This window comes from Pyrus communis, chromosome 4 (assembly GCF_041283825.1).
Source record: "Pyrus communis isolate YQ-2024b chromosome 4, ASM4128382v1, whole genome shotgun sequence".
NCBI classification, from domain to species: domain Eukaryota; kingdom Viridiplantae; phylum Streptophyta; class Magnoliopsida; order Rosales; family Rosaceae; genus Pyrus; species Pyrus communis.
In genome coordinates, this window is record NC_142568.1 from 6,911,613 (window position 1) to 6,983,357 (window position 71,745).

The window sequence follows — 71,745 nt, forward strand, 5'->3', positions numbered from 1 at the left end:
ATGGGTGTTACACGACACGACTTGTTAAGATATCAGATATGACACAAAAATAAAACGAACACAAAAGTACGATACGAATGTCAGGTCTAATAAAAATCGTTCCACTAAAAAAATGGTTGTTATAAAGATAAGATTGTTGCAGTCCTATCGGATTAGGAATGTGATTGTGTAAATACTAATATATCTATGAGTATCTTGTAGTTACCTATTAGGAGTTGATTACCTATTAAGAGATGTAATCCTATAAGGGTAAGGATTCTACCCTTCCTACTACCATAAATAAAGGCATAAGGGGGTGATACAACACACACCTCATAATTAAATCTCTATCTTTCTCTTTTGTTGCCGCGGCCCCCTCTCCCTCTTTATCTTTATACAGTTCAGTCAAATAGGCCTACAACACGTTATCAGCACACTCTTGCCAGAAGCTAAGGAACTGAAGGATCGTAGAAGGAGGCTATCTTCTACAAATTCAAAGGCTTTCAATTCTTTTCTACCAATCAGGTTCTTCTAAAATAAATTAAGATATTTGAAAAAAAAACCTTGAAGCATGAAAACATTCCCCATAATGCATGAACCCCCTATATTTATATTTTCCTTTCAATTATATATATCATATATATGTTCATATATTTTGTCAATAAATATAATTGTTCATGCATTATGCATATATGCTATGTGGAATTGTGAGTCAACGAATCGAAATTAATTTAGAAGTAATTAGGGTTTTTAACCCTAGAATTCAAAAAAAAAAAAAAAAACAAACAAAAAAAACAAAAACCAAAATTTGGGATTTTTGCAGCACCACCATGCTGACCAGAAGCCTAACCATGTGGCGACAAACTCCAGGACGGTGTCTCCGACGCCTTAGACCTTACACACAGCCTTCTGGGCTTGCTACTTCCTCTCGGACCCAACCAAGCCTCGGCTTAGGTTGCCTTATACACGAGCTTGTCCCTGACACGGGCCTAGAGCCCCGACCCTTCTACAGTAACCTTCTTGGCTTGCTGGACTGGTTCCCTATCTTGGCCCAAGCCAGCAACTTTGTTGCTGGGCTTTGTTTTATCCCCGGCCTGCGAAACCAGAAGCCAACCCATACGGCTAGGCTTGTCCCTACGGCCCACAATTGAAACCCAGCTACGACGGGGGTTTCTTTGCAAAATCGCATGCCAAGTATCATTCCCGTCGTGAGTCTAACTTTGCACATGTAGAAATCCCCGAAGCGGTTACTACATCCATGGAGGTTTGAGATTTTCAGAAGGCATCTGCTCCTATGGAAGAATAAATTTTAGACATGTTTTAGAGTGTTTAACCCCTAGTGGCCAAATCCACTAGGAGTGGCCGAACACCCCATCCCTATTTCTAGGTTTAAGGTTTAATTTTCAGAAAAAATTTCTAAGTCTTTGGAATTATATGTTTGATTTTGATTTGTTTTGAACTTATGGACAATTATTTTTTGGATATTATTTCTCGAATTGATTTATTGAATGAATGGAATTATACTTATGCATGTGACCGATTCAATTAATTTATTTTTAGGTATGACTAGTGGGGAAATTAGTTGTCTGGTTGATAGTGCAACTAAGCACACCATATTGGGTGAGAAACACTATTTCATTAACTTCGTACCTAAGAATGCACCTCTGACAACCTTCTCAAGCTCATCCAACTTGATAGAAGGATATGGAAAGGCCTGTATTATGTTGTTCAATGGTACTAAATTAACCATTAAAGAGGCAATATATTCTCCACGTTCCAGAAGAACGTTGCTGAGTTTTAGAGATATTCGAGATAATCAATATCATGTTGAAACCACTGAAGAGAATGGTTTTGAATTTCTTTGTGTCACTTCTTATGAATATGGTTGGAAGCGTATTCACGAGAAGCTGGAACGTTTCCCGAGTGGGTTGTACATAATAACCATTCGAGCCGTAGAGACACCATATGGCCGGCCCTAGTGCTGGGTTCGAAGACACTATCTTGCTTCGGCATGATCAAATGAGACACGCCGAATGAGATATGATGCGCTGTATCCTCAAAGTATCTCATGGGCATCACTTTAAATCTTATCCTGGCCATCCGTTTTGCAAAGCATGTTCCTTGGGGAAGTTGACCATTCAACCCTCAATTACAAAGATTATTCACGACCCCCATAAATTTCTCCAAATGATTCAAGGGGATATTTGTGGACATATCCAACGAACATGCAGACCATTTAGATACTTTATGGTGTTGGTTGATGCATCTACACAATGGTCACATGTCTGCTTATTGTCTACACACAATGCTACATTTACGAAACTCCTAGCATAAATTATTAACCTTAAGGCTCACCACCCTGATTATCCGATCAAGTCGATTCAACTGGATAATGCTGGAGAGTTTACGTCACAGACCTTTGACGATTACTACATGTCTGTTGGGATTGAAGTTAAACATCCTGTACCCTATGTTCACACCCAAAATGGCCTAGCAAAAGCTTTCATAAAGCGCCTTCAAATGATAGCTCGAATTTTGGTTATGAGAACCAATTTGCCGGTATCTGCCTGGGGCCATGCAATATTGCACGCAACTTTGTTGGTCCGCCAGAGGCCTTCTGCTACCTAACCTCATTCACCATTATAGTTGGTTACTAGATATGAGCCTGACGTCTCGCATTTACATGTATTTGGGTACGCAGTCTATGTGCCAATAGCGCCGCCACTAAGTACCAAAATGAGTCATAAGAGAAAAAATGGGAATTTATGTTGGTTATGATTCACCATAAATTATTCATTACTTAAAGCTCTTGATAAGAGATCTCTTTACCGCACGTTTTGTGGATTGTCACTTCAATGAGACAGTATTCTCGTCGTTAGGGGGAGATAAGAATACTAACGTTCCTGTAGAACGCCGCGAATTATCGTGGATTTCCCACTATGTCTCATTTAGATCCCCGCACGCCTCAATCTGAAACTGAAGTGAGACGCATTCTAGATCTTCAAAGCATTGCTCAAAGCATGTCAGATGCTTTTACTAATTTAGCAAAGGTGACGAGATCACATATACCTGCTACAAACGCTCCTGCAAGGATGGACGTACGCAAAACAATCGTCGTGGAAGGTCGATCCCGAAGGTGGGGTGGCCGCACCTCCCACACAACAAGGTACACTAGCGACTAGCCAATCACCTGCTTCTATCCTGAAGCGTGGCAGGTCTCCTAGTTCAAAGGATTCACAACCCCGGAAAAGGAAAACAACACAAACTAGTGACCCTAGTCTGAATCCGACCATTGCTTACTCATCCGTTCCAACGTATGAGGTTATTTTAGATTAAGATGATGCTTCAGATGAAACATGACAGCCTCCCGAGAATCGTGAGATTTCGATCCATTACGCCGTATTGGATGAGGTTTGGAATCGGAATGAGATGATAGTCGATGATGCATTCGCCTATACCATTGCTTCCGAAATCATGCTTAGCAATAACATTGAACCACGCTCCATTGATGAATGTCGACGTAGAATGGATTGGTCAAACTAAAAACAAGCAATCTATGTCGAATTCGATTTGTTCGCGAAACAAAAGGTGTTTAGGCATGTAGCTTCTACTCCACCACATGTGAAGCAATGTGATACAAAGCACGCCTCGTAGCACAAGGCTTCTCTCAACGCCCTGGGATTGATTACGAAGAGACGTATCCCCCTGTAATAGATGTCATAACATTCCGCTACCTTATCAGTTTGGTAGTTTCCGAAAAACTGAATATGCTGCTTATGGACGTGGTAACCGCGTATCTTTATGGGGATCTAGATACGGAAATGTACATGAAAGTTCCAGAATGACTTCCATTGATTGGTTCAAATAGTTCTAGACCACGAAACACTCTCTCTATTAGATTTAGGAAGTCACTCTACAGATTCAAAGAATCCGGACGGATGTGGTATAACCGTCTGAGTGAATATTTGAGAAGTCGAGATTATGTGAACAACGAACTATGCCCATACGTGTTCATTAAGAAGTCACATTTCGGATTTGTGATTGTTGCAGTTTATGTCGATGACATGAACCTCATCGGAACTCCTGCAAAGCTTGAGGAAATTGCCACGCACTTGAAACCATAATTTGAGATGAAAGATCTTGGGAAAACTCGATATTTCTCGGCCTGGAGATTGAGCATTGTTCGAATGGAATCCTAGTACATCAATCGAACTACACCTAGAAGGTGTTGCGATGTTTTAATGAAGATAAAGTGAAGCCTTCGAGTACTCTTTTGGTTGCTCGGACTTTAGATGCTAAACGAGATTTTAGAGCCTAAAGTTCCATACCGAAGTGCAATTGGTGCTTTATTATACTTGGCTCAATGCACTAGACGCAACATCTCCTTCGTTGTTAATCTTTTGGCTGGATACAACAATGCGCCTACACGCAGACAATGGAATGGTGTTAAAGACATTTTCCGCTACCTTGAGAGTATGATGGATTTGGGCTTGTTCTACACCCTCGAGTTGATTTTAGCCTTGTTGGTTACGCATATGTTGGTTGTCTGTCTGACCCACATAGGGCACGTTCTCAAACGGGTTATGTCTTTACCGTTGGAGACACCGTATATCTTGGAGGTCTACCAAGCAAATGCTAGTTGCGACTTCTTTGAACCATGCTGAGATTCTTGCCCTGCATGAAGCCTCACGAAAGTGTTTTTGGTTGAGAATAGTTATGGAACATATTCGAAGCACTAGTGGTCTTACTTCCGTCGTTAACCTTCCTATGACGATCTTTGAAAACAATGCAGCATGTATCGAGCAGTTAAAGAAGGGATACATCAAGGGAGACAACACCAAGCACATAGGGCCAAAGTTCTTTTACTCTCACCAGTAACAAAAGCATCAAAACATTGAAGTCAAGCAAATCCGTTCCCAGGATAACCTGACCGACCTCTTCACGAAGTCACTACTTAAGTCTACTTTTCAGAAACTCATCCAAGGAATCGGTATGCGTAAATTATTTGAATTGAATCGCTTGTAGTCTTATTCATAATTTATGTCTAACTCAGAGGGAGTATCCTGAAGCATACTCACTTGATCTTAATGTACTTTTTTTTCTATGATTAAGAGCATTTTTCCCACTATGTTTTTGCTACCTAACGAGGTTTTGATGAGGCACCTATCCTAAGATGATCATACTCCGTTGAGTTCACTACTTTCGTCTTGTTTGATGTTTGTTTTAGACATTATGCATACTTCTCACCTTTCTCCTTAGTCTATGAGTTTTCCCCATGCCTTGGGTTTTACCATAGCGAGGTTTTATGAATTTTACTACCAATGCATACTTACTTACTTGTGTTTGAGACTCGTGTTCACCCTTTATACCGACAACTTCATAAATTGTTCTACCTCATCTGCTGAAGATTTGATGTGACGTTTTGTTTGAGTATTTACACACTCAAGGGATAGTTTTGCAGTCTTATCGGATTAGGAATGTGATTGTGTAAATCCTAGTATATCTAGGAGTATCTTGTAGTTACCTATTAGGAGTTGATTACCTATTAAGAGATGTAATCATATAAGGGTAAGGATTCTACCCTTCTTACTGCAATAAATAAAGGCATAAAGGGGGTGACACAACACACTCCTCAGAGTTAAATCTCCTTCTTTCACTCTTGTTGCCGCTGGCCCCTCTCCCTCTCTGTCCTTATACAGTTCAGTCAAATAAGCCTACAACAAGAATAGGATTTTGAAGAAGGAAACACAATTTGTGCATATTAATTTATTAAGAAGATTCAAAAAATATTTTCGATGACAATAAAAATATGATCACTCTCTTTTAGATATCAATTTAGAAGAATAAACAGATACACTCATAATGTTTTAACCTTGATCATTGATATCAAATTTAAGAGTGGGTGATCTTTTATCACCAAGTGACTAAGCAAACGGGACTAAAATAATATTGTACAAATAATCAATAACATTTATTTTTATTTTTGTGTAAAAGATTATGAATGCAAAACAAGCAAGACAAGTTGAACAATTTTGTAGTCATAGTTTGTACATATATTTTATGGAAGCCTTTAAGGGAAGAGATCTTTTATTATTATTATTTTTTTATAAAAATGGGAATTAGTTATTTGGCCCACACTACATCAAGGTTTAGCGATCAGAATTGTCTATTTTTCAAGCTGCACCTTATAGATCATCCTTACAAAATATTAGCCAATTCGGAAATATTTGAGACATTTAATTAAGCTCAAATAAATTAATGAACATTTTTTATTCTTTAAGAAACAATGAAATTTTAACGTGATAATTAAATAAGCAAATGGTTTAAGATTAAACTGAATTTTTGCAATGATGATCTATGAATCGAGACTTATAAAACAGACAATTCGGTTCGTTGAAACTCAACGTGGAGTGATAACAAGTCCCCATTTTTACCCAAAAATAGAGATTCTTTTGGACAAGGGGCTGTATAGTTTATATACATAAAAACGAAAATCCTCCAGGAAAGAAATAATGAATAATTGAGCATTTGGTGAGGTTTTTGTGATTGAATGAGAGAAAGAGTAGTTGGTAGCTTAAAGTTTCAGACGTGACAGAAAACGTAAATGATCGATTATTCATTTATTCCATTTTTTTTTTTTCCGGTGATTCATTTATTCTACTTAGGTATGAGGAGTACATGGATTCATTAATGTGGTATTAATTTGTTCTAACATCGGAATATCGGATACCTTTCCTTCACCTACCGCTACCTACTATATACTACTACGCATGCATGCATAATATTACAGCACATGAAGCAATGGTCCTGAATGTGATCGCGAAATGGGAAGACGATCGGTGTCGTGTCGTAAGGAAGTATACAGCTGTGTTTCCTTTTTGTTCATATGAAAGTTCTACTATGCAGCGGGCTAAAGTCATGCACCGGAATAGGAAGAATTCGTTTTAGGTGGTCTTCCGGTGACGAATATTGGATCAGATTTTGAACTGTTTATTATGAAGGTTAGGGAGAGGAATGTTTGAGGTTGGTTGTGGTGACTTAGGGATGTGCTTTTCTCTACATGGTTTGAAGTCCCATCGGATTTGCGATTCTAGTTTTGGTGAACTAGGAGTGGTTAACGTATGATATTCTTACCATCTATTTGTATCATCATCAGTACGATCTCTTTAGTAAAGATGAGACTCACATGTATTGATGAGGTTTATCTCTATTAAAAAAATATTACAAATAAATCGTAAGTGTAACATTACTTTTCGTTCATCAACAGGAGCGTGTTTTGTTTGTCTTTTTTTGATTTTCGATTTCTAGTGGCGTGTTCTACTTTAGAATTTTATTTATTTTTATTTTTTTTACTTTGTGCCCGGGCGACCTTTTAAGTCTAGGCTAGTGTTGTAATTCTCATGAAAGTTTCATTTAAAAAAAAAAACAAAAAAAAAATATTCAACAGCGAGTAGTCAAGAATTCAACGGTCACAGAAGTCAATGCATAATAGATGTGACATTGTTGAATGAATAATATTTATCTACTTCAAAAATGAGGATGAGTTCCTATTTAAAACGGTTTGTTTTCAATTCATAGAATTTTGTGTTTATGATCAAAACTGTTCATATTATAAATTACTCTATTGAAATATTAGTATTTGATTGATCTAAATTCATGTAATTTAGAAAAGATCGCCTCTGCCAAAAAATGAATTAAAATTAAGGTCGTTTAATCATTGAACTGTATAAAAACAGATGAACGAAATGGTAAAAATATTACGAACTGTCTATGTATTTGCCACAGTAAATTAACTAAACGGCCTTAGTTTTAATTTATATTTTTGCAAAGATGATCTTTATATAGTGATTCATAATATGAATGGTTCTAATAATAAGCATAAAACTCTGTGATTCGAATACGAAAAGTTTTGAGTAGAAATTTATGTTCATCGTTGAGTAGCCAAGCATTCAAAATCTTTTGAATATAATACATATGAGATGATGACCTTTCTTAGGTTACATGAATACAACCTCGAAAATAGAAATTGTTAGTGAGTTGTGTAGTAATTAACTGCACTGAACTAGAAGGATTATCACTTCGTAGTTTATGTGCAAAGAGTTACCTAAGGAAGAAAGAAAATATGGAAGTGGTCATGTAAATTGCAATTATCATATTGGCAATTTTTAGGTTGTCAATTGTTATTGGCACTCTAAATAACGTTTCGTCGTCCTAGTGTAGAAATAAGAAGGAAAAAAAACAAGTATAGGATGGCGATTTTACTATGAGAAGTTCAATGTTGGTGAAAGAAAACAAGAATTCTACATTAAAAAATAAATAAAAAAGTCAGTCGTATCTTACAAGTAGTAAAACACACTGTGAGGATCCTCGTCGGATCCTCTTTGTAAGGATCCCAGGGATCTTCCATTCACATCCGTTCATCGTACATCGTGTAGCCAGTTTTTGTCAGGCACTGTTTATATTCAATTTTAAATAAAAAAATTTAAATAATTTATGATCGCACGATGTACGATGAATGGATGTGATTGGAGGATCCGATGGAAATCCTCCTGGTAAAATGCAAACTGCGAACAATATCAATGATGATTAGTAGTGAATTATTGATCTGTCTTTTTAAAATCTTATCAAGAATATACTTCAACTTCCTCCTTGATCTTTGACCTTGTAACACTTGTGCTACTTTGTTTTTTTTTTTTTTTCTTTTTTTCCTAATAGATTTTTGGCGTTGTAATAGTGAATTATCTCAGTGGTTAGAAAGTCTTTCTCTTAAACCTCCTCCTCTTAGTAAATAGTTCATGTTATAAGATAAATAAACAAATTAGTTATTTGGCACTCAGATTCTTGTCCCTTTTGGGGTTTTTCTTGGTTTTCACTTGAGTGAAATCTTCATGTAGAAATTTGGACAACTGTGGGCTTGGAGTCTTATCGTAGAGATTATGTGGGCTAGTCCATTATCTGGCTAAGTGGCTTTTGGGCTTAGCAAATAAATTTTTTGAAAACTCTCTAAATCCATCATGTTATATTACAAGTCTTAATAAATAAGGTAAAAAAAGTAAGAAAACCTTCTTCATAAAATGGAATTATCATATTGTTAGTCTTCATCTCTTAATCCTATTTGCTTGCCAAAAAAAATCTCTTAATCCTATTGCTTCCGTTATAAGATCCACTCTTCAGTTATAGATGGATCTATGTCCAGTTCTTTTTATATTATACAATAAGTTAGCAACTTGTTAGAACTTTAAGGTTTAATTTTTTTGGTTTTAAAAACGACACTCCACTTTAATTTAATTTATATTGTGGAGTTAGGGGATTCAAACTTGGGTGCATAAGAATGAGCACATAACTATACTCACGTCCACGTTTTAGATTTTTAAATTAATTATGTCTATACAGGCATAGGGTTTAGGGTTATATTGATGTCCATTTTGTTTCCTTTTGGCTTATTTTTAGTTACGCTCTCTAGAACTTGATTTCGATTCTACTTTGCCATCTGAAACTCAAAAAGCTGCCACTTTACTTCTTGGAACTCATTTTTTATCCCATTTTGTCCCTTGAAACTTGAAAGTCACTACTTTACTCTCTGGAACTCGATTTTGATCCCGTTTTGCTCCCTGAAACTCAAAACTCGTCACATTACTCCTTGAAACTCAAAATACGCTTTACATTGCCTTGTTTCTATTTTGTTAAAAATAAGTTCATTCATTCAAAATTTTTAAGTGGTAGTATGCCTAATTTCCTGCTGAAATAATATAAAAAATAATGAAATCAATGAAATTAATGATAAGGTGACTGTAGGTGGAGGAGAAGGGATGAATGTAAAGGCAATGGTAGAGAGAGAGAGAGAGAGAGAGAGAGAGAGAGAGAGAGAGAGAGAGGGGGGGGGTCGGAAAGATGATACCCATGAATTTTTGTTTTTTTGTTTTTTTGTTTTTTTTTTTGTTTTGTGCCGCATCATTCATAAGTGGGACCTAACTATGCCACATAAGTAAACATAATGGTTATTAATGGAATATATAGAAACAAGCCAAAGTGGAGTGAACATTGAGCGTTAAAGAGTAAAGTGGTGACTTTTGAGTTCTAGGGGCAAATGTGGTATTGAAATTTAGTTCCAAGGAGTAAAGTGGCAAATTGGCGATTTTTGAGTTTTGGTGGGCAAAGTGAGATTGAAATTAAGTTCCAAGGAACGTAACTAAATATAAGCCTTTCTTTTTTTAATAGAGCTATAGCGTTGGTAGGTGGATTAGATGGTTAGCTGTTAAAAGGAAGAGAATATGTAAAAATTAAACTCACACCATAATATATATGATTGCTTTATGCCATTATGATAAATTGTCATCTACGACTTCTATTTTGTTTCTAGAACGATGCATTATATATAGTCTTCAGTTTTTACTGTTGGCCAAAATCATCATGTATTAGGCTGCATCATGCATGAAGCTGCAAAACTAGTGGTGCTCACCAAATATACAAATATAAAGCATTTTCTTAGACAAGTTGCAAGTCCCATATTAATGCCAATATAAAGCCAACAGTTACGGCTGGAACTTGATTTTAACAAAAGCCAACCCAGTAGGCCATATTACCACGTACCTTCAGACCCTCCAACCCGACTTAATCCCTCCCAAACAAGATGTCTTTGTTTTCTGTTAGAAGATGCGTAACCAGCTAGGTTTTGCATGCAACACAAGCCTCAAACATCTACGTCAAACTATCTGGAATTTTCTGCACATAATTCAACTAAATAATGCAGTGTTGAGTGAGTAAAATAATTTTTTCGTCAAGTTGTTTCTATCATGTGACAATGAGTTTCACGATAAATTTTTATTTCTTATTTTTACATAAGTCATTATATAGCCAGATCATTTTTTTTTTCTTACTTTACACTTCCGCAATATATAACAGCTTCAAAGAAAAAGAAAAAAAAAACACACACACACACGCACACATCAAATTGATGAGGCATAATATATATATATTTTTTAGAGATACCGAACAAATTTATCCAAAAGCTATATCAACATGTTTGATGTCAAATCTGGAAGCATTTTGTAATCAAAATCCAATAAAAATATGTCCTTTAATTTAAAAACGAAAAATGGTATAGAATCACGAACCATAAGTCACATTCAGAAGAATGAACACAAACTTATTAAAGCTTGCGTGATCCAAAGTATACGACGGGATTAATGTAATCCAATCTTTTGAAGTTTAACCACATTGGGTACGTTGCTTGCAATACTTGCATGTTGAATGCTGACCCCAATACCTCATTTTACACTCAAAGCCTGATCAAAGCTCATATATATTTAATATTCATGTATTTTAATACTTTTCAATCTATTTATAATTAATTTGGTATAAAAAATAAAAATAAAAGTAGAAAATGAAGGGAAAAATAAATGGTCCTAACGCAAAGGCTTGTCAAACTCTCAAATAAAAACAACCAAAACCTAAAGTTTACGAAAGTGACAAGTCAGTGTTTGCAGGACTATCAAAACATGCATGTAGACGTACTAGCAGAATGGAAAACAACGAGAGGGAGAGGTAAGCCTCGTTTCATTAATTGTGCCCTGATGCAGAATCTTACTTGTAATCAGTTGTTTAACCCTTCGAGGACCAAAAAAAAATAACATGAGAGGATAAACAACGGTTAAACAGAAGAATCTCCAGTGTGCATTTTTGTTGTAGTAAATGTTTCATTTTCTCAAAAAGCTAATCTCGTATAATCTTTCTTCTAGGTTGCATAACTTGTAACTTTGTGGTTTGCGGTGGACATGAGAAGTGACAACACCCAAAGCTTGTTTTTCTAGAGTTAAGACAAAGACTTGTTAGGATTGATCAATTATTAGTTGTATAGATTCTACACTTTGCTTGTGTGGAGATTCCTTGCCACCTTGGGATTTCAAATGAATGGAGAACCGTACAAGTTAGTCAGATGTAAATTATGTTGTCTCCTAATATATTGCATAGTATATGAATATGATTAAATTATAGTGCGGAGGAAATTACTATAAAACCCAAAGTAGTTTGTATGGAAATTCATGGGATGACCTCATTTTTAGCAAAAAGAAAAGGATGCAGAATATGCGAAATGGGGCGTTGACCTAAAATGTTGGGTGCTTTTTTCGCAAACTGCTAAATCTTCGTTCAAAGGCACAATAACGAAGATCTAACAGTTAGAAAGTTCAGAATAGAAAACATCAAAACTTATTTTTATTACAAATATTTTACTACTCTAAGTTACACTTAAAAATGGGAATAGAGTTTAAACAAAATACGTAATGAGTTAAAGAAACAATTCTTAATCACTAAAGTGATCCACCATTGCTCGATTTTTTATTATTAGAAGTTTAAATTTGAGGACTAGTTTAAAAAGTTAATTTCCATGTGAGGAGATGCGGAGATGGGCAATGAGCCCGCGATAGTATCTTGAGATCTTATTTTAAGTAGAGACAATTTTTGAAGGAGTACCTTGAACATGGAAGGTTTAATCCGATTTGACATATATATATATTTTAACAAACAATATCATTTATCTTTAGAAGGGTGGGGTTAGTATCTTGAGATCTTATTTTAAGTAGAGACAATTTTTGAAGGAGTACCTTGAACATGGAAGGTTTAATCCGATTTGCCATATATATATATATATATATATATATATTAACAAACAATATCATTTATGACACACCCCGACCGAGATCAGGGCGTGCTGGCCGTCACACGAAGGTGACGTAACCATGTGCATGTGCGGAAGCTAATAAAATAGTAATATAAAAGTACGAATAATTAAAAACTAGCATACAAAGTACTAAAACAAGTGCTAGCGTAAGTGAGACGCTAAATTCAGAGCAAGTCTACAGCAGTCCAAAAGAAAAGATGCGACAATAGTACACTCGAAGGTGACCCTACGCTAGTGAGTATCTGTCAGAAAAGCCGGGAGAACCCTCTGGGAAACCACCGAAACTGCTAAGCAACTAGAACCTGGAGGGGCGCAAAACAAAAGCATGAGTGGGCAAAAACAAAGCTCTTAGAAAACCATTTAGTAAATCACAATCTAACCCCTCGCCGTAAAACCTGTATACTTCCCAGAAAATAACATATGTACGTATGTATAAATATGCCAAACATGCTCAAAGATATGCCAATCATGCTCAAAAATATGCCATGTCGGAATCTCATAATAAAATGCAAGTGCTCAGGTATAAATCATAATAATAACATGTAATCTGGCAGCCGGAGTCACCTAATGTGACCTGTACGGCTGCATATAGAGCTCAAATCTCAAACTCAATAACTGAACCTGCCCACGAGTCGGAACCACCTAAAGTGGTCTGTACGACAGGCCTGGGTGTAACATATATATACGATCTAGTGCTACGATCACGTGAAGGCTGTGCGAATAATCGCGGGTCACCTACGAGTCGGAACCACCTAAAGTGGTCTGTACGACAGGACTGTGCACCTAACTTGGATCCAAGCTGAGCGTGTGGTGCGGGAGGTGAACATCACGTGAAGGACTGTGCCCTACTCTGGGCGGGAGAACTAACACCGGGGGTGCAGGTTATGAGCTCTCTAAGCATCTTAAACTACTACTGAATGTAAATATGAATAACATTTACCTGGCATTTACCTGTACGTCCACAACACCCAATATGCATATGTATATATATATATGCAACTACTAATGCATGTGATGATGCATTAAGAATGATAATATGGTGCATGGCATAACACAAATAACCCATTTTTAAACCATTTCTGGGAATATAAATGTATATAGGTATATACGGAAAACCAAAAGCCCACTCACTGGTAAGTGGATGGGTCGTAGCCCCCCTGCCTCGAGTGACCACGCTCGTCCTCGGGGTACGTATCACCTATACGCGAAATGACTACAAAAACGTTAATTTAAAAGCACATAACCAACTTCTCGTAATAACTTCTCATACATTGCTCAAAATGGACAAATGAATATACCAACGTGCTCTACACAACCTCAGGATCACAACCATATTTTTAGAAAAATTTTCCTCCGCCGCACGCGCCCCCACGCGCCGGCCACGCGCAGGCACGTGCGGTGCACACAGACGGCGTCAACTGACGCCGTGAGGAATATTCCGTTATTTCTAACGGATTCCGTCAACGGCGTCAGGAATATTCCGTCAACTCTGACGGAATATTCCGTCTTTTTCCCCGTTCAATCTCTGGTGCCGTTGCCGGCGCCGGAAAACTGGAAAACCTGTAAACCGTGTTTTCTCACTCGTTTTTCAACCATTTTCCACGATTCTTGCACCAAAATAACACCTAGAACTAGGAGAACACGACCCAACAACTTTTAAGGCCTAAAAACTACAAGATCATACATGTCCACAAACTCCAAAACCGGCCAACTTCGAACCAGGCGATTCCGACGTCCAAATTCGTCCAACGAAGTACTCCGAGGCTCCTTTGGACACCACCAAGCTACCTACGAGCTTAAAAATCCCAAAAACGTGCTAAAATAAGTTTGCATGAATAGTACTCAAAACGGACCACCTCGAATCGACGTGAAAACGTTAGAGTTCTTACCTGAAAATGGTATGGTTGCACTCGCACGGGCCTCACGAGTTCGAAAATGTACTTGGTTCCTTCGATCTGTGAACGTTTGAGTGAGTTGTGTGTTTGTCCGTACGTTTATGGTGAATGGGAAGGGAGAGAGAGACGTGAGACAGAGACAGAGAAAGGGATAGAGACAGAGAGACAGTAAAGGTGAGAGTATGTGTGTGTGTGGCCCAACACCTGCCAACACCACACCAAGTAACCAAAAACATGACGAAAACAAACTAGGGGCAAATTTGTAATTTCACACGTACGTTAACATGAATTTTGGGACGGGCTGTCACAATTTATCTTAAGAAGGGGGGTTAATCCGATTTGACATATATATATAATTTTTTTTTTATTGTTTTTAACAAACGATGTCATCTATCTTAAGAGAGAGGGGGTAGGCTAATCCTCACAATAGGCTAACAATAATATGGTTCAAATTTGCCTTTGGCGAGAATCGAACTTAAGACCTCTCACTTACAAGTGAAGAGAAGTATCACTAGAGTAGCGACATATTTTTAAATATGAAAATTCTTGACACTTAGTCAAATCTTGTAATCTAAACATACTATAGAAAGAGGATTCTAACCAGATTCTCTTTGTGATTAGCTCGGGATTCTCAAATCACATATGTGTATCGTACATCATGCGATAAAAAATTATTGTAATTTTTTTATTTAAAATTAAATATAAACAGTACATGACGAAAACTGACCGCACGATATACGATGAACGGATGTAATTGAATGATTCATGAGATTCTCACAAAGATTATCTAGCAAGAATGCTCTCTCCATACTGTAAAGTTCAATCCATGATCTAGAATCTTGCTTAAAATCAACATCACCACTCACTCATTTTTTAATTACTTGAAGCAAGTGAAGTAAATAAATGCAGCTTACGAGTTTTATGAGCTGAACTAAAAGCTCAAGTTCGACTTATTTATCGGACAAGCATTATATTTAATCTTAGTTCGTGCAAGTTACAAACTAAGTTTGAATGAGCTAAATACAAGTTATAATCAAACTTTTGGAACCAATTAAAACCTAAGCCTAAGTTTGAACCGTCACAAGCACAAAAAGGCTAAAAAAGTATATATAATTTTCTTTAGGAACTGCTATTAGCATTTTAAAAATTTTATTCTGCACTTTTCACAGGTATATTTTTTTTTTTAATTATCAAAAAAATATTTCCACGGAGGAAAGGCTAAAAGAGTAAAAGTGAGGTACAATATCCCACCAAAAATCCCAACGACTAGATCCAATCTTCGCCTCAAACAAAAGGAACGGCGCACATACATAACAAAATCATCATTCCTCAAATCAAATAAGACCCAAAAATTGGAATCACTCTTCCCACAGTGTCACCCACACACCACCCTTTTGCCCTTTGCTGCCCCTCTACTCTTCTTCCTCCTCCGCCTCCATCTTCTCCAAGCTTTGTACTCTCCGACGACCCCAACACCTAATTCAATCCCGCCCCACATGTCTCCAATATGACCCGGACCCGGCCCGCCGACCCATACACCAACCGCTCCAAATCCACTGGCGGAGGCGGCGGAACCACCGGCATGAGAGTTATAGTCCCTCTCCAGGGCGTCGTCCAAGGCAGGGGAGGTCTGGTTTTGGGCTCGCTCATACCGTGCGCCTTGTTCTATTTCCTCCAGCTCTACCTGAAAAGACACCGCTCCAACCCCAACCCGCCTACGCCTCCGCCTTCGCCGGAATCCGAGTCCGAGCAGGCCGGACAGCTGGTGGAACTTCCAGTCCTGCCCAGGTCCCTGTCTCGGACGCTCCTATCGCCGAGGGGCGCGGGTGGACCCGTTTACGTATCGGGTCGGGCCAATTCGGTTCTGAAAGGTGGCGAGTCGCCCTACGACGTTGGGTTGAGGAAGGTGGCGGAGGATCCGTATGACGAGTTGGGTAATCAGAATGGGGTTATTCAATTGGGTTTGGATGAAAACAAGGTGGGTCGAGCTTGCTTTGGCTTGTATTGCTTCAAGTCTTCAGCTTTTTTCAAATTTCAAAATTTTTTGGGATTAAATTTAGACTTTAAATTTGGGAATTTAATGGTGTAGTTATCGTTGGATTTGGTTGGGGATTGGCTTGTGGATAATGCAAAGGATGCGATTCTGGGTGGCGACGAGCTTGGAATTAGTGGTATTGTTTGCTACCAGCCTCTTGATGGATTGATGGAGTTAAAAGTGGTAAGTTTCATATTACTCTTATTTCAAGTTTGTGATTACAAGTTATGTAAATTCCAATTGATATTAGAAGTTATGTCCTTTCGTGTAACGGTCTGAGTCGAATTTCGAATATATTGTTTTTGTTGGTTAACACGGGAACCTGATTTGAGTTTCAATATTGTACTCTCTGTATCGATTCGTATGGTTTGTTTGGTTAATATGGGAAATTGACTTTTGGCTTTGGCTTTCTATTTGAATAACAATTGAGATGTCTAAAATGGTTGAACTTTTGGTGGAATATGCACCCAACTTTTCAGAAAGTGTGTCCAACTTATGACTCAAAATGGTTGAGATTTTGGTGCAAAATGTACCTAATGTTCAAAAGTTTTATCCTAGTCTAGGTCCGATTCAATAATTTGGGGAATATCAGAATAGCAAAGTCACTTGAGACAATCGGTGTTAAGTGGCTAACTGAATGTGGTTTCAATGTTTCTCCGAATGATTTATTGCCTGTAGAATACAATTAATTGCTTGTGAACTTTATAGTTGATAATCTGCACAGGTCGGCTAGAAAATGGTATATCTTTCTAGAAGACTAGAACTAGCAGTTGTTGGTTGAATGCGAGTCTGTTTTCTTATAACTAACAGTTATAAGCACTCCATATAAACAGTGGCAGTCAGTTTTCTTTGCCCTGCATTGAGTTTCTGTGCCCTCTCTAATTTTTCCAGACCTGTAGGCAGTGGCAGGATTCATGTCTCAAGTCATGGGGAAGTCAGTTTTCTTCGACCCCTCGCAAATAGTATTGACAGCCGGTGCAACACCTGCAATTGAGATACTAAGTTTCTGCCTAGCGGACAGTGGAAATGCATTTCTTGTTCCGGCGCCATATTACCCTGGGTAATAACTATTAATTAATGTCGACATTTCTAGAAAGTTTCTGTCTCTAAGTATCTCTACTCTCTAGCTCTAAGAATCATGACTTTTTGAATGTGATATGCAGTTTGGACAGAGATGTAAAGTGGCGAACTGGAGTAGAGATTATACCTGTTCCATGCCGTAGTGCTGACAAATTCAACTTGAGCATAACTGCTCTTGACCGCGCATTCAACCAGGCAAAGAAACGCGGTTTAAAGGTTCGTGGGATTATAATTTCAAATCCGTCAAATCCTGTTGGCAGTTTATATAGTCGTGAATCACTTTACAACCTTCTAGACTTTGCCCGAGAGAAGAACATACATATAATCTCGAATGAAATATTTTCTGGATCGATGCATGGTTGTGAAGAGTTTGTAAGCATGGCAGAAATTGTTGAATCGGAAGATCTGGACCGGAACAGAGTTCATATAGTATATGGTCTATCGAAAGACCTCTCTCTTCCAGGTTTTAGGGCCGGCGCTATCTACTCCTATAACAAGAATGTTCTGGCTGCTGCTAAAAAGTTGACAAGGTTCTCCTCCATGTCCTCCCCATCTCAACGGTTGCTCATCTCTATGCTTTCAGACACCAAATTTATCCGGAAGTTCATTGATACTAGTAGAGAAAGGCTCCGTGCAATGTACCTAAAATTTGTGACAGGTTTGAAGCAATTGGGCATTGAGTGCACAAAGAGCAATGGGGGTTTCAGCTGTTGGGCTGACATGAGCGGGTTAATCCGCTCTTACAGCGAGAAAGGGGAGTTTGAGCTCTGGGATAGGTTGTTGAATGTAGCTAAGCTAAATGTAACTCCAGGTTCATCATGTCATTGTATTGAACCCGGATGGTTTCGGTTTTGTTTTACAACGTTGACTGAAAAAGATATTCCGGTTGTTATGGAACGAATTCGGAAAATTTCCGAAACCTGTAAATCGCACAGTTGAAATATTGTTCATTCATTCTCCAGGTTCAGGTTGCATAGAATTTTTCTTAAGAAATAGCTCTTGCTGTAGCTTCAGAGACACTCTTGTTTAGGTCATTACAGAGCTTTACACTGGATCCAAGAACTAAGCACAATCAAAATTCCAATTGACCAAGTCCAATATAATAGCTCCTTAATTTGAGGAGTAACTGGATGGCACGAGTATACCGTTACGGTGGTGTTCCATGCCAATAACATATGGATGTGTATTAGTTTTTCTTCATATGTTCTTGTATAATCGGCACAAGGACATGTATTAATTTTTCTTCATATGTTCATGCATCATCGGCATAGGACACTATCGTGGCAATTTACGCACGCCATACAAATTGCTCTCAAATTTTAGTGCTTTTCATGTGCTAATTTAAAGAGGACTCATAGCTCATTGCATTTCTAAGCAATTAGGCCTTTAAATTTGAGATAAATTTATATAGAGGGGCATGAGCTGAGAAGTCATGAAGGGTAGGAGTAAAACTGTAAAAGCCCTTAACCCAAATAGAATACACTTGGTTATTGGTTTATCTTGTAACTAAAAAGGAGAAATTCTCTACTGAACCGCTCACTATTACGAGGTTTTACTAATTCACACGTTATAATGTGGATGAACAACATAGTTGAAATGTTATGTACTTAAGGTGTAGTAGTGAAATGCTTTTCGGACACCATTTTTCTCCTACACACCTTAGTTTGTTTCTGTCATTGAGTCTCCTATGATTTATTCAATTTAAGGGTTAAAATCAAACAGAGGTATGCATGGAGAGAAAAATGGTACACAAACCAATTTTCACACGGTAGACGTGCTATAACATACGTGGAAGCTGCATTGGTGTGACTCACCGCAAAAAATTACTCGCAGTTAATTCTCATCGAAGATTTTCAGGAAAATTTCGTTCTTTCTTCTCTCTCTCTCTCCCTCTCTCTCTCCATCCATTTGTGCACATGAAACCAGAACAAAATGCTACTACATTTCTTAATAAGTATTAGTCTATCAATGACATACAGTAAATGAATGTTTTTATTTGCAGGCTTGAAGAATGTAAGAAAACAATTGGTTTTGGTAAACCCCAAATGAATACAATGAATTGTATCTGTTTTTCCCTATATGCAAAACCCTCCTACTCTCCCCAACTAATCCAACCTTCATTTCAAGTTAACTACTATCATCCTGACCTCTTCTCCAGTGAAGATGCATCGTTGATCCGATGCTGAGGTAAACTAAGCCTCCAATCCGTTTCTGATGGATTCAAGAACCTGAATAACCTCAGCCATGCTTGGTCTTTTCGAAGGGAGCTCAGATGTACAAATCAACCCTAATTTCATAACCTGAATCAATTCATTCTCTACAAAATCCCTTAAGCTTCTGTCGAAGCAATCTGAAGCAAAGCCATTCTCCAATAACCCCCTAACATATTCACACAGAACCACCACCTCGTTTGCAGTTGGACTCTCTACCGGTTTCCTCCCTGTGACCAGCTCCAAAAGAATCACTCCGTAGCTATACACATCACACTTCTCGCTTAGTCTCAGACTCTGAGCCAACTCTGGTGCAACATATCCAACTGCATTGTGGAATTTGGTTAAACCGTAATTATCCAAGATGGGAAGCAATTTCCCTAACCCATAATCTGATAACTTTGGCTCGTATTTCTCATCTAACAGTATGTTGGTGGATTTAATGTTGAGATGCAGAATAGGAGGCCTGCAGTCATGGTGAAGGTAGGCAAGTGCTTTTGCTGTTCCCACAGCAATCTTAAATCGCCTAGACCAGTACAACTTACTATTGCCTCTGCTAGTGCTCGGACCTGGATAATGAAGGCCGTGTAGATTGTCAAACAAATTCCCATTTGGAACAAATTCTGATAGCATCAACTGCATTGTCGAGGACCAGTAGTAGCCTTGAAATGCTACTAAATTGGGATGCTGAAGGTTGCCCAGTCGTCCAATTTCTTGCTCAAATTCATCTTGGTTTCTGATCCTTCCCAGAGTCTCAAGCTTCTTCACTGCAATTGAGACACCACCTTCAAAATTCGTCCTGTAGACTGTACCAATTGATCCACCACCTATTATACATTCTTTGTCAAGCAACGCTTTTGTGCCGGACTCCCAGTCTTCATACCTTGAAGGCAAACTTTGGCTGAAGAGAACCAGCTTACCGATTATAACATTTGAATCAGTCGAGCCAAGTGGCGTGCTCTCAACAACCAATGTCACATCAGCTTGCTTCTTTCTACGGGCTTTGATGTTCATAATGCATACGAGACATACTCCAATAAGAATCACTGCAGCTGCAACAATTGCGATGATGGCAGGGACACGAAGAGCCTTGGGTTTTCTCGAAGTGGGAGTCATAGTACCATTACCAGTTGCTGAGCAAGGTGTGTCCAAAGGAGCACCACAGAGGAAGGGGTTGTTTATAAATGCATAGGAGCCATAACCTTGAATAGCTGTAGGAATGGTGCCTGAAAGCTTATTGGAGGAGAGATTAAAATAGGTTAACTTTGTTAGGTTTCCAAGGGAAGAAGGAATTGGCCCCGAAAGTGAATTTTGTGAAAGATCCAGATATTGTAATCTGGGCAGGTTTCCTACGTCTGGCGGGATGCTTCCATTGAGCTGATTTTTATGGAGATCAAGGATTTCAAGGTAAGTCATGTTGTAAAGACCTTGAGGAATTTCTCCCTCCAAGGCATTACCAGAAACATCCCTGCAGAAACAACAAACATAAGATATTTTCGCTTAGATTCAAATGCATTTTCATGTAAATGTAAACAAGTTAGTAATGTATTTGGACTCACAACTCACGAAGAAACATGCAATTTCTTATATCATGGGGTATTTCACCAACGAGGTTGAGATTGTGCAAATCCACGACCTGAAGCAGCTGAATGCTTGCAAGGCTTTCTGGAATAGTTCCGCTTATTGAATTATTACTCAATTCAATCACGACGAGCGTATCCAGATTTCCAAGAACTTCTGGGATGCTCCCACTCAACCTATTGTACCCCAAATCCAAAACCTTGAGAATTCTACAGTTTGTAATGCTCGGAGGAACCTCTCCATCCAACTCATTCCATGAAGCATCCAAATACTCCATTCTCTCACTACAAGTTGTAAAATCAGGAAGCTTACCAGTAAACTCATTATGCGATACATTGAAATAAGTAAGATTGCTCGATCCAAGAACCCCAAATGGTGCTGAACCAGTAAACAAATTGCTACCGAGGTCCAATAGCTTCAAGCTCTGGCACGCTGAAAGCTGCTGTACAACACTCCCTGATAAGCCGTTCCTTCTCAGTGACAAATAATCTAACCTGGGAATATCGCAAATTCGCAAAGGAATGCCACCACTGAGGTTGTTGAAAGAGAAATCAAACCCTTCAAGATTCGAGCAATTCGCCAATGAATCCGGAATTGAACCCAAAAGAAAGTTATGAGACAGAGAAACAAACTTGGTTTTGTAACAGTACTTAAACAAAGCCGATGGAATCTGCCCGGTAAAACCATTCCTCGACAGGTCTAGAAGCCTAATGCTAGGCAAGTCACCTATAAACTCAGGAACCGACCCAGATAGCGCATTTGAGCTAAAATTGATCTTATACAATGATTGAATCTTGGCATACTCGTTTGGTATACTTCCTGAAAATCTGTTCCCAAACAATGTCAAAACCCTCAGATATTTCAACCCGGACAAAGCCGTAGACAGCACTCCACCAATGCTAGTATTCCACAAGACTATCTTATCTACAAACCCAGCAGAGTTACAGAACACACCACCATAATCCTTGCAAGGATTCCCAGTAAAAACCCATGAGCCTAAACTATTGTACGGATCATTTGTTACATTCCCTTTGAACTGAAGTAAAATCTCCTTCTCAGTTACTGAAGTAACACCAATGATTGCCAAAAATAAAGCAACAACAAAGCACAACAGGGCAGGAGAAAGGCGAAATGTATGAAGCTTTCTCATGCTAATTACTTACACAGTAAATATGTGCAGTAAAAAAAAGGGGTACCCGTTTGGCATTATGGTAATTGGATCTGAAGCAGATAAGATCCGATTCCTACTTTGCTGCCATTGTTGCACTTGTTTTCGAGTATCCGAAACGCCCCGTCACGATCATGGTAAAAAATCAGCATTTTTTACTTCTGGGTTTTGCTGGAATTGCAGAAATCTCTGAGAGTTCCACCACATTTGCACAGAAAGAGACGATTTTGGCTTCTGGGTTTGTCTCAGTGAAGGCTCAGGATTCAGGAACAACGAAAGATCCAAAATTTAAGAAGCGTTTTCGCTTCTGGGTCGAATCAAAGCACCAAAATTTGAGCTTTTTGGCTTGAAAGAATGGAGGAGGGACAAAGAGAAGTAACGGGAGGAAGGGAGTTATAGGGTTAATTGTGAAGGGGAAAAGAAAAATGGAGGATAGTGTGTGTGTGTCAGTGTGTGAGCTGTGGGGGTTTGGGTTGGCTGGAAAGAAGCAGGTGAGAGAGTGGGAGCCAAAAATTAATGTCACGGCTTATAATAGTCGGGAAGCGCAGCAGGTTTTCTGCCTCCACTTAAACTGATGCTCAACCACGTGCATGCTCTCTCTCTCTCTCTCTCTCTCTCTCTCTTTTTCTAAGCTCTGTGTACTATGGTCTGTCTAAACACAATGATAATGTTCAATTGACAATGAGGAGAGAGAGAGAGAGAGAGAGCAAAGTGTGTGTTTCTCTCTCTAGGACCAAGTTGGGTCTGCATCTCTCTCACAGCATTCATTCTTCCCCACCAACCAAGCTACCGATTCCCCGATTCCAGTCACACTAAACTATCCAAAGAAAATTAAAAGGAAAAAAAAAAAGAAAAAAGAAAAAAGAAAAAGGAAGAAAGAAGAAGAAGAAGGTGTTTCTAATTTGTCTCTACTATTAGTTGACAAGAACTCCTCTCTCGATCTCTCTCTGTCTTCTGCTTTTGCATTGAACCGTTCTAAGTAGACGACTTTGAGACTTTGAAAAGACATTGGCTTCGTTGCTTTTTTTTTTTTAATTGTTTAACAAATATTATTAGTTAATTAATTACTTAATTAAGCATATTGTTCTCTTAATAAAACAACAATTGATTTAGAAATCCATAAAAGAAGAGGAGGAAGAAAAAGTCTAATTTAACGTTGCATTTGCATACCTACTATTTTCCAGCTGGATGTGACAATCGTCTGCATTAACTTTGATGTCAAGTTCCCTCAACTGCCCATCTTTGAGCATGTCAAAGGAGAGATAGAATAAGTCTTGTAAAACCATCTCCGACTTCAAAGAAGATGTAAAAAATGTCACATAAATATATAGCAGTTATAAATAATGTATCATTTAATCCAACAAAGATATCAAAGCTGACATAAAAAAGAAGGATGAGTGTCAGGACGTCAAAATTGACACCATGAAGCAATGGCGTCAAATAAGTTTTTTGTTGTTTCTAAAGGCACTCAACTTGCCTTAGACCATCTCCAACCCTTAAAGTAAAACCTACAATTTTTAGCCTAGAAAATTTAGGCTTGAACCTAAACAGTTTTTTTACTCCAATCCTTATGGCCTAAAATTTTAGCCCCAGATTATTAAAGAATAAATTTAGGCTATTTTTTTTAAATTAACTTTTTTAAAAGAAAATTATGTAGACGATCCTAAATTAATTTTATGAATATTTTAACCTAAAAATATTTAAATTCCAATTAATATTGAAAAATCACTAAATCGACACATGAAACTCATGAAACACTACAAAAGAATAAAATCATGATAGAGATGGGTGGATTTTGGGTATTTATAGAGTGTTTGGGTGAATTTTAAGTTAAATAATCTTTTATAATTATTTTAGCTGTTTGATTTAAATTTGGGCCGTTAGATCTTTTTTTTTTACCATTAGATTTGATTATATTTGATTTCAGCCATTGGATTCAATAAATATATAAATATAAAACTAAAAAAAAAAATTTGATTGTAGGCCGTTGGAGTCTAACGCAAGTGATCGACATGCCCACGTGGGTGGGGCCATGCCGTTCCCTGCCCTTGGCGCGAGTGGTCGCGTCTGAAGTGTTCGTCTGGCATTCAAGCGCCGAGTTCCACTCTTACTAGTGGGGCCTACACCATTTTCTGGGCTATTTCTTGGACAGAATCTGGCATTTTTTCCGGTTTTAGCTTCTAACTTCAAATTAGAACTAGGGTTGGAATGGATTTTTTTTTTTTTTTGGGGGGGGGGGGGTGGGGGAGGAGAGAATAGAAGGGAAATTATAGGTTTTACTCCAAGGGTTGGAGTTGGTCTTACATCAAATGCCTAACATATTTAAGTGTTTTATTTTTATTTTTAAACCAATAATCACACAACTTTTATTATTTTGGTTAAACATATATGAATGAATAAACTTTGGGATCTTAGGTGGAAGAAAAATATGGACAATTTGTCAAATTGCCAAGTCACCATCAAATTAAAATTTGATGTTTTGAAATTGACGTCTCATTTAGAGATGTTGTAATGAGCATTTTACAATTTTTGTTGGTCAAAAAGGTTTTTAATAGACGGGGATATAAAATTCTCATCTTGGACAGAAAATATAAGTAAAATATTAAATAACATTTTTTTAAATACGTATTTCAGAGGTGGAACTCGTTAGTTAAAAAACAAGTAAATGAGGAGAAATTTTTCAGTGTGACAGGTAGACGAGATGATACATCACGTGTCACCATACAAATTGTAGGATATGTGTGTTAAAAAATTAATAACTTAAAAAATAAAATCTTCCACCACTTCTATTAAAACACTTGGTGTACCACTTGTATTCTCGTCACAATGAAAATTTTCTCGTAAATGAGATCCCAAGTTCACATCTCCCAAATCAAAATAGAACTCACATTTATATCTTTCAAAAATGTAAAATGAGAACTAAGGGTAATGTTAAGGACACCAGACTTCTAAACTAAATTTTGTAAACCAAATAATTTGGATGTTGATAATTGGATTATTACTTACATGTTGGTTAACGTACTTATTTTTTATTGATGACACATAATTTGATTTGCAAATTTAGTTTAAAATTTTGATCTCTCTAGCATTATTAAAAAATTAAATATGTTTTTTACATCTCATATTTGCACATTTGTATTGGAGATGTTTTTAGATCCTTACACATGGCTGACTCTGTCAATTTGTCTTTTCCTTCTCTGTTTTACTTCCCCCCCCCCCCCCCCCCCCCCCCCCCCCCCCCCAATTGAGTACATGTTTACATCTATGCTGTTTGCATTTGAGCCAGTTAGGAAGAATCTTCTCAGCAAACTTTGCAGACCCACCTCAAATTTGCTTTTAAAAGAAAATTGAAGAAGAAAAGATTGTTTTATTTGTAATTTTTATATACAAAATATGTTCCATTGTAAATTAATAAGTGCACAGAGGGAGATTCGAAGTTGAATGAAGAGAGTAAGACCTGATTTGGTACTGAGGTGATTCTGAAAAAAACTGCTATAAAAAAAAGCTGGGAGCTGTTTTTGTGTTTGGTAAACACTCAGCTTCAGCTTTTTTTCATAGTTTTGGATGAAAAAAAGCCAAAAACAAGAAGCTGCAAAACCCAGCTTTGAAAAACCGGCTTTTTTTCACATCTGTTTTACATAAAAGTTTACCAAACACTCTAATACTGCTTTTTTTTTTTTTTTTCAAAAGCACTTTTACAAAAAAGTTTACCAAACACTCTGCTGCTTTATTTCACAGCTGCTTATTCTCACAACACAGCAAAATTAATTTTTTTTTAAAGCACAGCAATACCAAACCAAGCATATTTGCATAAGTTAATTTGACCATGCCAAAGTCTATGAATAAATTGTCTTTAATACTGACGTTGCACGAGCAAAGAGGGATACAAACGTATGCTTTTGATTAACTAGGTTTTCTAGGATCCATCAAAATTTGAGAGAACTAAAAAAGTTATGTTATTAATTATTAATTGATGAATACAATAGAAGCCAAAAGGCTTATATAGACATAACCAGACCTTGGAAAGTTCAGATTAGACCTTGGGAAGTTCATAGGAGGTCTTAGGAAATAAAAAGACATTAATCGGATAGAAAAATAAAAAATCTCGTTTTTATTACAAACTTTCAAATGCTGCTATAGGAGTCAAACATCAAATTTGTAAATTTCCGTTTGTCTTCCTTCAGCCCATTTCATCTTCAATCTACTATCTCAACTTTAATTCTTACCATTTCGTCTTTAATCCAGCATTTCTCAATTTTAATTCTTCTTTCCAAAATTTAAAATATTTTATTTATTTTATTTTTTATATCAAAATTGACCGAACTCTTGTACTACATCAAATACAATAATATTACACCAAAGTCCCGAGTTCTACGCCCCTGCTCTCCACTATCACTTGTATAAAAAAAAATACACGTATTGTAACGGCAACGTTTGGCTATTTCATTGGTGGTCCTAAATGGACCTATCATACCTTTTTTTAATCTTTTATTTTCTGTTCTTTTTGCCCACTTAATGCCCTCCTCTATCTGCATCATCGGACCCTTCACCAAGACGAAAACCCGAAAATGAAAAAAAGAACCGTGGTTGCACCACAAAATATTGAATTGTTTGGTTGGTTAGTCCGGCAAGCATGGCTGAGGACGGTTTGGTACTTGTAAATTTCTCTTATTTCTCGGGACTCTTTTAAGTGTTCTAAAGTATCCGGTACTTCAAGTGTTATAGACGTTAAATTTTTGTGTAAAAAATAAAAAAATCTTAATCTAACAGTTAAAACACCAAAAATGTACCGGGTACTCCGTGCACCCAAAAATATTTGTTCTCTCTCTACACAAAATTTGCTATACACATTTGTTATTGCGTTGATATTTTTTTTTATACAATTATTTATTATATTTGGCTGTTGGAACTATTATATAATTATACAATTATTTTTTTATACAATTATTTATTATATTGTTTTGTAGGATGGCAATGGGACAATAACTTGGAACAAATTGCGTGTTATGAACAAAACACAATATGTGATGAAACAAGAGGCTTTGGTTCAATGAATTTTATTAAGATTTGGACAAATTCTGACTGCTAGTCAAGATAAAATAAGTAGTTCTCATACATGTATCGATTCATACAAGAAATTAAAATTTTTAATGAGAAAATCAAATACCAAAATGCGCACCAATTTATGAATCAACAAGCTTAGCTAGGTGCTAATGATATGCTAATTTTTCAACTTCCTCCTGATCATTATTGTGTGATTCAGTTCACCATTCTAGGGGCCGGAAGACTCGCATAGACATTTCAGCTTCATCCTGACCACCATTGTGTGATTCATCAATGTTAAAAATCGAACCCAAAACTTACCTTGTGAAATATAGGTCTGGAATTCATCATTAACCACTGTTCCACCCCTTGTTGGCTATAATTTATAGATTTTTGGTCAACAGAACATGAATAACCACAAAAGATAACCTCTGGCTGAATACGCTTTGCAAGTTATGACAATTTTATATATATTTAATAGTTTAATTTAAGTTGAAAATTTCGATATTCCGATATTGTTTTCTGTTCTTTTAGGTAAACACGAATCGGTAATTAGAACCATTAGCAAGTAACAAGGCATCTTACAGTTTCTCGTTTTCATTATTTGAAGGAGAAAAACTAAAGCCAAACCAGCCGACTCGTCCTATGTAATCAAAGTATCGATAATAGCCAACGGATCAATATGCTAGAGAGCGAGGGGGGAATCTAAATCAATAAACTAATGAGTCGTTCGTTATATACAGTCAAGAATCTTGCAAGAGCTCAATTCCAATCGTTGAAGCATCATTTCAATCATATACAGCAGATAATTGAGAGAGAGAGAGAGAGAGAACAAATCAACACTTGTTTTAAAGAAAAAAATGCCTGCCTGGTATAATAGTGTCAAGCATCTTGAATGCACGTCATGGCTGCTTCTCCTCCGCGTCTTCCATACTATTTATATTTGCATCAATTCAATACAATGACAGCTCAACGGAAGAAGCCGTATAGTAAAATAATTTCATCCCGCACAGTGTTTCCGTCTTCCTGCAACCGAAACAAGAACCATAAGCTTTAGTGCAGCAGTGGCTCTTCGTCCTTTTGTAATTCCTTAAGCTGCCTTTTTGCATACACCGTGAAGAAAATTGTGGTAGCCAGGGTCAAAGAGAAGCCAACTACAGTGAAGATTATCTGTGGGGCTGAAAGACCATGGCGCTCATGTGAAGCGTCCGCCAACGTCCGTATCAGGATCCCACTGCAATGAAAACAGGAGAGGAAGTTTGAGGATAAGTTAGAGCACAATTGATTGGTCCAAAATCTAAACGGAGCAATTTTCATGAGAAAAAGACGGGAAATGGCTAAGAACTTAAACTATTATTCAGCTTCACACTCGAGAAAGCAAACCAGTATAACATGAAAGCGTGAAAAAGTCTCTTGCCTCCAGATTGGGAAGATTGGTATGAATAATTAACAAACCGGTTACAATGAATTGAGACACCATAGAAGATGCCTTTACAATTGATCGGAACGAGGCCACTACAACTCGGTATAAATGTTTAGGCATATTCTACTGCAGTAAGCAAGCTACACGGCAACTCCCTTAGCTACCATTACCAATAATCAGAAATTAATAGTGACGTGGTGTGAGGTCACCCAAGTGCATACTTGTGCAGGGAACTACTAAAGAAGGCCAGGACAGTAAATGCAGCTTTCAACCATCCAACCCAGTGAAACTATATTGTTTAATGGGTTTACAACCCCACATTTACATTGAACACGATCAATGGAGGTTCACCAACAAAAGATATTTGATTCAGTTGGCATTCTTTCTCAAACAAGGAAATTCCTAATTGTGAATCTAGCTCTGGAAACAGATTTAATGGACTTCCAAAATCACCTTAATACATGAGGCACTTATATGCTTATATTCTTAAAACTACTAAAACAGTTCAACATGTATAGATTAAGCACAACCCCATCCACCAGAAGATCTCATTTTACGAAAACATTAATTTCCTGGACTCCTCATAAGATTTTCAAACATAGAAGAATTATACAAATAAATACAATCCAGGTACCTATGCACATATGAACAAGTCTTGTTGCCAACACACTCATGCGTATATTTATCCCATAAGATGTGTTAAAAAATGCAAGAGTCCTCAAACGATGGACATAAAGACATGACTGAACCTATGAGTGAGAGAGGGAGAGGTGGACATACGTGTAGATGGCGGCAAATGTTTCTGGCACCATTCCCACCAAGGACCCTAACAGGTAAGGAACATACTTGACATTTGTTGTCACAGCAGCATAATTATAGATAATGTAAGGGAATGGAGAAATCCGGATTAATGTTACAGCTCGAAACTGATGAAACCAGTCTCCTTCCCCAGCTGATCTTAAAACGGATGCTCTCTTCGGATATTTTTCTAACCACCCCTGCATAAGCATCAAGAAATGTTAAACCACATTAAGTACGTGCACGCAAACACATAGCATAAACATGAAAGGAAAAAAATACAATATGTTAAACGGAAGGTTACGCACTTGAATTTTGTGGTAGAAGAGAGAGCCAACGAAAAATGGAAGTGATACACCCACAGCTGCTGCTGATATGATTAGAAGAAATCCATAGCCATAACCAAAAGTCATGCCAGCCACCCACATAGAAGGTGACGATGGTAAAAGTACGGTGGGAAATAATGCCACAGAAGCAAAGACTAGAACTGCAAGCACTGGAGGACTGAATGTTCTTGTCTCCCAGTTAAGAATTGGAATAATCTCCTATAAATGATTTCATCAATAGTCAGCATAGTAAAAGACATTATGACAAAGCTAGCTGAAATAGGAAGAATATACAGAAATCATAAACAAGACCGCTGGATTATAACATCTAATAACCATGATGTAGTCTTAATCTCCTATGTTTATTCACCAAAGCAGCAATGGTTTTAGGCAGACACCATGCAATGAATTAACGGCAAGATGCAATTATTTACTATCTAGTCTAAAATATTCGAAATCCGCTTAAAAGTGAAACAGAACATTGATTATAGTGAGTGTGCTTCAGTACTTAATGTCACTGCCACATAAATGACTACAGCCATCAACATTGCTAAAGTCACCGAAAATACAAGCTCGCAACTATAATCCCAAATGTAGCACATGACTACCCATTTCACCAAAGCTTAATTCTTCACAAATTAGCAGTGTCTTACATTCCAGGAACATAGGACTTGCCACAAAAAGGAAAAAGGGCATTCTCAAATGTACAAATTCTTCTGAGAAAAGAAACGAAACCCATTTAATCAAAGACAATGGCAGTAACAAAATCAGCAAGTTCGGTTGATTGTATATTCAGAACAACAAATTGATGAATTCCAATAAAAAAACTCACACATCCCATTAACATGGACCAAAATTACAGAAATAAGGATGCCGAATACCGAAACACAATCAACCAGAGTTTTACATACAAGCCCTAGATAACAACTAAGCAAAACCCAAAACAAAAACACAGAAGAAAAATAAAAGAAGGGAAACAATTTACGTTATCCATGAAATATGGTCCGACCCATTTTGCAAAAACCCCAGCCAACAACCCCAAGCACATAACCAACAGTACCAACCTAACCCAATACCACAAAGAAGCTAACTTTCTCGGAGAAGGTGGCTCCACCTCCGCCTCAAACCCCTCCGCCGTCCCACAACCGCCACGATCACCATCCCCCAACTTCATATAGTCCCCTTTGCCGTCTTCGCCCCCAATTCTCAAAATCAGCTCCGGCACCACCTCTCCCCGATCCTCACAATCGTCATAGGTCATCGGAAAACCCTAGGAATTTTATCAGGCCGCAGAAACCCCCCAATTGGTCTCAGTTTCGGTTCCAAATTGCGAGAAATTTGGGGGAAATTGGAGCCCTAGGAGAGAGAGAGTGTGCTCAATGCGAATGTTTGGTGATGGATCAGAAGGCCCGCGAGTCCATGAAGACTGGTAGCTGCGCAGAGGCGATCGAATGTATGAATTGGAACCGAAAAGCACACGCAAACGAACACCCAAACTCTCACAGCCTATAGGAATACATAACGAACATTTATATACAGCGATAAGATATTATATAACGTAGATGCTGTATTTACGAGACTGCCACCCGAAGACACGGTAACGTTTTAGTGGCGCGATGAGAACGAAGGAAGCAACAGGTGGAGTAACGGTTATATGTAAGCGGGGCCACATGGGATCGGGTGTTGGATTGCCGTTTCTTCACCGCCACGGTAGGTTTGGGGCTCAATGAGTTAGGTGAATCACCGAGTTGTATTTTTTTTTTTAAGCACTCGCCCTGGGAAAAGGATCCTCGTCGGATGATTTTCTTAGGGATCTCATGATCATGATCCTTTATCGTATATTGTCTGGTTAATTTTTATAATTAAATATAAATAATACCTAACGAAAATTGACCATACGATATACGATGAACGACTACGATCACGTGATCCTCGGGATCCCCAGGAAAAGGATCTGGCGAGGATCCTTTTCCCTTACTCTGTACTGGTCTTTGATTAGACGGAGTTTTATATTTATCTAAACTATATATTAATGGAACCTCATTGTCAACTAAAATTCTATGAAATTATCATTCTAACCTTCTAATTAAAACTAACCATAAATAAGAAATATGAGTAGTAATGTAATTTCACACAACCAAACTTTTTTTTTTTTCCAAAATCTCACCTACATGTGATTTTAACATATATCTAATTAAAAAATAAAAAATAAAGCTCTCCCACTTCTCTCCCCACTCCCATGTTCGCTCTCACTCTCTTCCTCTCTCCTTCCATTTTAAAAACAAAAATGAACAAAATTTCACACACATTTTGTGTGTGTCCATATGCTAATTTTATTTTAGGTGTCATTATTGGCATTCTGAAAAGTTATTATGCATTGCAAGTGGCTCTTTACTATAGTGGTGGAAAGATGTTGAGCCCTTGCATAACGGCGTGGGTTCGAATCCAATCGGTGGTTAATCTAACATCTATTCTAACAAAATCTATTATTTGACAAAAAAAAAGGGGTTATTATGCACTTTTTGTTTGTGAAAATAGGAAAAGAGATCCTCTTCAGATCTTTCCCTCCAAAGCCTAGGGATCAAGTGATCCAGGCCTTTAAAATTTGATTTAACGGCTAAAAACAAATAAGTTAGTAAAAACTTTTAAAAGTTATAATAATTTTTAAAATTTGGTTCAAATTTGCATTTGGCGATAATCTAACCTACGACCTCTCACTTACAAGTAAAGAGGAATATCACTAAACCGTAGTACTAAGTGACCTAAAGTGAAGAGTTACGTAAATCTCAAAAACCATTTTGACTAAAAAGCCAATTCAATACTATATGTCCTTATCAACTTAATTTTTTTTAACTTTATAATTATAAACTTAACACGTATTAATCAATGATAGAGGGCTAAAAAGAGGCTACACAAAAAATGAGTAGAAGATATGCTCTCGGTGTAACAGCCTGGCTAAAGAGAAAATTTGGGTTTTGAGAAGGGAACAACGCCGACCAAGGTTCAGAACACGGAATATATTGTGCCTTGCTTGTAAAGCAATGCACACAAAGAAGGTATCTAGTACTCAAGCCATGCCCTATGCCCCAATTTACATTGTCTTCCACACACAAGTATTTTTTAATCAAAATCGGCATAATATTACTGAAGAAAAACAGAAAGTACGGAAACTTGAAGCGAATGAAAAGAAATGAAAAGTTACGAAGGATTAGCCAAGTCGAACTATAAATATGTATAAATATATCATCACCTTTCATGCATAAGTTATTGCTACAAGAAGAAAATGTGCCATCAAACTCCTAAATTTGCCCTTAATTTTCTTATTATTATTATATAATTAATTTGTTATCAAACAAAGAGCAAATGGATCAAAGACAATACACGCATCGAGCCTTTATGCAAGCTTTCGAAATATTTAAGGATGTAATGGTATAGTTTCGAACACTAATCCGACTTCATATAGAAAATAATACAGAGAAATCTTGCTTACGATAATTAAATTTAGAACCCACATCAATCAGTCGGACACTCGAACCTACACACAGGGCACGTATGACCGGATTTGAACCACTGAACAACACATTTTGCATGAAACATATGAGAGCATGACAAGGGCGTAACTTCTTCCCCACTCAACATCTTCTCCAAGCAAACCACACATAATTCAGCATTCGTACCATGATTTACTCTATCGGTTATTATAAACGCGTCCAAGGCCTCAACGAACACCTTGGTCGCCGGCTTTGGCCTAGACTGTGACAATTGATATTCACCCGATGCAGCCTCCATCACGATACTTATCTCTAGCAGTAATGCATTAACATCCTCTACTCCATAATTTCCTCTGTGATTAGTACTGCCACTGTTAAAATCATTGATCAAACCTGCAGCGGCTGCACGTGACTTAATTTCATTCTAATAAGCCATAGCAGATCTCATCGAAGCTTGGCTGTGTGCCTCGTCATGTGGCTGTTGTAGCAAACCTGAACGCGAAAGCACAGAAAGGAAATCCTTTAATTTGTGTTCGAGGTCTCTTCTTATGTTAATCGTATCATATTGTTGATTTGAGATACTAATCTGCTTCTCAATCTTGATCCTCACGACCAGCTTCTTGCGTCCTGCAACAAGCATATCCTTAACGGAGTGACATATGTTGCTGATCAAATCATCAACGCCGTTAAGTGGTTCATCAGTGTGTTTAATATCACGTCCCTTCTTCCATCGTGGCTTATCCAATGGCAAAGGCATGTCATCAACGTCTTTCAATGGCTTATCATCAGTGTGTTTAACACCATGCCGCGTCTTCCATTGTAGCCTATCCAACGGGAACGGGATATGTATGTTATGTAACATATTTGATACGATGTCCTGAGATGGTAACGAGTGTATATCAAATGTTAGTGTAGCGACCAGGTCTCGAATCGAACTGGTGGTGCCAGTGACATGGTAGCTTTGGAAAACTTCCAAAGAAAATGAGACTTGAGGAAACTTTGAAAGCAAGTGATCATCTGGGTGGCCTGAGTTGTCTACCGTCACAACTATATTGTAGTCGTTGCCGTGGTCGTGGTTGGGATTGAATGACTGAATGGTACGTTTTCTTTGAAGGTGAAGCTGCGGCTTGTGGCCTTTATTATTGTATTTATAGTGATATATAGCTGAGTGAAGTCTCACTCCTACTAGGGTTAGAAATTAGTTTTCTTTTAGGAAATTGAGTGTCTGCGATTTCTTATTTGCCTTGATTAATAAAAACCTAAGACAAGTAGCTAGGTTTTAGAATTAGTTTAATTGTAGGGTTTCTTTATATTTCTGGTTTCCAAATCCCTTTCGGAAATCGGGCGTGCCAATTTGAAGCAGTAAACAGTGAAATCGGTGGGAAATATTAATTAGAAAGTGACAATCCCAAATTATCGTATGAATCTGGTCTCAACTATGTAGAAGTTAATGGAGAAATATTGAAGGAAGTAAAAGTCGAGAGAGAAGGAAGATGAATAACTGGTTCATGTTGAAAAGGTTGCAGCCGGTCTTGAAAATATCAACGTCAGTAGAAATATCGATATGCAAATTTGTGAAAATATCAACCGATATATCAAATATCGATATCGGTTGATTTAGATGTAAATGATGAAAATTTAAAATGAAATCTTAGGGAGTATCAAACATTATTTTGGACAAAATATAAGAATTTTTCCGATATTTAAAATATGTATTAGAAATATTGACAATATATGTCAATTTTAGACTAAACTTAAGAACTTTTACGATATGAAGTGAAGTTTAGACTTCACCCCCCTTCCATATATTTTTTTTTTCCGACTTTTTGGATATTTCCATGAAAATATTGGCCACTGTTGACCCTAAAAACTAACAAGCCTACGTGGCGTGCATGTTGAGTAACTAATGAGCTAACTACGTCCTTCGGTTATGTGTAGGGCGTGCCAACTCGTAGGCCGAGCTTGGCCGGAGAGTAAAATATGCTAATGTTGTGTTGAGCGCGCTGCTGACTTCTTGATCTTGCTACTGCGGCTGAGGAAGGAACATGTCTCGGCTTTTGGGTTCTAGAGCCTAAAGACAAGGCTGCTAGTTTTGCGAAGTTCACGGATCATCAACTCCGGGTTTGGTCATGGTGATTATATTCGTGAGAGTATAAGCACGCTGAACTGACACCAGACTATATGAACACAAATACTCGAAAGAGATGTATGTCTTGATGGTAAATGTGCTTCGGCTGTTGAAATGCCGAACTCTAAAATTGACTTGTGAATATCTAATCATAAAACAACTTGGCGTCCAATGTGCCGAGCCTGGTAACCTGTAACACCTCACGTCGCGGAGAAGGCTGATGAGATGACCTCTACCAACAAAGACTCAAAAATCCTTGTCGACCGAGACTTGGATAAATAACTAGTTGGTCTCAAAGCAGTGCTGTTTATCCAAACCAAAGGTGCTCCTTGATCGATTGATTATAATGCTCCAGTGTTGTTTATCCAAACTGAAGTTGTCGTCGGTTGCTTTCACAGTGCTGTTTATCCAAATTTGACGGGGGGAGGGGCGAAGTCAAGTAGTGTCTACGAATTGCTTCACGATAATTAGGTGGATAATCAAGCATTCGACGTCTATGTCCAGGGTTTGCAGGAAGATTCGCCAATATTTCATCTAACTCAGTGGCCTCACTTTGTTGTGAACTACTCGGAATACTTAAAGGAGGACTTCTTGGAATATTTGAAGGAGGAGGAGGACCACTTGGAATATTTGAAGGAGAAGGACTACTCGAAATGTTTGAAGGAGGATTTAAGCATTATTTCTTATAGTATCGTTCCATTACGTAACTGTAAAATGGAGAGGAAAAAAAAATTCTTACACTCTTAATCCTAGAGTAGACTATACTAATATGCATAATAATTAATCCAACTGACAATTCAATTAAGCAATACCAATAAGCGTACAAATTATTCAATGAATAAATATTCAATTCAACTAATCATAAGAATAATTGTATACATTATGTAATAATTCAATTAATTAATCAATAATCAAGAATTCAAATTTTAATTTTCACCCTAAAAAATAATTTTATCAATAATCATAGAATCAGATTAATAATCAATAACCATATTAGTGCAAAAATAACATTACAAATTACAAAGACTAAATATGTCCCCAATGAGATTTCATACTAAAAAATGTGTCATGATAGATTTATTGTCAACTGGAGCAAAAACATCCGTATATGATTGAAACCATCCAATATTGAAATTGAACTATTTGATCTGTGGACACTGGAGAGGAGACTAGTGTTGTGCTGGTGGGTGGCCTTCAATGGGGTGGGGATAAGGAATGGTTCTCTATTTCAAATTTGAACCGTTTTGTTTTTGTTTTTTCAAAAAAAAAAAAAAATTGTGAAAACTATATATTAAAGAAGTGCACCAAACGCACCGTTTTACTAAAGGGTGTTTTCAAACCCGAGCCCTATGTGAAACACACCGTTTTACTTAAATGATAAATAATCTTTTTCTTCCTTCTTCTAATTTGCAGAACACCAGAACTCTGCAGCCCCGCTCCTCTTATCCTCCACCTTGTGCCCAAACTTGGGTGGTCCTCGGAGGTCCTTATAGCATATTATTTGGACTTTCGGGTGGTCCCGGAACCACCTAGGTCCCTTAATAGATCCGCACCTGACTGAACCAGTGAGTTTTTCGGCGAGGGGAGGGGCGAACCCAGAAATCCAGTCCTGTTTTCCGGCGAAGGGAGTGGCGTCCACCACTCCTCGCCCTCACGTGGCGTCGCCACTGCTGAGATGTGTTGGCGCGAAGAAAGAGCAGAAGGATAAAATCTCAAGGTTGTTAAGAAGCTTTGCGCATGGCAATTTATGTGTTGAATTGAAGGACCTGAATGATGCAGAATGCCTTGTATTTATAGAAAGCTTGCTTGATGTGTCGTACTATCGTAGGATCTGACTCGTGGAATACTATCCTGATGCCAGACATATCAAGGCACTGACCTTCTTCCGTACATTGCTAATTTGCATGTATTTGAAATTATCCTTGAGATAATTCTCATGTACAGGTGCATTTAATCTTCCATGTGGAAGCCAGAGAATGCCCCCCTTACTGTTTGTCTCATCAGTGCAGACCCATTGCAGCCAAAAATGTAATCATGATCTTCCATCACCTTGCCAGTTATCAAAAATGTAATCATCATCCTCCATCACATTTATATCCGTGCATGCATTCTTCATTATCTTATTAGTCCGTGAACTTGATAATCATCGTGCCATACTCTGACTCCATTCATGATAGTCATGCGATCTTTCCACGAAATTGCAGCAATATTAAACCACACGGCATTGTATCAAATCATCAAGACTTTATTACCCAATTGTGCTCTAGATAATTCAATATATTATTAAGAGATAATTATTATGATAAAAATCACAATATTATTTCTCAATAGTAATTGAAAATGATTTCAACCATTTTAACGTTCAACGATCTAAAATCCTGCTTATTCAACGACCTTCATTACTCGAACCGATGGTGTAAAATCAAGTTCAAACAGCCACATGAAGAAATTTTAAACGCTAGTTGCAGCCATGCGATTTTTCATGGACTATGTACAGGCTTCATTTCAAAGTTGCAGCCGTGCGTTTTTGTTTTGTAATGTGTGAGAAATTTTCCCTCCCATAATCCTAATTCATAGTAAGCTTAAATTTTAACTGCTACAACAACAATAAAGCGGATACCGCTTCTTAATCCTTTGTGTTTGCATCGACAACCACCTTTCGGAGTTTCTTACTTGAGCTCTTCAAGAGAGAGATGAATCTTGAAAGGAGGTTTGCACGGTGGAGTCTCGTAGATACAGTAAATGCAACAGAGTCCACCCAGTCTGTGTGATAAAGAAGCTGTGTACCGTGTACCGTCTATGTGTCATATCAAATGGGCACATACTGATTGCATAAACAAGGCCAAATTGGTCCAAGGACGTGCCTTGTAGATGTACAAGAGCATCTGGGAAAGTCATATTCGCTTCGTATCGGCTAAACTCATCGATTTAGCCTTAGTAAACTCATATATAAGCTCGTCAGTGTCTCACTATTACTTGTACGATTAGGATAAACGAATTAGTTTCCCTTTAGGGACCAGGATTTCTAATTTGCCGTAGGAAGTGGATGACTAATTTTCGGTTTCAACAAGCTAAATGTCCTAATGTTCGGGCTCTGCTAAGGATGCTAACTGGAACTGAAGTTAATTTCTCTGAATTACAAAGATGAAACTGAAGTTTACAAACGATGAAAAAGATATGTACGCCGGAGTATATTTGTTGAAAAATGATGCCCAATGGAACCAAATTTGAACTGCCACAATATAGCTTCCCGCTAGACATTTTCCGAAATGTTCTTAAGCAAACTGTTATAAAGTAAAATTTGAAGTTTAATGGCACTCTTAAAATCCGATATACCTGTGCCGGTCATCAGTTTGTCGGAAATTTGAATCTACAAACAGGGCAGGTGTGACCCGAGTTGAGCCACTGTATGATGCAGTCTCCGTGAAAAATATGAGAGCACGGCAAGCAAGTGACTTGATCCCCACTCAACATATTTTCCAAGCAAACCACGCACAGCTGATCACAACTCGAACCATCAAACACAAACTTGTTCAAGGCCTCGACCGATGCTTTGGTTGCAGGCATTGGCTTGAACACTGCCTGATCTAATGACTCTCTCACAACCGTTTCTGTCAATGCCCTATCATCGCCATCCCTTGTATTTCGCCGCAACAGAGCCAAGACTAAGCGCATTTTCGCACAGGTTCTTATCACACTATCCCGAAGTCCCAATAGGGTTTCTATAGCACCCTCCAATCCATGAATATCATCAGCAGAAAGCATAACACTAATGTGATTAAGCCGTGCTACCGCGGATCCCCACTCTTCACGCAGTTGCCTGGCCCAACCCTCTTGTGGAAGTTGAAGTCCATCGTCGTAAATCGCAAGCAACGCACGATTGTCCTGATGGTTACCCAGTATTTCTGATTCCAACTCATCCCGCAGTTCCCTGGCCTGAACTTCCAACATCTGCATTTCATCAAACACTGGGTGTGCAACCATTTTAATCTCCTTCTCGATTGTAACAACTATGCCCAGCTTCCCATCATTCACAATGGCATCGACCCCATTAACTATTTTGCTTATCATGGCTTCCACGCTCTCTAATGGCTCTGTGCTCCCGCCAAAACGCTGCGTTTTCCACTGGAGACGATCTAACGGGAAGGGGATTTGCATGGCGGCGATCATGTTGGATACAACATCTCGTGGACAGGATGTGAAGGAGTGAAAAGGGTGATCAAGTCGGAGCCTTGCACTGTAGGCTCTGATCGGCTCGGTGATATCCGAATCGACATTGTAGCTTATGACAACGTTGAAAAGAATCGTGATCTGAGGAAGCGGAATCGGAGTTGGAGGCGACTCGTCAAGTGCGATAACTGTATTCTCTACCGTGACAAAAATTCCATAGTCACGGTCGTTGTTGGAATTGAAAGCTTGCATATCTGTCGCTCTCAGAGATTTGCAGATTTTCCGATTTTGCGATGTTTACGGAATATTTAGCTAAAGAGGAAATGGTAGCAATTGTTCCTAAATCTCCACTAAAAATCTATTACTATTGATCCATTAACTCATAAAAATATGTAGTTATGGTTTCTAAACTAAAATTCATTACCATTGGTCCCTCAACTTTAATCCAACTAGAGAAATGATCCCTCAATTTTAATCCAATTGTAGCATGATTCTTCTAACGTAACTCATTTTGACTAAATTCTGACGAAGTTGACGAAAATGACTACAACTACACGTTTTGATGAGTTGAGGGACCTCAATTGTAGTAATGGTCTTTCCAAGATAATTTATTTTGACCAAATTTTGACGAAGTCGATGAAAAAAATCATAACTACACATTTTGATGAGTTGAGGGACCATTAACAATGAATTTTTAGTTGATGGACCATTACTCCACTTTAATTAAAGTTGATGGACCATTGCTACAGTTTACTCTTAAGCTAAATTCTATAAGTCAATGGTGAGTAATGTACTCACTTTTTGATTCGCAAGAGGCCATTTACTATAGTGGTGGAGAAGAGTTGAGTCATTTTATACGGCATGACTCAAATTTCATTGATGTCTAATCAAACATCTAATCAAACAAATTTATAATTTGACAAAAAAAAAAAAAAGGTTTTCTCCTTCTTTTGTTTTGTGCTTTTTTTTTTGTTGGTAAAAAGAACGTTTATTTGTTTCTAAAATTCAAGAAAAATTAAATAACATGTCCATTATTTTTAAAACAATAAAATAAATGTTAAAATATTATTGGACAAAACCAAAAGTTGAATAAACCCCAAATATTATCCTTTATTGTTAAACATCACTTGACTTACCATCTTATTTTGTTAGAAATTGGGCGGAATGATCATCTTTTTTCAAATCTTAGTTTATTTTAGGAATTTGATTGCTATGTCAATAACATTTTCTCTGTATCATTAATATTTTATTTATATATCGTAAATGTTTGATGAATATGCAGTTGATTATTTGATTTTGATCTGTTCAACTATTAGAGTTTGATTTTTGATCATTTTATAATAGATTCACATGTTGACTTTGGCTTAACCACATCTATACCCTTTACACTTGAGTGACACCCACAGTTGATCCACTCAACACTTAAACTCCCACCGTACAATGGTGGTATTACCTCCCCCCTTCTCTAAGTTGGATCCTTCAGTTTCTGCCGGTCTATTTAGGGCAAGTAGAGAAGTTTAACCACCCAGCTTAATGTGACAAGCAACGGAAACTGCATGCCTACATACTAACTTTAATTTGAAGGGGATAGGACCGGTTACTTTCCAGTTGCAATTAGTGGAATTAGACATCACTTTCGTTCCAAAGATGTATGAAAAAAAACTGTTAGATCTTATGTTACCAAGTCGAAACTAAATTACTTTCGTTCCGGTTATTGTTCTTCTAACAATATTCTAGTGGTACCTACACCGCTGATTTATTTGGTCCATTTGATTGACTAAACGGCTTTCAATTCGAATGAATTTTTGTGGAGATTATCTTCAACTTAAGATTAAGAAATTGGTATATGACTTGTTTCTAATACTAATTTCAATTTCTCTTCACGCTTTTTTTTGTACTGCTCATGATCATGAAGGGCATTTGTTTATTAATTCCTACAAGCAATGCATAATAGCTTAGTTGAGAGTATTTTAGAGATCAGAAAATAATTTGATTAGTTAGATCCTAATCGCGCAACTTTGGCCAAGAAAAAAAAGTGCAATGGTTTAGGTGCAAGAGAAATTCAAGAATTCACTACCTCAAGAAATACAAATGTCAAGAAAAAAATTGAAATTTCCAAGCTAATTCAATCTAATTATTTGAATTATACAGTAATTGATCTGTCTCCCAGTAATCGTATCCATACATTTATTTGTAAAATCATCATCAGTTTGAGTTTGCTTCTGCTGGCAACTTGAACCTACACACCGGGCACGTATGACACTGGTTTAACCATTCCACAATGCAGTCTCCGTGAAACATATGAGAGCACGGCAACCGAGTGACTTGCTCTCCACCCGACATCTTTTTCCAAGCAAACCACACACTATTGATTGCTGCTCGAACCATCTGCCCGTTCATCAAATACCAACTTCTACAAGGCCTCGACCGCTGCTTTGCTTGCAGGCCTTGGCCTCAACGCTACTGCTTCATTTAATGACTCGATCCTAGCCGCTTCTAACACAATATCAAAAGCCCTCGTATTCCGTGTTCTTGCAAGCGCAGCTTCAGTAGTATTGCTTAATATTTCAACCCCAACGCTCGATAGGCGAAGTTGAAACGAATCCAGTCTTTGAATATCAGCAGAAAGCACGTCATTATTCCTTTGTCTTACAGTTAGTGACTCCCACTCTTCCCTCAACCTTGTGGCCCTTTCGTCCAGTGGCCAAAGATCATGAAAAGAAAGCCTATCATTCAGCCTGACAAACAGTGAGTCCAACTCTTGTTCCAGTCGAGTCAGTTCTCTGCTTCGATCCATTGCTGCCGCGGCTTGATCCTGATTCGCATGATATGGATCAAAACCAAATTCTTATGTTCTTTCGAGGGTAACGTGTGGCGTGACGCCTCGAGTATTTAAACCTTCGCTTCTTGTCAAATTCCTAAAAAGTGAGCCATAAAGAGCCTCAAGCAATTGATAATCGGGGCAATCCCTTTCTTCTGCTATGATATGTATAGCATAGTTACTAAGGTCCTGCATCTTAACTATAAGAAATAAAGTTTGTTGTGTATATGGCAACTGAGATGCTGTTAGCTATATATATATATATATATATATAAATGAACAGGTGACATTTTTTCAATATGAATAGGAATAGGATTTGATCCAATTCCTACTAGGAATAGGAATTCCTTTTTACAATATGAATAGGTTTGTCTATAGTACATTGAACCTTATTACTAAGAAATACATGAAAGGCCACCTTATGGACTTCTAAAACTAAATTTCAATTTGAGTTTGAACTCTTTTATATTTGATTAACAAATCTAATTTGAAATACTTTAAGAATTAAGGTATATCTGGTAGAATTAGGGATATGAGAATAACTTAGTATTAAACTCATCGTCTATGAAATTTAAAACTCATCGTAAGGTTAGTGTTTGTAGTAGTAGGTGGTGACGGTCACTTTGTTCTCCAAGCGGTAAAATGAGTATATAAGATTAAACAATGTCAAATTTTTAAATTTGAGGATATTACAGGAATTGAAAATATTCATTAAAGACTCAATTTCGCTTTTTATTAAAGCAACTTTTAAAAACAACCTACATACTGTTTGTAACGACTCGTCCCCAAATCTTATTGTTTTTATAATTTTAATTCGTGAATTTACGAAAATGCCCTCCGAGGCAAACATATTGACTTTTGTTGACCGGAATGTCGTGTCATGTAAGATTCATTCCCTTAGTGTAGTCTCGTAGTACTCGTCGTTACAAATGTGTGGGCGCAAGCGGAAGTGAATTTGGAGCTAAAATGAAGATTTTATAATTGAATATATTTCTCCATCATGGACCATTAGGATGGTGACACGTGGCAGATTTCTCCCCATTTTCTGGGGTGTTCCTTTTGCCCGTGATCTTTCTCTCTCTCTCTCTCTCTCTCCCTCCCTCTTTAGAATTCTCTCTCTCACTAGAACTTTCTCTCTCTCTCTCTCTCTCTCTCTCTCTTTTTCCTCTCTTCCTTTTTGTCTCTTCCTAGGAAACACTCTCCCTCACCTCTCCTCTGCAACCCTTTTCCTCTCCATTCCCGAGCAATACTTATACACACATACAAAGATACAATAGCAACAGCGGCCCCACCACCATCACTTTCTCCCTCTCCTTGAGCATGGATGCCACACCACCACCACCATTTTCCTTTCCGATGAGCCCACCACCATGAACTATGACCTGCCACGACCACTAAATTAGGATCAACACCTTCAAGCTAGAGCTCAACACTATGCAGGAGCTTATGCTACTGTTCATCACCTTTTTCAAAGGATTCTTCTGCGAGTCTCTTGCATTTCCAATTAGGGGTAAGCCTCGGGAAATCCTAAAAAGCCTTTCATTTTATTCCTAGGTTCGATATTGATCTTGTGTACATGTCTTGAATGAACGAAATAGCACAAAAATACATCGGTGGAACTTCCCCAGTTTTCCGACAAGTTTGATTCCTTGTATCCCGGGCTTCAATTTGATATATTGGGTTGCAAGGTTTGGTTTAGTTTTGACCTCGATCGAAGCTCGAGAGTTTCCAGGCCAAATTCCCAAAATTCGGCTTTCTCCTTCGTTGGGTTCGGCAACCCGTGAGCTAATCGGGTCAAACCTGACCTGCAACCCAAACCGACCCAACCCAACTACTAATTCAGGCCTAAACCCAATCCAAAACCCAACCCAAACCTTTGGGCCTGTAACACCCTGCCCCCAAAATACTTATTTTCGGGAAATAATTCTGATGATAGGCCCAATTTAAACTCTTGTTTAATTTACTACCATTAATCATTATTCTTTGCTTAAATTCCTTAATTCCTCACAGAACTATATCCATATTTTAATTATCAAAATATACGATTAAATTATCAATTAAATCCCCAAATTTCTTCTATTAAAACAACTTCTCAACAAAAGATTAATTCTCGATTATTTAGGGCTGCATCTAACCCCTATTAGACTGCCTACGTACCCTTGAGCAGGATCAAGCCCTTCATAGTTCACCATTCACTTCCTAACTCATTTCCAAAAAAACATTCAAGTGACTAACAATCACTAACTAGGTTCAAACAAGGGAGTCACACCAAATGTCTATCAAATATAGATTCAGAATATTGAAATTAGCTTAAAAGGACGACATTGGCTCACTGGCCACGCACCACTGCAGGTGGCGGTCGGCTGTCTTGATTCGTTAGGAAATTTCACTATTTCTAAAAATTCCCAAAATTTACAAAAATGTAGATCAAGTCAAGGGAAACAACTTTTATGCCTGGGCCAAAGTCCAATTCGGCCGGAAAACACCTCAAATTGCCCACGAATTGTCGGAAACCCTTAATTTTGGGAGTTCTTGATTTGACTCCAAAATAGCTCCGACTCCCCTAACCAATCCTTGGGCCTTGCTCCTGGGGTTGAGGGAAGTTTATTGGTGGTGGGGATTGATGGTAATCGTTGTCGGAATCACTGGTAAATGGTGAAATTCGCAGAACAAATCAGAACTTTGTGGCTTCAAATTTTAAAATTGAGTTAGAAATTTAGAAATATAATACCACAAGGATGTTGGGCTCGTCGAGATCTTTCCATAGACACCAAAATCACCCAAAACGGAAGTCGAATGAGGGAGATACAGCTAGGTCAAAATTGATGGTTCACGGGTCGAAAGTGACCCGTCTCCTCCCTGCTTTCCCTCATTTCTCCCCTCTTCCTAATTGGTTGCCTCCCCCTCCTTTTTCTTTCCCGCACTTTCCTTTCCTCCCTCTCCTGACATACCCCAATCTAAATCAGGGCATGCTGACCGTCATGTAAGAGTGATGTAACCATGTGCACAATGCGAAAGCAATAATGATATAAAGAAATACGAGTGAATAAAAACCAAACTACTAAAAGTACTAGCTAAAATAAGGTGCTAGTGCGAGATTAAGTGTGAAATACACAACCAGAGCATAAGTAGCCTAAGTGCAGTCAGGCAGGACAAGTACTAATTATACAACACCCAAAGGTGATCCTACATTTGTGATGTTCTGTTAGAACCACCGTCGAAATCCCCGTGAGCCACCAAAACACTTCTACCTAAAACCTGGAAGGGCGCAAAACAGAAAGTGTGAGTAGGTAAAAACAAAGCTTTTCAAAATCATTTCATTTCTCAAAAGTTCTAACCCCTCGCCGTAAAACCTGTATAATTTCCCAGAAAATATAATATATGCTATACCAGAAATCATGCTCAGGATGAAAATCCATAGAAATATACCATGCCAAAGTATCACAATGAAATGCCATAAGTAATCCAGTTAAAATATATCAATGCCAGATATCATATCAGCCAGATCCACCTAATGTGACCTGCACGACTGAGTTTATAGCTCATAACCAATCTCAATCATATCAAATCCCGCACACGAGTCGGAACCACCTAAAGTGGTATGTACGACAAGACTAGGTGTAAAATAAATATGCTCTAGTGCTACGATCAAGTGAAGACTTTGCGAATGATCGCGAGTCACTTACGAGTCGGAACCACCTATAATGGTCTGTACGACAAGCATGTGCACCAAACTTGGATCCAAGGTGAGCATATGGTGCAGAAGGTGAACATTACGTGAAAGACTATGACCTAACTCTGGTCGGGAGCACTAACACCAGGGTGCAGGTTTATGAGCTCTCAATGCATCACATCATATCTTGCATAACTAAAGCAATCTCATATCTTTAATTTATGAACTTACATGGCACTTACCTGTGCGTCCGTAGCACCAATCATAAATATATGCAACTACTAATGCATAAATAAAATAGGCAGATACTTTGCATGGCATTTCAAAATGTATAATCATTCAAATTCATTTTTTGGGAAAAATCTCAAGTATATAGGTATATATGGAAAACCAAAAGCCCACTCACTGATATGTCAAAGGGTCGTAGCCCCCAAGCCTCGATGGACTGCGCTCGTCCTGAGGATAGGTCTCACCTATATGTGAAACAACTATATAAATGTTATTTAAAGCATATAACCAAAACTAGCTACTAACTTTTCATACAATGCTCAAATGGGATGTTTGAATATACCAACTCGATCTACTCAACCTCATGAACATCCCCATATTGTTAGAAAAAAATTTCGACCACCCATGTGCCGCCACACGCCGGCCAAGGCACGGCCAAACGCGCCCCCATGCGCGGCCAACCCTGATAGAAACTTAATTGTCGTTTGGAATATTTCGTTAAAACCTTAATAGAAGTTAATGGCGTTACCTGACGCCGTTAGAATATTCCATCAACTCTGACGGAATATTCGTCTCCTTCTTCGGCGAGCCTCATCAGTCGCCGCCGTCAGAAACTCGAATTTTCGTCGGTTTCTGGAAAAACTTTAAAACTTCATATCTTCCTCATTTCTTAACCAAAATCCATGAAATTTGTACCAAAATGAAGCTTACCACGAGTAGAACAAAACCTTACCACTTTTAGGACTTAAATCCAACGAGATCTCGTCGGAAAAACCCATGATAATCCGGCCAAAATTTGGAACTCGTCAAACTAAGCTTCCCGACGTCCAAAACACTTCAAAATTACTTCCCGAGCTTCGTGAAGACATCCTAAAGCTTCCTAGAAGCTTAAAACTCACTAAAAATTCCACGATCACATGAACAGTGTTCACAATCTGGGATTTCTGGGTTCTTGGGTTTTCGAAGGATTCACGTTCTAAAAATGGTATGAATGTGTTCCTAAGCTCACAAGGAACATGAAGATGGCTTCTAAAACCTCGATCCGTGCCTGAATTAATTGGTTCACGAGTTGACCGTACAATTGTACGGATAATAGATGAAAATCAAGAGAGGGAAGAGAGAGAAAGGTCAACGGGTAAGGGTATGGGTGTGTGTAAATTTAGTTCTAATTGGGTCCAAACAATTAGGACTTAACATATTGATCCACCTCTAAAAGCATGTCACACACAACACATTTGAACGTCCAAGGGGAAAATAGACATTTCACACTGTTGATAAAACATAATTCAGGACGAGCTATCACAACCTACCCCTTTAAGAAAATTTCGTCCTCGAAATTCAAACAATAAATACAATCCACTAATAATCATAAAACAACCTTGGATACATATGTCTCATCCGGTCCTCTGTCTCCCAAGTAGTTTCTTCCATTGAGTGATTTTTCCACAAAACCTTCACCAGGCGCACGGTTTTATTTCTTAGAACCTTATCTTTCCAATCCAAAATAGTCACTGGCTCCTTATCATAAGACAAGTCTGGATTAATTTCCAATGGTTGAGGATGTATCACGTGCGATGGATCTGAGATGTAATGACGAAGCATGGAAACATGGAAAACATCATGCACTTTGGACAACTCTGGAGGTAATTAAAGTCTCTTAGTGATCACATACGGTCCAATGTACCTAGGACTTAGCTTGCCTTTCTTTCCAAACCATACAACACCTCTCCACGGTGATAACTTCAGAAACACCCAATCACCTACATTATACACCAGGTTAGTGGCATGCGTGCCTGCTAAACTCTTTTGTCGATCCTGAGCCGCTTTCAGGTTAGATTTAATTACCTGAATATTCTGAGTAGTCTCATCCACAATCTCAGGGCCCACCAACACTCATTCGCCAACCTCTGACCAACATAAAGGTGTACGACAAGATTTGCCATAAATGGCCTCAAATGGTGACATAACAATACTTGAATGAAAGTTGTTGTTGTAGGCAAATTCCATTAAATCCAACTGCTTATGCCCAGCATTACCAAACTGCAATACTTGAATGAAAGTTGTTGTTGTAGGCAAGTTCTAACCCCTCGCTGTAAAACCTGTATAATTTCCCATAAAATATAATATATGCTATATCAAAAATCATGCTTAGGATGAAAATCCATAGAAATATACCATGCCAAAGTATCACAATGAAATGCCATAAGTAATCCAGTTAAAATATATCAATGCCAGATATCATATCAGCCGGATCCACCTAACGTGACCTGCACGACTGAGTCTATAGCTCATAACCAATCTCAATCATATCAAATCCTGAACACGAGTCGGAACCACCTAAAGTGGTATGTACAACAAGACTAGGTGTAAAATAAATATGCTCTAGTGCTACGATCACGTGAAGACTGTGCGAATGATCGCGGGTCACTTACGAGTCAGAACCACCTATAATGGTCTATACGACAAGCGTGTGACCTAACTTGGATCCAAGGTAAGCATATAGTGCGGGAGATGAACATCACGTGAAGGACTATGCCCTAACTCTGGGCAGGAGCACTAACACCAGGTTGCAGGTTTATGAGCTCTCAATGCATCACATCATATCTCGCATAACTAAAGCAATCTCAGATCTTTAATTTATGAACTTACCTGTGCGTCCGCATCACTAATCATAAATATATGCAACTACTATTGCATAAATAAAATAGGCAGATACTTTGCATGGCATTTCAAAACGTATAATCATTCAAATTCATTTTCTGGGAAAAATCTCAAGTATATAGGTATATACGGAAAACCAAAAGCCCACTCACTGATATGTCGATGGGTCGTAGCCCCCAAGCCTCGATTGACTGCACTCGTCCTGAGGATAGGTCTCACCTATATGCGAAACAAGTATATAAACGTTATTTCAAGCATATAACCAAAACTAGCTAATAACTTCTCATATAATGCTTAAATGGGGTGTTTGAATATACCAACGCGATCTACTCAACCTCATGAACATCCCCATATTTTTAGAAAAAAAATTTCGACCACCTACACGCCGGCCAAGGCACGGCCAGACGTGCCTCCATGCGCAGCCAACCCTGACGGAAACTTAACTGCCGTTTGGAATATTCTGTTAAAACCTTAACAGAAGTTAATGGCGTTCCCTGACGCCGTTAGAATATTCCATCAACTTTGACGGAATATTCGTCTCCTTCTTCGGCAAGCCTCGTCGGTCGCCATTGTCTGAAACTCGAATTTTCACTGGTTTCTAGAAAAACTTTAAAACTTCATATCTTTCTCATTTCTTAACCAAAATCCATGAAATTTGTACCAAAATGAAGCTTACCACGAGTACAACAAAACCTTACCACTTTTAGGACTTAAATCCAATGAGATCTCACTGGAAAAGCCCACGATAATTTGGCCAAAATTTGAAACTCGTCAAACTAAGCTTCCCGATGTCCAAAACACTTCTAAATTACTCCCCGAGCTTCGTGAAGATGTCCTAAAGCTTCCTAGAACCTTAAAGCTCACTAAAATTTCCACGATCATGATCACATGAACAATGCTCACAATATGGGATTGATGGGTTCTCGGGTTTTCGAAAGACTCACGTTCTAAAAATGGTATGGATGTGTTCCTAAGCTCACAAGGAACACGAAGATGGCTTCCAAAACCTTGGTTCGTGCCTGAATTGATTGGTTCACGAATTGACCGTACAATTGTACGGATAATGGATGAAAACCGAGAGATAGAGAGGAGAGAGAAAGGTCAACGGGCAAGGGTATGGGTATGTATAAGTGTATGTGGTCCTAGTTGGCAACAAAACAACCAACCACAAACTAGGAAAAATTTAGTTCTAATTGGGTCCAGACAATTAGGACTTAACATATTGGTCCACCTCTAAAAGCATGTCACACACACCACATCTCAACGTCCAAGGGCAAAATAGACATTTCACACTGTCGATAAAAAATAATTCGGGACGGGCTATCACATCTCCCTTGCTGCCATCTAGCAACTTCTACAGTGTTTTTTTTCTTCTTTCTTCTCTCATTTTCTTCCTTCCTAAAATATTAAATTCCTATTTTATTTAAAAAACTTATAACGTCCATAACTTCTCCTTTCTCGTCTCGATTCATGAATGGTCTTCGCCTACGCGCTCGTGGTGTCGAGCTCAATTCAAAAACATTAAGAGTGATAACCGAAGATTTACGGATTTTAAATAATTAATTTCCAAACTTCAAACTTCGTAACTAGTTTAATTAAAATCTAATTTCAAATAAATTAATATAAATTCTCAAAACAAAACTTTAAAATTTCTCAATTCAATTTTTTCATAACCATAAATTGATAATTTTTTATTTTTCTGCACATATTCATATATTTAAATTTTCAGGGTATTACAGGGGCCATGTAATTGGCCTAACCCATTAACCCTAGCCCATTTACCCAGTAACCCAGGCCCAACCCATTTACCCTAGCCCAGATCTGACCTAACCCGAGCTAAACCCAGGTTCTATGGTCGATGCATGGACACGCGTGCAGGACTGCCATGGCCGACGTGTGGAGCACAAGTGCCTTCGCGGAGGTACTGCGGCGACCACATGTGGTGTCAGCGACTCAACTCGGCGCGTGGCGACGCATGCAGTGGCGTGTGGCCTTCTGAGCCGCCACCTTGTGGCAACGCGTGGAGCAACCCGAGGTCCCTCTTCAGGTTTTTCAACATGTCGAATCCGAATTTTCTGTTCGTTTTCCCAAATTCCATCATTTTAGTTTAGTTTTACTAAATTGTCCCTATGTGTGTTTAGGTGCATCGGTGGGAAGTGACTCCATCCTCCCTAGCTCAAGCGGCTTTTGCGAAACAAAATATCTGTGAGTGGACCCCTTCTAAATTTGTATGTTTTTATAAAATATGAGGCTTGCATGCATTACATATTTCATGCATTGAATATATTTTATATTATGTTTTTTTACAGATTTCCATACTTTTGATTTATTTAAATTGCTTTTAAGAAATATTATGATTTATCAAAATTATGTTTTACTAAAGGATATAAATTATTGGATTCTCGCATATGGAATTCTATGGCATTTGAATATGATTTATTATGGATTTATGAGTTTAGGCTTTGAGATTTTGAGCTCCGGTTTGATATCAGGTTTTGAGATATGTTTTTGGTGCTTATCTAACGGGTTATCATACAGCACATACACACAATCGAGTATGTAAACGTCTATGGCCATAGGACACAGTTGATGATATTGATGACATAGCCCTAGCTTCACTAGCCCAAGGCTAGTGTCGTTGTGATATGTTATATGTATATGTTTATTCTCCAGCGTACCTCGGAGTCGTACAACTTCACCTTTGGGTGATGGATCCCCCATTTCTTCACTGGCGTAACCCAGAGTTATACAGCTTCACCTTTGGGTGATGGACCCACTGCACATACATATATATATATATATATATTTATGTTATATCCTATTCTCTGGCGTAAACCAAAGTCGTACAGCTTCACCTTCAGGTGATGGACCATGGTTTCTTCACTGGCATAACCCAATGTCGTACAGCTTCACCTTTGGTGATGGTTATGCCTTTGGGCCACTATGATACCCCTAGTGAGTACAGAGTTATCGAGATTTACGGATTTGCCTTAGGGCGGCGATAACATCATCATCGAGCATTGTTTTACACGTACATGTTTGACAAACCTTTTCCATTGCATGCTAGAGTTTTCAGAAAATCTACTATGTAGTATTATATGTGTTTTCAAAACAGGGGGTTAGTATGTTCATAAAGGAAATGGTTTTCTTATTATTAATATTATTAGTATAAACTTTGGTCCACTCACCTTTTCTGTTTTGTTCTCTTTAAGGAGCTAGAGTCGAGGCACACAATCCCGGCGTGAGGGCACTCTTGCTTAGGCACCTTCGAGTCTCCTCTATGTAAGGCCCATTTCTCGGTTTGTACCTTTCTATAATATTTTTTTTTTTTCACATTATTCTTCGTTAGTTGTATGCTCTGAACATGATTCTGCTTTGGTTTAATTCGTTCTAATTATGTATTCTTAATTGTATGCATGTTTAAAATGGCTTCGTCACCCTTGGGTGTCGGCCAGCACGTGCCTATCCTGGTATTTGGGGATATCGGGATTAGGGCGTGTCATTGTTTTTGAAAGATGATGTTTGAAGACCATTGCTTTTAAAATAAGTGATGTTTTAACTTTGCCAAACTCTTTTTTATTGCTTAACTTTAAAGTGAAGCAGTTTTTTGCGACAAAAAAAAAAAGCAATACCAAATAGAGACTCATCCAATCCAACTTAGCCCATGAAGTAGGGGTGGGCACGGGCCCGACCCAATTTAGATGGTCTGGATTGGACCCGTTTGAAAATGAAATGGTGCAGTACACGTCCTATATTTTATAAAAGGGTAAATTACACTTTACCACCTCAGGTTTGGGGTCTATTACAATGCCATACAACATCTTCAAAACATTTCACTTTCATACCTCACATACTATTTTATTTCAATATAGTACCTCCGTTACATTTTACATCCATTGATCTGTTATAAGTTGACATGGCTACCACAATTGTGCCACGTGGCTGCCAAATTTGTGCCACGTGGCAAATTTTTTTTTTTTCATTTAAAAATAATTAATTAAAAAAAAGTTATTTACAAAATAAAAAAATAAAAAAATAAAAACCCCAGCCCAAAACCCATCTTCTTCCCCTCCCCCTCCTCATTCTCTGCAACCTAAACCCCCCATCCCACCCCAGCCCCACCTCCCCCGCAAGCCGCAACCCGCCACCACCCCCCTAACCCCAACCCCAACCCCAAGAACATTAAGTGTATCAAGTACTCAAAATTTCAACAGAATTGAATTGACTTCAAGAACATCAAGTACTCAAAATTTCAAAAAGCATAAAAAGAATTTCAAATAATTACACTAGATCTATGTATATACTTCAAAATTCAAAGCCAAAACTACGTAAAACCTCATCAGGATCGACATAAAACTTCAAAAAATATTGAAAAATTCATATTTTGCGGTGAATTCTTAGAGGAAGCACGAAATTAACAAAAATTGATCAAACAAACAAGAATCAATCGCTGAGAAACTTACAGCTAAGATTTCACCGCCGAGGATCATGTACTTGAAGTTCATCGCCCCCATTGATAGCTGACCGATAAGGCAAAACGCACATTTCGATTCTTCTTCTCCGCCTTGGATTGTGTTGATGAGGTTTTGTGAGCTGGACGAAGATGATGCGGGGGTTTTCGGTGGGGTGGGAGGGGGGGGTGGGATGGGGGGTTTAGGTTGTAGGGAAAGGGGTGGGGTCAAGGAAGAAGATGGGTTTTAGGATGGGTTTTTTTTTTTTTCTTAAAATTTTTTATAATTAATTATTTTTAAATGAATAAAAAATTGATTTTTTGCCACATAGTACAAATTTGGCAGCCATGTGGCACAACTGTGGCAACCACGTCAGCTCTTAATAGATCAATGAATAGAAAATGTAATGGAGGTACTATATTGAAATAAAATAGTAGATGAGATATGCAAATGAAATGTTTTGAAGATGTTGTATAAGATTGTAATAGATACCATACTTGATATGATAAAATGTAATTTACCCTTTAAAAGATTGAGGCGGACCTAACCCGATAAGTTCGAAACGGGTCCACTTGTCTTTATTTTATTTTGTTTGGCAAAAATTTTGTCAATTTTTTTCACAGTTCCACGGTTGTTTGCCATTCTTCCCTGCTTAATTTTTTTCAATTGGAGACCTTCCAGGATACAACAGGGACTTCGTCCCCTTGACTCAGCCACCGATTCCATCAACCCGCCCGATTTACCCTTCCCCGACTCCAAAACCGCCGGTTCTGATATGTAGTATATATTGAGTGATTAGCTTAATCACTACTCGGGGTTTTAATATTGGGATTATTAGGATTAATTCCTGCTTTTTACTAGTGTCTGTTATGAGTACCAGCTGGCAGTAGTCACTCTTGGTGTATAAGAGCACTTGTTTTGTGGTTTGTTAAAAGATGAGTTCTGCCTCCTCCTCCTTCCTCTTCTTCCATAGCCATTCTTGAGCTACTTGCAGGGTTTAATGGGGCATTGAGATTTGGATCGCATCGGATTCCTTCGCCAGGAATCGGAATTTCGGTTGCACGAATCCTCCACCGCCTGATTCTTCGGGTTTCGGATCTGCCGTGTTCGATTGACGGAGATGTCTTTCTCCTCCGGGTTGCTGTGGTAAGCTCCCTAGAAGGCCAAGTGCCCTTCCAGATCGAACAATCCGGCCCTCCCTACGAAATTTTACGGTTGTTTGAGTATTTGGGGAAGAGCCACCTAAGTTTAGAGTTTTTGTAATTCTAGGATAGTATTTCACCCTCTTCCTCCCTCCCTTCTCTGCAGCCAAAAAATGGTCTTGCAATTGCATGCTCCTCTTAATAACCACCACCACCACTACAGCCACCGCCGCCACCACTACCGCCACCGCCGCCACCACTTGCAGATTCAGCGTCGTCTAAATATCCACCATCCACCTCAAATCCCGCTGCCTAAGCTCTCTTTCAGTATCCCAATCTCGCCGTCGCTACGCTTCTCTCTTGCTTCCCGGTCGATTTCTCCTTGTTAGTATCCGTCTTGCCATTTTCTGCTCTTTTTATTTGAATAAAAATATAATATTTTCATTTGGGTTTATCATGTTTTGTTTGTTGAGTACAGTGCGATCGCAGAAGCTCCCGGCTTCGTTGGATTCGGGTTCGGGTCAAAATTATGCATCCGAACCACAGCAGGTGCCTCTCTCCCTGTTCCCTTGTTTCATTATTTTCCCCAAATATCTTTGTGATCTCACATCGAGTTTATTATGGACTTGGATCCTCTCCTGAGCCCAAGGAGAGGATCCTCCTGACTAAATGACTTGAACCGTTGGATGAAAATTCAACGATTACAAACAGAAAAATTCTTTTAAAATTATAATAATTATAACCGTTAGATTTTCATCTAACGACTCAAATCTTTGGTCAGAAGGATCCTCTCCTGGGCTCAGGAGAGGATCGAAATCCGTTTATTATGATTAGGATGATGTAAACACGTATGTCTTGTACTACTGATAGAAAATTAATCATATTTTAAAGGCTAGAAAATTAATCATTTTTTTAAGGCTAGAAGATTAATTATTATTTTAATGCTAGAAAATTCAACTTTAATTGAGCTCAAATATCAACTTAAATTTTGTAACGACTGCAATGCATTTTGTTGGAGCACCAAACCCGGGGCTTGTTCTTACCACTTTGTACTATAGTTTAGTAGTGGTTTTAGGTTCGATTTTTACCAAAAGCGATCACATTATTGCTAGTCTATTGTGAGGTTTAACCGACCCTTTTCCATTTAATGTAGATAATATCGTTTGTTAAAAAAAAAAAAAAAAACACATGGGTCGATCATGACTGGCCATGGTGCCACGCCAATGTGCGCTTGATTGGCTGGGAAGGGAGAAAGGGTGACGGCAGGAGAGAAGGGAAGGGAAGGAAAGAGAAGGGAAGATGACAAATTATTTTTATATAAAAAATAGTAAATGAAGGTAAAATAGGTATTAAAATATGTGGGTGTGATGAGCAGGATGGGTGTCAACAGAAGCACTCTGAAATAAATGTAAAGAGAGACATGACTTGTGGGAAAACTTAGACCAACCCAAACTTCGACTTGGCGTCTTTCATTTACATACCTCATTAATTTCTGTTCATCTACACAAGGCATTTGCAAAGTAATTCGGGTCATATTGATTGTAGTTATTTTATGTCTTGTTTCAGATCCCTCAACAGACTAAGGTTTCTTTCCTGGAGGTCCTGAAGAAATCAAATTCTTTTCTGCCACACGTAACCCTTGCTAGCACGCTGTTGGCTCTCGTCTTTCCACCTTCTTTCACATGGTTTACCAACAGGTTCTTGAACTTTGTTTAGATGAATTAGTTGGTCAACATTAAACCTTGTTTAGATGAATTGGTTAGACAAACTGAACTCCTTTCAAGGAAGATTAATTGACTGTTGAACCGCTGTGCTTAAACATGGAGTTTGGATGAATGTGGCTGTTAAGTGAAATACATATGAAGAATTTATACTATTTTCCTAGAGACTCAAAGATAGGGATAGAGAAGTGGATTCTATTTTCCAATTTTTTTTCCTTATATAAACCTTTTTCTACGGTCCAGGTACTACGCACCTGCATTAGGGTTTTTGATGTTTGCAGTTGGGGTTAATTCCAGCGAAAAGGATTTCCTCGAAGCTTTCAAAAGACCGGCAGCTATTTTAGCTGGTTATACTGGCCAATTTCTTGTCAAGCCGATTCTTGGATATGTTTTTGGCACTATCGCAGTAGCAATATTTGGTCTTCCAACTCCAGTAGGTAAGAATATTCACCATGCCTCCCTGTCAAAACACTAGAATGAATGTGCTGACTGGTGTATGTGATCAGGTGCTGGGATTATGTTAGTATCTTGTGTTAGTGGCGCCCAGCTCTCAAACTATGCTACTTTTCTGACGGACCCTACCATGGCCCCTCTAAGCATCGTCATGACGTCATTATCTACTGCTTCTGCTGTATTTATCACACCACTCTTATCGTTGTTGCTTATTGGAAAGAGACTGCCTGTTGACGTAAGGGGAATGGTGTCCAGCATTATGCAGATTGTAGTCACTCCAGTTGCTGCAGGCTTGCTTTTGAATCGGTGAGACACCAACGCTGGATAATATTCCTTTAACATAGTTTATTTGGAGAGATTCTGACTTGTCTTATATAATTGCACCTTCAGGTTCCTTCCCCGAATATGTGGTGCTATTCGGCCATTTTTGCCTCCGCTCTCTGTATTTGTGACAGCTTGCTGTGTTGGAGCACCACTTGCCATTAACATTGAGTCTGTTATGTCTCCTTTTGGACTAACTGTTTTGTTGCTCGTTATAGCATTTCATTTGACGGCTTTCGTAGCCGGCTATTTTCTTACTGGCGTGGTCTTTCATACGGCACCTGATGTTAAAGCTCTACAAAGAACACTATCTTATGAGACAGGTTCCACCTTTGTCTCTTATCACTTGTCGGTCCATAAATTTTAGGAATTTCCGACACTAATTAATCATTTGCTTTTGCAGGAATGCAAAGCAGCCTTCTGGCCTTGGCCCTTGCAAATAGATTTTTCCAAGATCCGCTCGTTGGAGTGCCTCCGGCAATCTCTGTGAGTCGATATCTTGACTTATTTACCAATTTTGTTTTCTTTTTACACCAATTCAAATCATGTCACAAACTTCTACAAGCGGAAAGGTTCTTTGAGCACTAACTTCTGCATTAAGATTAAGATATTCACTATTGTACTTTGGTCTGCAGACTGTGATCATGTCTTTGATGGGCTTCTCCCTTGTCATGGTTTGGGCCAAAAAGAAAGAAGAACAATGACAAAGCCCGTCTCAAATTGTCGGAAGTTGGCTCTGTGATTCTTGAGGGCTTCCATTTGGGGAGCTTTCTTTTTATATATCGAACCGTATGGAGAACTATATGACTGTAGTTTCGTTGATTTTGTACTGTTAAAGTTTTTCATTTTATACAAACGATAGTGGGGTACGGAATAAATTGAACTTAGGACTGTTGATCTAGAAGTAAATGCTCTTAACTAGTTGAGCTACACCAGCCCATCCCTCTCCGAAGCGCTAAAATTTGTATCAACTCGTTTTGTATATTATTCCTAATGTAAAAATTATGAGTTTCCACATTTTGAAGAAAATCACTCTCTCTCTCTCTCTCTCTCTCTCTCTCTCTCTCTCTCTCTCTCTCTCTCTCTCTCTCTCTCTCTCTCTCTCTCTCTCTCTCTCTCTCTCTCTCTCTCTCTCTGAGTGTTATTGACTGATTTATTATCCGTGTTTTTTGTGGTCAATGATTCAATGGTAAAATAGTGACTTTGTTATGAGCACTTGTATATAAATGTTTAGAAAGGGACTAAGGATACATCAACCTTGAACTCTCTCTCTCTCTGCTTGCCCCCTTTCAAATGACCAAGCTTCCAATCGTTGGCAGCAAATAGCGCAACGTCTTTTGGCATGCATGCAAGAACAGCCAAAGGATGCATCAACAGGTGAGTCGAGGTCAAATTCTAATTATCAACCACACAAATTGGATTATAGTGGACTGATTTACAGAAGGGTTTTAGAGTGATGAAAGAGAGAATGGTCTCAGAGGATATTCAGGCTAAAATCTACACACATGCTTTCGGTGTGTAGTGCTTTCATTCATTCACAACTGTCCAAAAAGAGCCTTTAGGCTTATACATATAAGAGAGAGTATATGAACTCATCTCAACCATTCAATTAGCTGTGCCCTATGAGACACTGCCACATGCTCACATTTGAGCCTAAAGAAGCTAGACTTAATCTCAACCCTTGATCGATAATAACCATACAAAAGCTAGAGATTAACAATTAAAATAGAGGTTTAACCCTTAATTCCAACACTCCATTATAAGGCTTTAACCGATTGAACACCTAACTTGCTTCTCTGCGATAAATTAAGAAGGAATAATGAACAAGATGAGTGGATCATAGCAAAGAAAAAAGAAGTTGCTGACTTTGCGATAAATGACACAAGTGACTCCTCTTTAGGGAAGTATACTCTTGACAATGGGTTCTTGCTCTACAAGAAAAGAGTGGTGTTGAGCCCTCACTGTGAGTGGAAAAAGAAAATTTTAGAAGAGTACCATTGTACTCCTTCTGCTGGCCACCAAGGGGTACTCAAGACATACCAAAGGGTCAAGAGAGGCTTCTATTGGCAAGGAATGAAAAGGGACCTCAAGAATTATGTGGCAAAATGTCAGGTGTGCCAACAAAACAAGGTGGAAACCATTGCTCCACCAGGGTTGTTACAACCCTTGCGAATTCCCCAAAGAGTTTGGACAGATATCAACATGGATTTCACAGTGGGGCTGCCTTTATGCAAAGGGAAGTCCGTGATATTAGTGGTAGTCGACAGGTTGTCTAAGAGTGCTCACTTCATAGCGATGTCCCACCCCTACACTGCAATTACAGTAGCACATGCCTTTATTGACAATGTGCTGAAACTACATGGCATGCCAAGCTCAGTGGTCAGTGATAGGGATCTTATTTTTGTCAGTGCCCTTTGGCGAGAATTGTTCAAATTACAAGGATCAAAACTGTGTATGAGCTCTGGTTACCATCCTTAAACTGATGGTGATGAACATGTGTCTCGAGACCTATTTAAGGTGTTTTGTGGGGGGTCAACCAAAGAAGTGGGTTCAATGGCTCCCTTGGGCTAAGTGGTGTTTCAACACCTCCTACCACTCATCTGCCAAATTCACACCTTTCGAACTCGTATATGGCTACCCTCCTCCTCAAATTATACCATATGAATTTGGTACTGCAAGGGTGGAAGCTGTGGAACAAGGTTTATTGGAAAAGGATAAGGTGTTATCTATGTTGAAAAACAACCTGGAAATGGCCTAGAATCGCATGAAGATGCAACATGACAAGAAGAGAATGGAGAGGCAATTTGAAGTTGGGGATTCTGTGTATCTAAAATTGGTTCCTTATCAGTTGCAGACCCTATCTCCTCACAGCTACCATAAGCTTCAACCACGATACTATGGACCTTATGAGATATGTGAGAAGGCTGGGAATGTGGCCTATAAATTGAACCTGCCATCAAGCACAAAAATTCACCCTGTGTTTCAGGTGAGTCAATTGAAGAAACAACTGGGAACTAAAGTGACACCACATACTGTTTTACCACAGCTTGTTGAAGATGGATTGGTAGAGAATACACCTGTTGCAGTGTTGGCAAGGAGAATCTATAAGAAAGGAGACGTTGCAGGAGTTCAATTACTAGTACAATGGCAAGAGCAAGGAGAACCGGAGGCTACTTGGGAGGATTTTGATGAGTTCAAAGCTAAATACCCTTCATTCCCTCTCTAAAACCTTGTGGACAAGGTTCTTTAAGGGGGAGGTATTGTTATGACCCAGTTGTGATTGCCTTAGTCACAGTAAGAAGTCAGCTAATAGTAGTAAGGACTAAAGTGTAAGGTAGTTAAGGGTATAATTGTAGGGAGTTAAAAGTATGGGGTTTGATTGTAATGAGCTTATAATTAGTAGAAGGTTTCAGTAAATGTGGGGCAATTGTAAGCACGAGGGGTGTACAATACATGCCTCCGAATTTCATTGTAAGAAACAGACTTTAACAAATCAATAGAATATCCTCTTTGGTTCTCTCTCTATCCTTTCGCCCTCCTTGCTTTCATAGCTACTGGTTCTGGTCGATTCTCCGGTACCGGTGTGGTTCCTAACAGACCCTGACCCTCGTCCAACCCGCCTCAGCTTCTGAGCTGCTGCCCTTGAATGAACCCTCCAATGCCCTCTCGTTGCCCACCTGGGCCATTCACGTGTCCAGCGTCGTCGAATGGTGAGAGAGACTCATTTTGTTCTACTTTTGCAAATGGGGTTTTGTGAATTTGTTTTAATGTTTGCATTTTCTTGTTAATTTTGGTTGATATTTCACACTAGTGGTTTGTTGCTTTGGTAATTTGAATTTGGTTTGTTTGGTTGCAAGGATAACAGCAATGGCGTTGGTGTGGCAGTACGGGGAGAAGTCCGGGTTCGAATCTTGGAAAGGGCTGTCGTGGGGATGGTGAGTTTATATTCCAGTCTTTCAAATTCTCGCGATGAATTTCGGTTTGAAATTGGTTGGTTTCGTGATCATTGATTAAACCAAGGATCAGATTTTGTGTCTGTTAAACTTAGTTATCATGAATAATGTGGAACTTATTACTCCATTAACGTACTTTTAAGAGATTGTTGCCCCTTCGTTTCCAGTAGTTTTTCGGCTGAAAATCATACTACTCGCATCAAATAACCAATTTTTTTCAAACATAAGCGGGGAGATGAATATCTCTGCATATTGTCGAATATCCTACTATTCCACTCCAACCCCACAATCTGAATAGAGGCCCGAATTGCAGAATACCAAGGAGAGGAAACCATCTTATTTTCCCAAATCTCCACAAACTCAGCAAGAAGTAACAGTTTATACCCAACGTTAGGAACAATCTACTAAAAAATTTCCAAGTGAAGAAGCAACGTAAACACATATGCTCAGCTGACCCGTCCTCGTCTTTACACTACACACTCTACTGAGGAGATAAGCAAAAGCACAGGGCTTCCACTTTTTCAGAGCATAGCACATGTATTGGTATTATCATGAGCCAGCAAGCAAGATTTGAACTTTATGGGTCATCAGTTTTCCAGATAATTTTATTGATTTTTCCTTTGTGCTTCACTTGTATGGTTACCAATACTGGGTAAATGTCTCTAATATATCTTCGTGATGGCATATCCATGAGTTGACGATAAGGTCAAAAACTGTACTACGGAATGGTAGATTTCTGTTACCATGGTACTTCTGTGCTAACCATTGTTTTCCTGGAAAAAAAAAAAAAAAAAAAAATCTCCTTAATGCTCATCTAACTTGAATAAATATCGTTTTTGAATTTCTTATTTTGTTAAGTTACTTGGAAGTTAGAATATAAGGGCACTAACAAACAAGCTCACAAGTTACGACTTAAGTTGGCAGCCTCATGTCTGATTAACCAACTTTACAATTCAAACGGACTAGGTCTCGTATTTTAGAACTTGGCTTTCAACATGGTGTTGATATCATATTTAGTCTTAAGTTAAAAGTTTAATTTCCAAGTTACTATATATCCCTTAAGAAAGAAACTGGGGGTTGGGGGCTGGCTGGTTGAGGAGCTTTATATAGAGCTTGCTTTGGTGTTTTACATCTATTCAAATGTCTACTGCCTCAGTTTAACTTTTAGTTTAATGGTGTACGTTCCCCTGCTTGGTGGAGCACTATGTGCATGCACATGGCATTTCTTTTATAACTCCGAGTCTCTTGAGGTAAGAAGGGTGGCCTGAAGAGGGCTCTTTCTTATTCTATATTCTTTCTAAATTCAAGGACAAACCGCTGTACTGAATCACAAAAAAATCCGGAAATACATCGATGACTTGTAATAGAACTTATGCTTGATAGAAATATTAGTATCATATAGAGTCGACGAATGAGGTGCGTTCATTAAAAATTTTAAAATTCACAGACGAAAAAATGGCAAAAAAGAAAGTATTAATTTGCCTTCTATATCTTGCATCTATAGTATTTTTGCCTTGGTGGATCTCTCTCTCATTTAATAAAAGTCTGGAATCTTGGTTTACTAATTGGTGGAATACTAGGCAATCCGAAATTTTTCAATGTCTTTTTTTTTTTTTTCTTTTTAAATTGGACATTTTAAGAGGCAGGAAAATGAAATGGTAACAATTTTTTGATCATGATTGTAAATTGCAACAATCAGTCACTAGATTCTTATGAATTTGTCCCTTCAATTACAACAGGAACTGAGTTTTGAGACAAAATATCTACAGTGACTTTGTTCCTCCTCAATGAGTTGTAGGTGTTGGTGGCCCTTCAAGCAGCTCTGACAGTTATAGGCAATGCCACAATGTGTATTGCTGCATATCGTATTTACAGATCATCCGAACGCTCCAAGAATCTTTGAAATTTGTATATGTGGAAACAAAAATCTCATTCCTACAAGGTAATATATCTCCTTGTCAGACCAGTGAAGTTGACATGTTAAGAAAGAAGGTATTGATCTTTATGTGTGTGCAGGTATCTGGATGCAGAATTACCAAAGCTTCACTTAAGCGATGGTAGATTGTCATTTGGAAGCTTTCACTCAAAGTGTTGAAAGGACTCCGACGGTCAGATGCCCCCATGTTTCGAATGATAGCTTTAGTTCTTCAAATTGGTTTGATGGTCTATATCCTTTTCCTGATTTGTGAGTTTTTCAACCATGTGAATTTACTGCAAACTTCGTTGTACAATAGCCATTGCGTTGCTTGCACCTGAATTAGTGAATTAATATAATCTTTGCGTATTTTATGCATAGAATTTTATTCGTTGTTCTGTTTCCTTTATGCTTCGCTTGTCTACCTGTGATTTCTTTGACCAATATGATCCAAAACTGAGAAAGCTGAACTTTTTTGAAGCTTTTTAATGTTATTTACACTAGTTGAACCGCTTCGTAATCCCGCTGTAGATAGCTCCATAAAGACAATGCCAGTATTCTCATCACTAATTGAACCTCATGCTAATCTTATTCAAATTCACTCTGGAGGCAATGCAAGTTATGACAGTGTTTATTTAGTCCGAACCTATGCGAAAATTTTATCATTTTTCAGCTTGTATGCTCATTTTCTCATCATAAACAATGGGAATTTTCTTGATTCAAATACTGGTAAGATAGCTTAGATGTATTATTAATTTGTTATGCTTTTCAAATGAAAGCTCGAAGCCAATTTTATGGTATGGTACAACTTCCAAATTGCTTTGAATTGTGGCATAGTAAAACCCATTAACTTGCCGGTCCTTTCGAAAGCTACATGTCCTTTTTATGTGATGCTGCAATGTCTCCAAATTGCTTTAAACTTGTGGCCTAAAATATCACACAGCATTACTCTGTGTATGTTCTTCCTCTTTGCAGTACATGTCAATAAAGATGACCTATCCATATCTCTCTGGCTTCGCACTGTGTTCTCTCTTGTGAAAGCAATCCCTATTTAAGAGAGGAGAAGATCTGGGGTTTGCAGCTTTAAAGTTGCTGAAAGAAATAAAACTTTGAAAATCAATAGTATCACATTGGGCTTGTGTTTGATTTCCAACACGCTCCGCTTGTAGTTCAAGAAATTAAAAGTATTTGATTTTGTTATTAGGTCGTGTGTCCATTTTTGGCTCCTCCCCTGATATGGGTTGCATTAAAAGTGTGTGACTTCAATGCTACATATCATTGGGTGTGGGTTCAATGCTACAGGTGTTTTAGCTATTTAGCTCTTTTTTTTTTTTTTTTTTTAATTTATTATTATTTTTATTATTTTTGCCTTTTCTAAAAAAGGGACCAACTGGTGCTTCGCCACAGCAGTCCACCCTTTTGGGGACTGAGAAGACTCGCAGAAGTATTTCAGCCTTCTCTTGGCCACCATTGTGCGATTCACCAAGCCAGGAATAGAATCTAACACGTGCCGTGTGAAATACTTTCCCATCCACTAGGCTACTTCGTGATGGTTTAGATCTTTTATTTCTAGTCTTAGTCATTCATTCTCGTATCATTCAATGTTGCATAATATTAAGAAATTTTCGTATTAAAAATATTGTATATTATACACCCCATCAACGTACGTGTATAACTAGGTCACATGAGTTGTTTGCTACTCACCCTAATTACAGATCTGTCATTGACTGGGGTGACTTAATAATTAGAGTCTATTGAAAGCAACATTGATGTCCTGCCAACAATTCATCTGAATTTCACTGTCCAAGAGGCATAACTAATATACTACGTGCATTACTCAACCACATGTTCATGATCACATGCCCTAAATTTTAAGTCTTTAAATTGATCAGCCCAATGTAATTTAAGTCAGTTGATTAGAGTAGTGTACTCGTACTTTGCATCTAAATTCGATCTTTTTCTGCAGAAATTAAAATAGTTTAGAATATCTCTCATTGGAAATAAAATAGAGAGAAAAATGATAAGCCCTCAACCATCGTAATCAGTACATGAATCAAGATGTGGGAAAGAGATACAAAAGGCTGCCTTGTACCTGCGGTGGTGGAACAACTGGGAATATGGCTATACATGTTGCTTTGGTGATGAAATGTTTCACCAAACTAAGAATATAATTACTTTATCTTTTTCCCTTTTGGAACTAAAAAGAACGATATGAACATATATATCACTTTAAAGTTATGCCAAGAACATTGAACTCATGTCATAAGTCTGAAAAATTCGACTAGTCAATGTGTGTATTATAGCCATGCATGATTATTTCATTGGGACCATTTAGTGGTGCATGGTAGTCTCTAGGATTGTGACCCTTTACATGTCATTACCACAATTTTATTGGTGTATTAATATTGTTTATGTTGTCAAACAATTTAGCGTGTTATGTTACGATATTGGCAATCTAATAATTCTAAACCACACAACACATTTAATGCAGGTTTCTATCAAATGTGTAATCCAAGTTAGGCAATTTGACATGCATGACATACTTTTTTTTTTTTTGATAAAATGCGATATGATTTAATTAAATGCCAAGAATAGGCTACTCAGTATAAGGGATGGAGAGATCCTCCTTAATTAAATCAAAAATCAATGATGATGAACAAAGTTAGAGGGCAAAACGAGCAAGCCTATGGGCAACAAAGTTAGATTGATGATGAACATGGGATGCAGTAGCTTCAATGACCAAGAGCAATAAGGATTTGGCATCTTCAATGATAGGTTCGATAGTAGACACATTCAAAGAAGACTCATTTAAAGCAGAAATGATCTGAAGTGAATCACTTTCCAACGAAATGCTTTGTAAACCCCTTTCAATCGCCATCAAAATACCCTCTCTAATTGCAAGTGCTTCAATGTGAATAGGAGAGAAGATGTCCCCAAATCTCCTACTCGTAGCAGCCACAAAAGTTCCATTTGAATCCCAGAATATCAACCCCACACCGCCCAAATTAGTTTCCTTGCACTAGGCACCATCCACATTAAGTTTAAGCCTTCCAGGTGAAGGACAAGACCATTTCTGAATGGGAGCATGCCTTCTAGGCAAAGGTGGCATGAAGTTGATCCTAAGGTATTCTTGCCACCAATCAATGGCATATCTCACAACAGCACTTGGAGAGAGGGAGAGGTTGCCTCACCCCAAAACTTGAGATTTTTGTTGGAAATGTGCCTTAAAGCCAATCATATGATGATACTTTATGGGCATTTCACATATTAAACTAATCTAGTTTAATATAAAGGGCAAAAATTATTGTTTAAAGCTATCTCATATAAATGTTATATGATTAAACGATAAGTCCAAGGAATATGTAATTGGGAGAATGTGACCTAAAGAAGTTAGATTCATGAGATCATTCTCTTTCGTAAACATATCCTAAATGTTCCTGATCATAGGATTGTCAATTGGGCATTGACAGTCCGTTAACATCAGTACGTGCTATGTCTTCTCTTAGAGAGAATGACTGGTCTCGAGTCATTGGTGTGATTGACACCAAGACAAGCATGTAGGTGCTCAATAGAGAATGAGTCCACTGAACGTGATCAACAAAGAGTTCTCATACTCATGTCACATGAGAACTCATGGTTGGGATAATGCAAAGTAGTCCTTTGACCTGAGGCATTATAGTTGTCTTATGGTTAGGTCCTTGATCTTTGACTATGTCAAAGTCACTCCGTCAGACGGTGTCCAAGACATAGTTGGGGTTAAGCCACTTAGCCATGGAGGCAAGTGAATGCACAACAAGGGATCTTTAACCTTCAAACCCTTTGAGGCAGAATTCTTTATGATATGATTAAGAATCTCTAGTCATAGTATGAATGAGATTTAGGAAGTCGTTCCAAATCACGTTCAAGGTAATCATAGAAGTAAGAGAATCACATTCGATATTAGACATGAATAAACTATCGAACCAAACAATGTGGTTAAGAGTATTGTATTAGAGAAAGACTATATTGCATTTTAATCCCAAACTGAATAGGTTTTCCACCTCTTCTAATTAGCTTGGGTAGCCATGACATACTGCTAGGTGTCACTCGTGCTTTGTGGAAGCCCTAAAGGTGTATAATCACTAAAAGGAGAATTGAAAGTAAGTTTCAATACATAATCGATTTGAAGAGTTCTAATCGCCCACTACCTCGCTAAAAATGAGCCTAATGGATCATACACCGTGTAAGGTAGAGATTGAAGAAACAACTGAGATGAGTAAGGATAATTAAATGGTTTAATTATTTATGGCTAGGATTAATTAATATGTTAATTAATCAAACAAATAAGTTCGTTTTAGTTTTTGAGTAATTAGTGGACCTTAAGGCCCATTGGGCTAAGAACTGTCAAGCCCATTAACTTAAGTTGTATGAGAACTTAATGACTAAAGACTCAAAAGGGCCTAAACAGCTCAAAGCCTTTAGAAAGGGCGGCCATATCATGAATGAAAGTTTTTGGTTTTTTTGTCACTTAAGTGAAGTGACTATATAAAGGACTTTATAGCCAAAATTCATTAGGGTTTTCTCTTGAGGAAATTGGAGAGAACAAAAGCTCTCATTTTCTCTCGAGGAGGCTGGCCCCCTTGGAGGGGATTTACTAGTATCAATCCTCCTCCAAGGTCACTCATCTCTTCTTCAAGTCCCTCCTTGGTGTGGAAACTTAGAGGTTCCCTTTCTTGGGAACTTGGAGAATCCATTCAACCATCCTCCTCCAAGAAATCCATGGAGCTAAGAAGTAAGGAATGAAGCCCCTCTCTCTTGGGTGATTAGCCTTTGCTTATGCAAAGAGGTGCTTCAAAGGTATAAAAGTTTCTCAACTCTTTTCTTTAAGATTTGAGTTGAATCTTGGTTCACCACAACTACTAGGCCTTGAATTTCATGGGTAAAGTTTTGTTTTTTAGTGCATATAAGCATGATTCCGCCTTTAATTGTTAATTGCATGCATAAATGTTACTCAAATGAACTTGTTTTTAGAAATTTTTCCTTTAACTTCTAACATTCCATATTGCCCAAAGTATGATAAGAATGCACTCAAAATCCAACGATCTAACTTCATTAACCATTGCCAGGGCCTACTTCTTCATAGATCTTCCATAATTCTGCCCAGGTCTTAGCCCTATCGGAGATGCAAGCCAAGTACACCTCGCAAATGGGCACTCAATCATGAGATGCCATACCGTCTCAGATTCCACCCAGCAAAGAATACAAGCAGGATCCAATAGGACATGCTGTTTATGAAGATTATCATCGGTGGGAATTATGTTGGAGATAATTCTCTAAGCCGCCATTTTTACTTTGGGAGGGACATTGGCCTTCCAAAGAGAATCCCACTGCACTGAGACATGTAAAACAGACCCCAAAAAGGAAGTAGAGATAGTTGAGGGAAGGATCCAATTTCAAGCAACATGATAAACACTTTTTACTGTGAACAGACCCCGGTGTTATAATGTTGTATTAATCAGTCATTAGTTCTTCGTATGCTCAAAGGAATGGGTCGAATTGCATCCATCTCTTCAATAGAAATTGATGGACCAAGCATATCCAACTTCCATCTAGCATCTTCAGAAAGCTCACTGACCATATTCACAATACATTCCTGCGATTTGGGGGAAAAAGTTGAAAAGTGGATGGTAGTGGCAGCCATCTATCACCCGACACCATTATTGAGGTACCGTCTCCTATTTGCCATATGGATCCCCGCAAAATAACCTCTCTAGAGGCACAAATGCTACGCCACGCATAGGAAGCATTAGATTGAACACTCGCCTCAAGGAAGGAGGAGTGAGGGAAATACTTTGCCTTGAAAACTGAGACCAAAGAAGTAGGCTCCTGGATGATCCTCCACCCTTGTTTGGCCAGAAGTGCAAGATTAAAAACGTATAAATTACGAAACCCAACCCCCACCTCTTTTTTGGGCAAACACAGATTATCCCAAGCCACCCAATGGATTTTCCTAGAGTTCTTAGACTCATTCCACCAATAAGAAGCAAATAATTGTTGTAGTTCGTCACATAAATACTAGGGCAATAAAGTGGGATCGATTGCGCCACCACTTTGACTAGCAATTCCTTTGTCGTTGCAGTGATAGTTTTACCTTTCCATCCCTGCAGTTTCTTCCATAGACTTTCCTTGATATGACTAAAACATGCCCCTCTATTTTGATCGATGAAAGTAGGGAGCCCCAAGTACTTCTCGTGTCGATCCACTCTTACAACCCCAAGCACCGCAGCTAGGTACCCCTGATCATATCACTTAATATTTTTACTAAAGCAGATCACACTCTTTTGGAAGTTCACTTGTTGCCCCGAGGCTCTTTCGAAACACAGTAGAATCTCCTTGACGGTCTCACAATCCTCCCGTGTAGCACGAGCAAATATGAAACTGTCATCGGCGAAAATTAAATGATGAATGGGAGGAGCCTCCTGACTCACAATGACCCCTTGGATGGCACTACATCGTTCATTGGAGGCAATAAGCACAGAGAGTCCCTCGGCACAAAGAAGGAAATGGTAAGGGGGAAATGAGGTCTCCCTGCCTCAAACCCCTCTTCCGGTGTACATAACCACAAGGAGATCCATTTACAAGGTAATATATCTCCTTGTCAGACCAGTGAAGTTGACAACATTGTCATTTGGAAGGTTTCGCTCAAAGTGTTGAAAGGAGTCCGACGGTCAGGTGCCCCCATATTTCGAACGGTAGCTTTAGTTCTTCAAGTTGGTTTGATGATCTATGTCCCTTTTCTGATTTGTGAGCTTGTCAACCAAGTGAATTTACTGGAAACTTGGTTGTACAATAGCCACACGGTTTCTTGCAACTGAATTAGTGAATAATAATACAATCTTTGCGTATATTATGCATAGAATTTTATTTATCATTCTGTTTCGTTTATGATTCGCTCGTCTACCTGTGATTGCTTTAACTGATATGATCCAAAACGGAGAAAGCTGAACTTTTTTGAAGCTTTTTAATGTTATTTACACTAGTTGAACCGCTTCATCAGTCCCGCTATAGCTAGCTCCTTAAAGACAATCTCAGTATTCTCGCCACTAGTTGAACCTCTTGTTAATCTTGTTCCAATTTGCTCTGGAGGCAATGCAAGTTCTGACACTGTTTATTTAGTTCGAACCTATGCAAAAATTTTATCATTTTTCAGCTTATATGCTCGTGCTCTTGTAATAAACGATCGGAGTTTTCTTGATTCAAATACTGATAAGATAGGTTAGATGTAGTATTTACTTGCCATCCTTTTCAAATGAAAGCTAGAAGTCAATTTTATGGTATGGTACAGCTTCCAAATTGCTTTGAACCCTGGCATAGTAAAACCCATTAATTTGCCGGTCCCTTCCAAAGCTAGATGTCCTTTTTATGTTAAGGTGCAATGTCTCCAAATTACTTTAAACTTGTGGCCTAAAATATCACACATCATTACTCTGTGTATGTTCTTCCTCTTTGCAGTACATGTCAATAAAGATGACCTATCCAAATCTCTCTGCCCTTGCACTGTTTTCTCACTAGTGAAAGCAATCCCTATTTAAGAAAGAGGAGGTGGTCTGGGGTTTGCAGCTTTAAAGTTGCTGAAAGAAATAAAACTTTGAAAATCAATAGTATCACTTTGGGCTTGTGTTTAATTTCCGACATGCTCCATTTGCAGTTCAAGTGGTTAAAAGTATTTGATTGTGTTATTAGGTCATGTGTCCATTTCCAGCTCCTCCCTGGATATGGGTCATAGTAAGAGGGTGTGGCTTCAATGCTATGTATCATTGGTGTGGCTTCATTGCAACGGGTGTCTTAGTTGTTTAGCTCTTCTATTTCTTTTTTTTTTTACTTACAATGGGACCAGCTAGTGTCTTTGCCACGACAGTCCACCCTTCTGGGACCATGAAGACTCAAAGAAGCATTTCAACCTCCCCCTGGCCACTATCATGCAATTCACCAGGCTAGGATCCAAACTTATTACGTGTCGTGTGGAATATGTCTCCAACCACTAGGCCACACCGTCATGATTTATATCTTCTATTTCTAATTTTAATCGTTCATTCTCATATCATTCAATGTTACATAGTATTGAAGAAATTTTTGTATTAAAAATATTGAATATTACACACCCCATAAACATACGTATATAACTTGGTCACATGAGTTGTTTGCTACTCACCATGAATACAGATCTGTGATTGATTGGGGTGACTTAATAATTAGAGTCTATTGAAAGCAACATTGATACAATCATCTGTGAACCAATGTAGTAAATAATCCACATTAGTATAATTTAGAATATATATTTTAAGAGAATGGATCCCTGGTTTTTTTTTTTTTTAATGGAATTAGTTGTGGGGTCCAAACGATATCAAACTTCAAAGTAAC

General features: G+C 38.3%; 6 protein-coding genes across 6 annotated transcripts; 3 read left to right on the top strand and 3 right to left on the bottom strand.

Moving 5' to 3' along the window:
- Positions 1–15,802: 15,802 nt before the first annotated feature.
- Positions 15,803–18,629, top strand: ACS10 (ACC synthase 10). The gene is made up of 4 exons (XM_068462492.2): positions 15,803–16,531; positions 16,643–16,771; positions 17,488–17,648; positions 17,752–18,629. The coding sequence occupies exons 1-4, from the start codon at positions 16,061–16,063 to the stop codon at positions 18,605–18,607; spliced, it is 1,617 nt and encodes a 538-aa protein (XP_068318593.1). The 5' UTR covers positions 15,803–16,060; the 3' UTR covers positions 18,608–18,629.
- Positions 18,630–19,642: 1,013 nt separating this feature from the next.
- On the bottom strand, positions 19,643–23,591 carry LOC137723519 (putative LRR receptor-like serine/threonine-protein kinase At1g12460). Its single transcript, XM_068462722.2, has 2 exons — positions 21,438–23,591; positions 19,643–21,346 (listed from the first exon to the last, which is right to left on the bottom strand). Exons 1-2 carry the CDS (start codon positions 22,607–22,609, stop codon positions 19,861–19,863), a joined length of 2,658 nt encoding a protein of 885 aa, XP_068318823.1. The 5' UTR covers positions 22,610–23,591; the 3' UTR covers positions 19,643–19,860.
- A 4,774-nt stretch (positions 23,592–28,365) lies between these two features.
- Positions 28,366–31,792, bottom strand: LOC137722690 (uncharacterized). The gene is made up of 4 exons (XM_068461751.2): positions 31,203–31,792; positions 30,200–30,436; positions 29,874–30,091; positions 28,366–28,904 (listed from the first exon to the last, which is right to left on the bottom strand). Exons 1-4 carry the CDS (start codon positions 31,476–31,478, stop codon positions 28,724–28,726), a joined length of 912 nt encoding a protein of 303 aa, XP_068317852.1. The 5' UTR covers positions 31,479–31,792; the 3' UTR covers positions 28,366–28,723.
- A 7,211-nt stretch (positions 31,793–39,003) lies between these two features.
- Positions 39,004–40,301, bottom strand: LOC137721820 (uncharacterized). Its single transcript, XM_068460830.2, has one exon. It carries the CDS (start codon positions 40,256–40,258, stop codon positions 39,185–39,187), a length of 1,074 nt encoding a protein of 357 aa, XP_068316931.1. The 5' UTR covers positions 40,259–40,301; the 3' UTR covers positions 39,004–39,184.
- A 14,218-nt stretch (positions 40,302–54,519) lies between these two features.
- Positions 54,520–58,524, top strand: LOC137722984 (putative sodium/metabolite cotransporter BASS6, chloroplastic). Its single transcript, XM_068462126.2, has 9 exons — positions 54,520–54,986; positions 55,149–55,366; positions 55,461–55,531; positions 56,549–56,679; positions 56,947–57,140; positions 57,210–57,462; positions 57,547–57,800; positions 57,881–57,963; positions 58,113–58,524. The coding sequence occupies exons 1-9, from the start codon at positions 54,961–54,963 to the stop codon at positions 58,179–58,181; spliced, it is 1,299 nt and encodes a 432-aa protein (XP_068318227.1). The 5' UTR covers positions 54,520–54,960; the 3' UTR covers positions 58,182–58,524.
- Positions 58,525–60,268: 1,744 nt separating this feature from the next.
- LOC137721949 (uncharacterized) lies at positions 60,269–63,714 on the top strand. Its single transcript, XM_088691910.1, has 6 exons — positions 60,269–60,463; positions 61,075–61,187; positions 61,335–61,412; positions 62,599–62,680; positions 63,229–63,372; positions 63,447–63,714. Exons 1-5 carry the CDS (start codon positions 60,269–60,271, stop codon positions 63,331–63,333), a joined length of 573 nt encoding a protein of 190 aa, XP_088548036.1. The 3' UTR covers positions 63,334–63,372; positions 63,447–63,714.
- The last annotated feature ends 8,031 nt before the right edge of the window (positions 63,715–71,745 follow it).

Bases quoted from the DNA above. Each gene is read 5' to 3' on its own strand.
- ACS10 (XM_068462492.2), top strand. From the start codon at position 16,061: ATGACCCGGACCCGGCCCGCCGACCCATACACCAACCGCTCCAAATCC. The intron at 16,772-17,487 runs GTAAGTTTCATA...CCAGACCTGTAG, and splicing joins GATTGATGGAGTTAAAAGTG to GCAGTGGCAGGATTCATGTC. The intron at 17,649-17,751 runs GTAATAACTATT...TGTGATATGCAG, and splicing joins CCGGCGCCATATTACCCTGG to TTTGGACAGAGATGTAAAGT.
- LOC137723519 (XM_068462722.2), bottom strand. From the start codon at position 22,609: ATGAGAAAGCTTCATACATTTCGCCTTTCTCCTGCCCTGTTGTGCTTT. The intron at 21,347-21,437 runs GTGAGTCCAAAT...TTGTTTCTGCAG, and splicing joins TGCATGTTTCTTCGTGAGTT to GGATGTTTCTGGTAATGCCT.
- LOC137722690 (XM_068461751.2), bottom strand. From the start codon at position 31,478: ATGACCTATGACGATTGTGAGGATCGGGGAGAGGTGGTGCCGGAGCTG. The intron at 30,437-31,202 runs GTAAATTGTTTC...AATCATTTATAG, and splicing joins GACCATATTTCATGGATAAC to GAGATTATTCCAATTCTTAA. The intron at 30,092-30,199 runs GTGCGTAACCTT...ATGCTTATGCAG, and splicing joins TCTTCTACCACAAAATTCAA to GGGTGGTTAGAAAAATATCC.
- LOC137721820 (XM_068460830.2), bottom strand. From the start codon at position 40,258: ATGCAAGCTTTCAATTCCAACAACGACCGTGACTATGGAATTTTTGTC.
- LOC137722984 (XM_068462126.2), top strand. From the start codon at position 54,961: ATGTCTTTCTCCTCCGGGTTGCTGTG. The intron at 56,680-56,946 runs GTTCTTGAACTT...TCTACGGTCCAG, and splicing joins TTCACATGGTTTACCAACAG to GTACTACGCACCTGCATTAG. The intron at 57,141-57,209 runs GTAAGAATATTC...GTATGTGATCAG, and splicing joins TGGTCTTCCAACTCCAGTAG to GTGCTGGGATTATGTTAGTA.
- LOC137721949 (XM_088691910.1), top strand. From the start codon at position 60,269: ATGGAGAGGCAATTTGAAGTTGGGGATTCTGTGTATCTAAAATTGGTT. The intron at 61,188-61,334 runs GTGAGAGAGACT...TTTGGTTGCAAG, and splicing joins GTGTCCAGCGTCGTCGAATG to GATAACAGCAATGGCGTTGG. The intron at 62,681-63,228 runs GTAAGAAGGGTG...AATGAGTTGTAG, and splicing joins ATAACTCCGAGTCTCTTGAG to GTGTTGGTGGCCCTTCAAGC.